This window comes from Castor canadensis, chromosome 3, assembly GCF_047511655.1.
Source record: "Castor canadensis chromosome 3, mCasCan1.hap1v2, whole genome shotgun sequence".
In the NCBI taxonomy this organism is placed as follows: Eukaryota; Metazoa; Chordata; class Mammalia; order Rodentia; family Castoridae; genus Castor; species Castor canadensis.
In genome coordinates, this window is record NC_133388.1 from 140,235,135 (window position 1) to 140,307,223 (window position 72,089).

A 72,089-nucleotide genomic window follows, 5' to 3' on the forward strand; every position below is an offset into this window, starting at 1 on the left:
ATTTAGACACTTTTCCCAGCAACATATGTTGAAGAGGTTGTCTTTTCTCCATCATATATTTTTGGAGCCTCTGAAAAATAAGGGGGACATAGCTCTGTGGATTCATCTTTATTCTGTTCCACTGGTCTTCATATCTGCTTTTGTGCCAGTACTGTACTGTTTTTACTGCTATGATAGTATAGTTTGCAGTTGGGTATTGTGATACCTCCTGCATTGCTTTTTTTGCTCCATATTGCTTTGGCTATTCACATTCTTTTGTGCTTCCAAGTGAACTTTAGGGTAGATTTTTCAATCTTTGTGATGAATGTCATTGGGATTTTGATGGGAATTGCACTGAACTTGTAGGTTGCTTTTGGTAGGATAGCCATTTATACTATGTTGATTCTACACGTCCATGAATGTCTGTTCCCTCCTCATTTTAGTAAGATTTGCCAGGGGCTTGTCAATCTTGTTTATTTTTTCAAAGAACCAGCTTTTTGTTTCATTGATTCTCTTTTTTTTGTCTCTATTTCATTATTTTTGGCTCTTATTTTTATTATTTCTCTTGCTTGTTTTGGGTTTTGCTTGTTCTTATTTTTCTAGGAGTTTGAGGTGTAGCATTTGGTCATTTATTTGAAATCTTTCTGTCCTTTTAATATATGCACTCATGGCTATAAACTTTCCTCTTGATACTGCTTTTATTGTGTCTGTAGGTTCTGGTAGGTGGTGTTTTCATTTTCATTAACTGCTAGGACTGTTTTGATTTCCTCTCTTTTTCTTCTATGACCCACTGATCATTGAACAATGTGTTATTCAGAATTCAATTGTTTGCGGATTTCCTGCTGCTGTTTTTGTTGTTGAGTTCTAGTTTTAATGTGTTGTGATTGAATAGAATGTAGGGGGTTATTTCTATTTTCTTATATTTGCTGAGGCTTGCTTTGTGCCCTAAGATATGATCTATTTTGGAGAAAGTTCCATGGGATGCTGAGAAAAATATATCTTATGCTATTGTCAGATAAAATATTCCATAGACATCAATTAGGTCCATTTGATCTATGGTATATTTAGTTCTAGAACTTCTTTGTTGATTTTTTGTTTGGATGACCTATTTATTGTCCTTTAATATATGTTTGATGAACTTGGGTGCACTGATATTGGGTGCATACAGGTTAATAATTGCTATTTCCTTTTGATGTGTTGCCCCATTTCTCAATATGAAGTGTCCTTCTTTGTCTCATTTGACCAATGTAAGTTTGAAGTCTACTTTGTCTGAGATAACTATTGCTACCCCTGCCTGTTTTTGGGGACCACTGGCTTGGTAAATCTTCTTCCAGCTTTTCACCCTGAGCCAGTGTTTATTTTTGTCAATAGAATGTATCTTCTGTAAACAACTGATTGTTGGATCTTCTTTTTTAATCCAGTTTGCCAAATGGTGTCTTTTGATGGGGAAGTTGAGTCCATTTTTTCTTTTCCTTTGTTTTAATACTTCCTGATCTCTCCTCATTTTGTTTGCTTTCATCTTTTGGGTCCAGAATTCCTTGTATAATCTTCTGTAGTGGTGGCTTTGTGGTTATATATGGTTCTACTTGGAAGATTTTTTTTGCTCTGTCAATTTTGAATGATAGTTTTGCTGGGTAGAATAGCCTAGGAATGAAACTATTTTCATTCAGTGCCCAAAATACCTCACTCCATGCCCTTCTTGCTTTTATAGTTTCTGTTGATTATGCTGCTGCTATTTTGATGGGTTTACCTTTATAGGTTATGTGTTTTTTCTCTCTTAAACCCTTCAATATTCTTTCTCTGTTCTCTGTTTTTGTTTTAATGATAACATGCCACGAGGAGGGTCTATTTTAGTCGAGACTGTTTGGTGTTCTGGAGGCAAAACTTTCTTGAGATTTGGGAAATTTTCTGTTATTATTTTATTGAATATATTATGTATCCCTTTGGCTTGCACCTCTTCCCCTTCTTCAATGCCCATGATTCAAGTTTAGTCTTTGATGGTGTCCCTGAGTTCTTGCACATTCCTTTCACAGCTCTGGAGTTGTTTGACTAAGATTTCTTCTGTTTGTTCTTTAATTTCTATTTATCTTTGAGCTCTGAGATTCTGTCTTCTACTTGTTCTAGTCTGTTGGTGTGGTTATCCATTTTGGTTTTATTTTTACTAAAGGGACTTTTTATTTCCAGGATTTCTGTTTGAATCTTTTTTTTCTGAGGTTTTCTATATCTTTGTTCAATTCCTCTTTTATATTTCATGTTCTTATCTTTAATTCATATATCTCTTTTTTTGTAGTGTTCTTTGTTTCACTTTGTTGTTTTCTGAAATCCTCTCTGAGTTCATGTGTTTGTGTTTCTTTTTATGTTTTTTATTTTGTTGTCTTTAAATTTCTTGAGTGTATCTTGCACATTATGGTTAACTATGTCTAGTATCTTCTTCATGAATTTCTCAGTGATTTTTTTCCAAGAGCTTCTCTTTGAGGGTTTTTATGTGTGTGTCACTGGGCTCCTTAGTAACATTTATCATTCTTTTGTTGGGGTCAGGAAATGAGTATCCATTTTCTTCATTTTCTACTGAATCCTGTATTGACTTAGTTTTTTGAAGACAGTGGTTTCCATCCTTTCTTCTTCTTTCCATATTTCCATTTTGTTCTGTGAAACTATGGTCTTGATAGGCTAGTTGGTGGTTTTATTTACCTGTGTTCTTTCCCTTGATTTAATTTTTTGTGTTATGACTGACTTGGTAGTTAGCTAGGTTGACATGCTCTTTCTGTCCTTGGCCTGGAAGTGTAATTTAGCAATAATAAATTCTAGGTTCAATTCCAGACCAATTTTTTACATGTTATATAGAAAACCCCTTGGTGATAATATGTACAAACAGTGGGAATTAGGAGGATAATGGTTATTTGGCCAAATATAGAGATTTGGGTAATTGGTAAAGGTGGCGCTAAAAAGTGTGGGTGGGGAAAGAGATGGGTGTGGGAAGAGGTATGGACCCTGCTGGGTTTTGTGGCCCTTGAGCGTGTTTGGGTTTATTTCTATTGTAGTGGAGTGTGCTTGTGTCAGGGATTGCATCGGGGTAAGTATGTAGGAGGAAGGGGTAGTGTGGTGACAGGTTGGGGAGGATAGGAGAAGGAGGTGAAGATGGGGAGAGAGTGGATGAGAAGGGGCAGAAAGTGTAGTTGGGAAGGGTGAACAATGGATTGTACCACAGGAAAAGGAGGGAAAGTGAAGTGTGGTAAGAATAAGGATAAGAAAATAGTGATGGTGAAGTTAATAATACAGGAAAAAAAAAACCTCACCAGGTACAGGAACAACAAAAAGTTCAGTCTTTTGGTAAAAGTTTTGGAGTTAAAGCAGGAACTCTGATTTGGTCTCAACACGTGACTGGCTTGTAAGTAGGACATGCTTCCTTCTGTCCATGGGTTAGTTGCAAATGGGAGGTGAAGTAATTCTGCCATTTTATTCATGTTGGTCAGAGCTGTTGTTGTTTTCATCAGGTGGCAACTGTGTTGCACTTTAGCTCCAACTCTGTTTGGTTAACTCCTTTACCAACAAGGTGAGCAATTCAGTTTTAAATACTGCTGTCCTCACAAGATCAGTTCCAGAATCCACCACCTGCTCTACTTTGGGAGGTTGGTTTGTTGCCCCAACTTGCTTTCAGCCTTTGTGACTATCCCAACCTCTACTTGGTACTAGTGGAAGCTTTGGGAGGTTGGCTTGTTGCCCCACCCCTGCTCTCAGCCTTTCTTCCTTTACCTGCTTTTGTTCATTGAGAGTTTTGCAGTGAGAGTTCAGCTCCTTGCCTCATCCATGTTCTCTGGGGCAGGTTCAGCATTCCACCTCCACCTCCACTGTGAGTGTTAGATTACAGCTTGCTGTTGATGGTTTTCAATTTTGCTGAGGGGGGGCATTTCAGTCTTCCCAGGGGCTGTGCTGGATTACATTCCCAGGGGATGGGTAGGGGAGTCATGCATGTGGTGTCTGATGCTCACCTGTTCATTCTGCAGATTCACCCAAGCAGCTTTGAAACCAGCTGGCAGGGAGTAATGGCACAATGTAGGGAGGCTTTCCATGGGTTAGGGGTCCAAGATGTAGCAGAGCTCAATCCTGATTGATGCTCTCTCTTCTGCTTGTTGGGAGAAAAAAAGAATTAAAAAAGAAAAGAGAGAAAAATGTCCAGGTGGCTTTTTTCCCAGGGCCAGAGATCCCTTACTGGCTGTGCCACTTGGGATGTTCACAGCTGTTAGGTGCAATTAAGCCCTGATTTAAGGGTCAGTCTTTGAATTTTATGTGCACCTAATGTGATGGTGGTTATTATTTTAGCAAGAAGCAATCAGAATTACCCATTAGTTCCAAGGTCTCAAGGTGATTTCTGGAGTCATGGAACTTAAGAATTTCTGATTCCCTGCCCAGCTGCTATTTTGGATTATCCTCTTGATTCTTTGTGTAACGCTCAAGATATGCTGTTATTACAACTATTTAATGTTGTAATTTTATTTTTGATAGAATGTGATTTGTGCTGTATACATACTGCTTAAAATAAATAAATATCCAGCTTCAAATGTTGTGTTTATATCTAAAATCATTTTTACATCTAAATGGTATTTTGCTAACTTATTATGGAGATTCTGCATCCAACACCTCCATAGGATACACAAAGTATAAATAAATATTTACTCATTTATAGACAATATAAGATCTGTTATGTCTCTGACAGATAGAGATTTTCTTTGATTTTTATACTTATTGGATAACTTTGAAATGAAATTGGAAGCACAGACAGAGAAACCCTAGAAGTAACTTCCAAATACTCTAATAAAATTTTAATCCTGATTGTCATTCATTTATTATTTTGGAAGACCTTTTCTAATTTGTTGCCTAGAAATTAAGATGATCTATGATTAATTCAAGTCACTTAATTTCCTTTCTGAGGACACCATAGGTAAAATTTTTGATCGGAAAAAATTTGTAAAACATATGAGATCATTAATTTTCATTTCACATGTGCCTCTTAAGTCAACCTTGTGCCTTAATTCAGCATCTAAATTCTGACTCATAATTAGATTGTATTGATAAAACTCACTACTTTGCTTCCCCACTACTATTATTTTGATTGTAGGTAAAAAGTACTGATAACAGGGAAGATTTATAAGCATTATCAAGTGAATGAAAAGAAGGATAATTTTGGAATATGAAAATATTTCAAAATTCTATCATGATTCAGAACTTACTTGTATTCACATAAAAATAATCCACATATACATTTTATGTGTACCAGAGGTTAAATCTCATAAGCCCTCTTCTACTTTAGGTTTGCAGTCTAAAATGAACCTCAACAAGTATACGTTATTCTAAAAATTATTACATGTGTATAAGCTAATTACATGTGTATGTTGAAAGAAGTATAGATCTGGAAAAGATGTTGAATCAACAAGCACTTGATCTAATTGTTAAATGATATTATTTATATGGACATCTCTACTGTTTAAAGTGAATTTCATTCATCTCTCATCTTTAACAAAGTTATTGCCACTATTAATATGCTCTGATTCTTGTTGATTTTTCTATGATACACTTCTCAGAGGGATATTTTTCACTCTAGCTTTAGAACACCTATCTTCATGTGATTCTCATCACTTATATCACTCTCATCAACCTTAGCTTACCTTTGCACTTGTTTTAGTTGGTGTTCTCCAGAGAACCAGTCAAGTAGACCCATTCAAATTATTCATCATCCTACTCAAATTTATTACTTATTACACTGATCTGTGACTATTCTCTGATTGCTATTTTTTTATGATCATTGCAACATTGTGCCTTTGCTCTTTGTCGACTGTCACTAATCCAGTCCTTCACATAGATAGGTTTGATCATTCTATCTTGAATTGTTTCTTCACTGATGCATGTACATTAGAAAAGATTGTAAATTTCTTGTAAATGGAAAGTTTAGGATGCTCTGGAGTACCTTTCTATATTTTAGATATCATTTGAAACATTGAATTTTGAGGCCTAACTACATAAACTGCAAGTTTGTGACATTCACAGAATTACTATATCACAGAACATAGGATGCAAAGAAAATTTAGAGATTTTGCAGAACTGTCCTTTCCTAAAAAAACTGAAAAAATTACTAAACCAGAGGGAACACAGGTAAATCAAAAAACTAAATACTATATTCTACAATAGTTTCTCCCCGATTTTCTTCTATTTTCCAGCCAGGTAAGTTAAAGTATATAATTCAGAAAGTAAAAGTTTTCTTTTTTCTTAGTTGTTTAAATGTAGAGGGTGGAGATTTGAATAAACCCTAAACATCAAAAGCCTTCCTTTGTTTAAGGACTCATTGTTAGCCTGCTCAGCTTTCCAGAGTGAAGAAATTCAAAATTAGACTAACCTCAAGTGAGAGGCCTCCCTACTTTCAACAGGAAAGGCAGTATGGAACTGCCAATGCTGTTAAGCAAAGGAGTGAGTGATGAAACTGAACATATGATTGATGTTTAAGGAAAATTATCACAAAGAATTAAAGGTTGATTTTGCAGGTTAGATTGTTCCAAGCAAGAAGAGGTTGTTGCTTAAACTAGAAAATGAAGCGAGGGGTTGATCTAAGAGACTATTAAATGAGAAGCAAGAGAACTTTGTAACAAATTTCATTTGGAAGGAAGCAATAGGAAATAGAAAATAAATTATATGAATGCATGATTCTAATTCCCTGAGGTCTTAAATCTAATTTTGAAAATGATTATGCTATGTCATTGAAATAAATAGCAGCAGGTTAATCTTAAGTCCAGAGCAAAGAATATTGTTTATTTTTTATTTTAAATGTACTGAAAGTATCTACTATAGTGCACATACTTTATTTTTTCTTCAAAGTAATACCAATGCATGCCAACTAATTGGGCAAATCTAGTATGTATTAATTACAGAAAGCTATGTTAGAATGTTCACATTTTCTCATAAATCAAATTATATTCAGAAAGAATTACTGTGATGAAATATGTTAAAAGACCGTCTAACCTATGTTTTATGTGGTAGAGCAAATTTCATTTTTCATAAGCAGAATCTGAGGGGTTCCCATTAAGGAGGAAATACTTTCTCACTAAATGTTTCCCAGTGTTAAACACACACACACACACACACACACACACACACACACACAGAGAAAGAGAGAGAGAGAGGGAGGGAGGGAGAGAGAGAGAGAGAGAGAGGGAGGGAGGGAGAGAGAGAGAGAGAGAGAGAGAGAGAGAGAGAGAGAGAGAGAGAGAGAGAGAGACTTTTATGGTACTTAGACTAAATTTAAGATTTTTAAACCAGATTTTTCCCTTATTCCCATTAAAATAAGGAAGATACAACATTATACACATGTTTAGTAATTAATAATATTCTAACTTTATGTTTTTGTTTTGTATAGGAATTTCCAGGCTGAAATTATTGTAAATGATTAAGATTGCAAGACATTCTAAAATATGTATTATAAAATGGAAGCTTGACAAATATTTAGCTCCAGTCCTAACTATAGGTTAAACAAGACAAATTGATGGGCAAAAAAGAACAAGAAATATTTTACTAATAGTTTTTCCTTCTTGGAAGTAAAACAAAACTTCTATTTCTTTTCTGGAAATATGTGGAATAATATAGTAAGTGCCTCATCTGTTCTTAAAGAAAATCATTTTATAATCTGTACTTCAAAATATGTAATCAAGAAGCATTGTAAGAACTTCTTTTAATGACATATGAACCCCACCCAGCATGACAAAAAGGGAATATAGTGGGCAATGACTAATTTTTAATATTTGAGAAATTTTCAAACATTATGAGAGACAAAATTAAAAATAAAGGATATGAATGGTTATATATTTTTATCTTCACTTTCAAATGACATATAGTATTTCTCTAAATATATTATTTTGATTTGCCATATAGTCACATTAGAAGTAAAGGTGACTTATAATGAAACCTCTGGATACATTCTGTGATAGATCCCCATTCATTATTGGTAATTTAGCTTCACATAATACAACGGAAATTTTACTTTCAGATTTCCCTGTTGGATCCATTTTGAACAACTTAATGACTTTTTGTAACAGTTGGGCAATAAACTTTTTATATGAAATGAAATTATCAGTACTAGTGAAATTTCACATAATACTCACTATATTATTGTTATTATAACAGCTAAATTGTTTTCCTCATAAAAATCTCCAAGTAGTTTTTAGGTATTATTGCCAACAATTACAGATTTTATGTATATTTTAAAAAATTTTCTTGAAAGGAGTTCCTAAAATTAGAGAAAGTTGGATCTATTTGCAGTTTAAGGATTTTAAAACTTTACCATATATTTAAAACCTACCATATATTTAAAATCTATTTGCAGTTGAAGGATTTTAAAACCCTACCATATATTTAAAACCAATGCTCATAACATAATAAGGGTTGATATTTTAATCTAGAGGGAAATGCAAACATGATTATTACACTTTTGGTCATGCTCAGTGTGTAAATATTTACCAAAAACATTACAATGTAACTTGGCTACCACATAAGCAAACTAATGGAATATTAAAGTAATTATGCTTGGAATAATTTTTAAACTTTCTGTTTCCTTGGTGGAGTTTTACTTTCATCTTAAAAGTGCAGTTGAAAATTCCACTCCTCATTCATTTACTGTAGGTCTTACAGTCTTTTAAATTCAGTGTTTATTTCCTTATTCTCACTAATACAGTTTACATTTTTACATATGGATTCTTTCCTGAACATATATCATTTGATATGTACATGTAATTTTATTCACAAGCTTACTGCAACTAGTGAACTCTTCTTATTCTTGCTACAAGGTAAGGATCTACGACTGCTTCTAGTCAATGAAATGCACTGTTTGTCACTCATAGGTTGAGAAATGAAAGAATTTGTTAAGTTAATTCCATGTCCTATTGTGAATAGTGTTGCAATAAACATGGGAGTGTAAGTGCCATTTTGACATAATTATTTCATTCCCTTCGGGAATATAGGTAGTAGTGGGATAACATGATCATGCACTACTTCTATTTTTAGTTTTTAAAGGAACTGCCAAACTATTTTACCATTATGGCTATAAAAATCCATCAATGTAGGCATGGCTATAATATAGTCACAATACAGTAATATTCAAACACAAAAAGGGTGAAATCCTGTTATTTATAACATCAATGGGCCTGGAGGACGTTATGTTAAGTGACGTAACATAGGAAAACTCTTGACAAACACCGCATGATCTCATTCATGTGAAATTCAAAAAAGTTGATCTTATAGAAGTTAAGAGCAGAATAATATTTAACCAGAGTCTGGGAAGAGTTAGACAGAGGGGGACAGGAAAGGGTTGGTCAATAAGTATAATGTTATAGTTAGTTAGAAGAAATAAGTTCTGGTGTAAGACACAATAGGATGAATAATAGCTGTAAAGCTCAAATAGTTATAAGAGATTTTAAAAATTCATTTATTTATATATGCAGAAGATATGGTAACATTTTGGGGTGAAGGATATATTCATTATATACAATGTCTGTATAAATTAAAGCTTCACATTTTGCACCATAAATATGTACAATTATTATATGTCAATCAAAAAATCTAAAAGTAAAAAAGAAACATAAAAAAAAAACTGTATTACCTGTTCCTTGGGCCTAAGAACCGTGAAAGCCCTAGGCTGAGATTATTACAACCCAGAATGACAGAAGCTTGGATTCCTGGGTCACTGGATATATGGGAGAACCCCCATTCACATGCATCGGACTTACATGAGTGAGAAATATACTGATGTGTTAAGCTATTAAGATTTTGGATTTTTACCTCTTTATGAAAAATGGCATCCCTAGTTCACCACTCAAAGTAACCATTTAAAAGATGACTATAATAATGAATTATCTTTTTGAAAACTTTTGTTTGAAATTTCTATTGGAATGCAATGTCATTCTTGACTATATTGTTTTATAAATTTGAATATATAGTTCATTTACACATTTATTTATTCTTCAGTCAGTGCTTATTCAGTGTCCACTAATCTACTCTAAACTGGCTTGGGTTCTGGTAACATAAAGTGATTTAAAATGACCAAAACATCTCTTCCCATGAATCTTAAATTTAGCTCTGTGAAATAGACAATAAACAATATAACTATATCAGATGTATATACTGTGGAGGAAAAATAAAGCACATAAAGATGATGAGAGCTGGGTGCTGGTGGCTCATGTCTGTAATCCTAACTACTCAGGAGGCAGAGATCAGGAGGATCATGGTTCAAAGTCAACCCAGGCAAATGGTTCATAAGACCCTATCTTGAAAAAACCCTTCACAGCAAAGGGCTAATAGAGTGCCTCAAGGTATAGGCCCTGAGTTTAAACCCCAGTACTGCATTTTAAAAAAGGATCATGAGAATTATTGGCTCAAATTTTAGAATCAGTGGCCAAGGAAGACCTCATTGAGAAAATGACTTTTGGATAAAGAGCTAAAGGAAGTGAGGGTACTATCCATGTGGACTGAGGTAAAGCTCCAGGGTACAAGAAGTTCTGGGCAAAGCTTGGAGCATTTCTGGATTACAGAAAAATGGTGGGGGTGAGGGGCAAGGGGAAGAAATGACCCAAACAATATATGCACATGTGAATAAATGAATAAAACAATAAAAAAGGAAATCAGTATGATTAGAGCCCTGGAAATGAAGGAGCTCATAGAAGTTTGACACATTCAGAGAAGAAATTAAGAGTATGGATCATTTAGGATTTTAGCTTTTATTCTGACATGGAAGACCTTTGGAAGATTTAGCAGGGAAGTCACAAGATATAAATTAAGTTTTAATAAGATCACTTTGGTGCTACTTTGTGTAGGGTAGACAGAAGAATGGTAGTACTGAAACAGGAAGACCTGTATAAGTTACCTGACAAAATCTAGAAGAAAATTTTGGTGGTTTGAAACACATAGGTAATAGTGATGGAGTGACAAAATTATAAAATTCTGAATGCATTTTAACATTATAGATCTTAAGAATTGTTTTCAGGCTAGATATGGAATAATAAAGAGTAAAACGCTCAACATTGCTGGCCATAAAAGAAATACAAATCAAAACCACATTACAATTCCACCTCATTCTTGTTAAATTGTCCATCACCAAAACACAAACAACAAATGTTGGAGAGGATGAGAGCAAAAAGGAACCATCATACCCTGCTGAAGGGAATGTAAATTAGTACAACTACTTTGGAAAGCAGTATGAAGGCTGCTCAAAAAATTAAAAATAGAACTACCATTTGATTCAGCAATAGCACTTCTAGGCATATATCTGAAAGACTTGAAGTCAGAATACAATAGAGACACCTGCACACTCATGTTTATTGCAGCATTACTCACAAAAACCAAGCTGTGGAAATAGTCCAGATGCCCTACAACTAATAAAGGGTATACAATGGAATGTTATTCAGTCACAAAGAACAATGAAATTTTTTTCACTCACAGGTAAATAGCTAGAACGGGCTAACATTATGTTAAGTGATGTAAGCCAGGTTCAGAAACACAAGGTCACATATTTTCACTTATATGTGGAAAATAGAGCAAATAGATACACAAGCATTATCATATATGCATATAAATATATACAGAACATATTTCAAGAGTGGGACTGTTAGGGGAAGAAAGAAAAGAAGGAAAAAATGATAGAAAGTGAATAATAAAAACACATCATATCTGTGTAGAAACAAGACATAATAAAATGTACTGGAAAGTGTTGAACATAATAGGGTAGGGGAAAAAGGGTATGAAGAATAATAGGGGAATTAAAATGATTAAGGTATAATCTATTTATGGGTAAAATACCATAGCAAAACTTATCTAAACTATAAGCAGACACTAAAATAATGAAGAATAGGATTATAAAACAGGTAATGCTAAGGGGAGGGTAAATGAAGAGGCTAAAGGAGGATGAATATGAGTATGTCTATACATGTATGAATGTGGAACAATGAACCTCGTTAAAGTCATTTTAAGAAGGGGAGTTGGAACAGAGGGAGAATAATGGAGGGGGTGAACCAAACAAGGGTACTTTATGTGTATATTTGGAAATGTTGCAATGAAACTCTTGTATATCTATCATATACTAATAAAAATGTTTAAAAATGACAAGAATTAGCTTGAATAACTGGAAGAGTGAAGTTGCCTTAACTGAAGCTGGGAAGAATTATAGAAGGAATAGTTTTAGGGGAATATAATAGATCAGTTCTGATGCATCAAAATTTGAGTGGCCTATTAAACAAGTAAGTGGAGATGTCAGGCTCTTAAAAATATGGGTCTCAGGAACCAGAGAAAAGGTTAGTTCAAGAAGAATTAACTTAGAAGGTAACACATATGTACAGGAAAGCAATGCGAGTCAATTCCCTGTATAGCTATCCTTATCTCAACTAGCAAAAACACTTGGTCCTTCTTATTATTGCTTATACTCTCTCTTCAACAAAATTAGAGATAAGGGCAAAATAGTTTCTGCCTGGTAGTGAGGGGTAAGGGGGGGTAAGGGAGGAGGTGGGGATAAGGGGAGTAAGGAAGGAGGTGGGGGGAACGGGGGAGAAATGACCCAAACATTGTATGCACATATGAATAAAATAAAAATTAACAAAAATGGGTCTATAATTCATGGGAGAGTCTGGATAGAAGATATAAATTTGGGAGCTCTCCATATAAATATATGATAATTGAAGCCATAAATTGGGTAATTCCTTCAATTTAGTGGCTGACTAGAAAATGGGTTCAAGGGCTGAGCCCAAGATCATTCCAAAATTTAGAGGTCAGAGATGAAAGGAAACAAAAAAAAAATACTTTGAGAAGTAGCCATAAAGGTACAAGAAAATCACAGAAGTGTCATGTTTTGGAAATTACATTAGAAAAAAAGAAAGAATTATCAGAAAACAGTGATTCACTGTGTCAAATACTTCTGACTGATAAAAGACAATGAAGTATGAAGAATGATTATCTGATTTATCATTTGGGTTAGCTTTCCTCATCACTGTGACATAAGACCTGACATAAATGAGTTAAAAGAGGAAAAGATTTATTTTGGATCACAGTTTTAGAAAGTTCCATCCATGATCCCTTGGCCCTGTAGTTAGGAAGAACATTATGATGGTTGGAGCATGTAGAGGGAAGTCTTCTTTATCTCATGGAAGATATGAAGCAGAAAGAAGTGACTGGGGATGAAGGTATACCTTCAGAGGCATGCCCCATAGGACCTTTTTCCTTAGGTAGGCCCTACCTCTTCACATTTCCACAGTCTCCCAAAATAGTACCACCAGTTGGGGACCAAGTATTCAGCACATGAGTTTATAAGAGACATTTCACATTCAAACTATAACATTCTATCCCGGGCACAAAAAGGCTTGTAGCCATCTCAAAATGCAAAATGCATAGTTTTACTCCATGAGTCCCCAAAGTTTTAACAGTTCCAACATTGTTCAAAATCTCTCTGGACTCAAGGCAGACTCTTAGCTGTGAACCCCTGAAAATCAAAAGAAAATGACATATTTACAATATACAGTGACAGAGTAAATATTCTCATTCCAAAAGGGAGGAACAGTAGAATATCAAAGAAGGATCAGACCAAGGCATGAACTGAAACAAAATGGAGCAAACACTTAATCCCATATCTCCACATCCAGCATCAGAGCATACAAGAGGCAGGACATAGGTTCCCAAGGGCTGGGCAGACCCAACCCTGTGGCCTGCCTGGTTGTAAACCACACAGCCTTTCTCTTGGGCTGGCTCCACTCATTGTCTGCAGCCTTTCTTGACAGATGTTACACATTTCTGGTATCTCCAACATCCTTGGATCTCCATTGCAGTGTAAGCTTCAACATCACAACTTAATTCATTACCTTTTTAGGAGCTTTTTTACAGGGAATCTGACCCATGTGACCCTGTCACATTTTGTTTGGCTTCCCAGACTTTCCTTTGAAATTTGGGTGGAAACCTCCATAATCTTGTAACTATTGCATTCTGCATGACTGTAAAAATAGCATCATGTGCACAATACTCTTTGCCACCAGGTTAAGCAGTAGCTGGACAAACATTATAACTTCAAAATCTTTTCCTAAGAAGTTCTGGTCATGAAGGGCACCTTGGAGCTTTCTTCTCAAATAAAAGTGTTTCATTAGAGTTAAAACCTTTATACCCTTAATCTTGTGAAGATCAAGAGTTTGTCTAATTCCTAAAATGCCCTATTTTCCTGGTACAAAGTACTTGACTTTGATTTCATGGCATTAATTTCTTTAACAACCATACCCTCCTTGCCCACAAATGTAACCTTGCTACTTTCTGGCCAAGCTGAACATTACTCAAATCTTTTTTCTCTGCTTTTTGATCTTTGTTCTCACTGTAAACCTGACTAAAAGCAGCCAGCAATAATCATGCCACATCCTCAATGTTATGCTATCTTGAAATTTACTCCAGCAAATTATTCTATAACTTTAAAGTTCATTCTCCCTGGAATCTCAGCATATAGATAAAATGTAAACAAATTATTTCCCAGAATGTAACATGAATGACTTCAAGTCCAGTCCTGATAGAGTCCTCATTTCTACCTGAAACCTTATGAACACAGTCTTTACCTTAGCATTTCTATCAGAATTCTGGCATTCTGAGCTCCCACTGCAATCACCCATTATACTCTTCTAACAGCATCTTAGGGCTTCTGGATCTAACTTCTCCATACTCTTCAAAATTCCTCCTGAAAACAAGTTCTAAAGACTTTAGAACAATGTGGTCGGGTTTACCCACAATCACAACCCTGCTCTAAATATGCATTTTCTTTGTTAGTTAGCTTTTCTCATCTGTGACATGACAAAAATGATATGAAAAAGGAAATATTTATTTTGGCTAATGGTTTCAGAGGATTTAGTTCTGGTCATTTGACTCTGTGTTTCTGGGCCCATGGTGAGGCAGAGCATCATGGTGGCAGGAACATGTGGAAGAGGAACTTCTTCATCTTATGGTGGACAGAAAGCAGAGAGAAATGACCACTGGCAAGGAATATCCTTGACCTACTTGGTTATATTATCTCAAGTTTCTGCAATCTCTCAAAATAGTGTACCAGCTGGGGACCAGGCATTCAAAACATGAATTTATGAAGGAACATATTCAAATCATAACAAAACTGGAAGCAAGAAATGGGAGAACTGGAGGGGGAATTTGAGTTTAAGAAGTTTTGGTTAAGTAATAGTGTGTTTCTTTAAATAATTACTTTATATTTTGAAGTAAGAGATTGTTGCATACTGATGGGATGATTCATGGAAAAGGGAAATGTAAGGATGTGACAGAAAGAATAGCAAATCACGTGAATTAGTTGTTGGTTTGTAAGTGATGGGGTTGTTTTACATTTGCATATTCAGAGTTCATCCATAGGTATAGTGAAGACAGTCCTTGGAAGTTCACGTTTATTGTTTCTATATTCTCACTAATATAGGAAGAAAAGTAAACAGCTGGGTAAGAAGAATTGGAAATTTTGGAGGTTTGAGGAGTACAGTTATGTAAGAGAGTAGGCAAGCACTCTACCACTTGGGCATGCCATTTGTCCTCTTTGCTTTAGTTTATTTTTTAGATAGTGTCTGTGCTTTCACCCAGGCAGACATTGGAAGAATATCCTCCTACCCCTGCCTCCCATGTTTCTGGGAATAAAGGCTTCCATGCCCATCTTGTTTTGTTGAGATGGGATCTGTCTTACTTTTTTGCCTAGGCTGGTCTCAAATTGCAATCCCCCCATCTCTGCCTCTCATGTTGGTGGTATTGCAGGCATGAGTCTGTAACGAGCCTCCATTTAAGGTTTTGATTGCAATAAGCAAGTCAGCATTACTTTGTATTTTTTCCATCCAAGTTTACCTTCAGAGATACTGAGTCAGAATTAATAGAAAGTTGACTATATCCATGGTTTTCTGTTAAACAAGTGGTAGCAATTAAGAGAAGTTTTGCTATGATAGTTTACCATAAGTTCAAACTAGGCAAATTGTGAAGAATGAGAGGAGTTAAAAGCAGTGATAAATTGGTAAGATAAATGGATTCAAACTTCTGGAGAGTATTAGAAACAGTGCCAGAAGTAGTGAACTGGAAAACAAAAGATTGTAGTAAAAAGTGGCATATGTTAAATTGAGATGGAAGGCTGTTATTTAAAATGTCAAGGTCAACAGTATGACCTGGTTTTAAATAACTGCTGTAGAATGAAAGATAAGATTACTGATGAATGAAGTCAAGAATGGAAGAGATCAGGATATTGGCTTCAATGTGGAAATTAACATCACCAAGAAGTAGGACAGGTGTGGAATTGTACAGAATATCATTGATCCAGGGGTTAAATATTTTTAATAAAGCAGAAGTTCATAGGAGAATGTTAGATGACTCCAAAAGTGGAGTGATGGTGTTCTGGTAGCAGCACAGAGGAGCATAAAAATTAGCTACCTCATCTCTAGGTCTCGAGGCAGAAGGGAGGTGCAAAAAAGAAGAACATTACATGAGGAATTTCCTGGGAGCAGTGTTATGAGAGAACAAGTGTTAAGACAGTAGGAGATTGGAACTTTCATGAAAGTGGTTGTATATTAATTTTAAGAGTTTTTTGTTGATGGTTGACACTGAGGTCCCAAGGGCTCAAATATAGGAGACAGAAAAGGTTGGGAGCTGAGGTCAGAAGAAACAGGACAGAGCTGAATGGGAATTAGTGATAAGTTAATAATAGACAAAAAAGATTGGATACCATTTGTCTGAATGTTCCAGAGGCAGTGATAGACTATCACTGCTGAGGAGAGAGAAGAGGGTGAGTAGGAAGCAGAACATCATAAGAGTTTGGCCCTCTCACTTGATTCCTGCTGATTCATTTTTGTTGTTCTGCAGAGGAAAAGCAGTGCTGGTTTGCTAACTGCTGCTGTTGATGCTATACAGAACAATGTACTCTAAGATTGCAAACTACCTCTTGATTTGCTGATAATGAACTTAGGGGCCAAAATGTGGTAAATATTATTCCTTTTTCCTGAACTATGTGATACATCAAATTTGTCTGAGCTGCCTGTCATAGCTTATATTCCTTGTCTATCTTTTTCTATATGCAATAGTGAGAACTCTGAAAACTAGATAATATAAGCAAGACCAATTGAAATCAACCACTCTCTGGAAAAAGACTTTCTGCTGGGGGATAGGAGTATAAAGGCCCAAGTAATTTTCTAATGCTAGACACTCACAGTGGTGGGTGGTGTCATCCTTCTCATAAGTCTCTCACTATTGATTTAATATTGTTATTTCCTCCTTGTTTCTAGTCTGCAATGATCTTATTTTCTTTGCTCTAGTCTGATTTCTAATTTAGTGCTCCATTAATTTCATTTATTTTCCTCAGTAATCATTCTGACATTCTTCTAGTTCTTAAGATATATTTCCATTTAAAATAATTCATCACTGAACACTGACTATTGTACTTTACATAGTTTATTTATTTTATTTTGTTTCTATTTTATCTGTAGTACAGCTATACTGATCTCTTAAGTATAATTTGGTGTACAATTATGTGAGTTTTGACCATGGCATAAAAACATATAAACAACTCACAATCAATGCACAGAACAGTTTCATCATTCTTAAAAATTCCCTCTGCTGCCCTTTGTAGTAAACCTCTCCCCAACACCCCTAACCTCTGGAAACCACTGATTTGTTCTTCTTCCCTATAGCTTTGACTTTTCCAGAATGGAAATCTAATCAGAATGTCATTGGTCTTTATTCATGACAGGAATTACATTTGCCCAATTATTCAAGACAGACGTTTGAGAATCATCCTAAACAATTCCTTCTTTAGACTGCATATCTAATCAATTATGTCTTCCTTAATATTTCTAAAGGATCTTCCTCCTTTTCGATGAGCTTGGAAAGGGAAAAAAGAAAGTCATAGGAGTTTCACATTTAATCAGCCAGGCTGAGATATTAATGGTTGTTATTTTTCAGCTTTGTTTGGAACTTTTCTTTATAAGGCAGATCTTATTGATATGTTTTGTAGATTTATGTTGGTATTAGGAGAAAGAATTGAGAAGGTTTAACACAGAAAACTTTAATCAGAAGCTAGAGCTTTCGTTTGGCAAGGAATGTACAAAAGAAATAATTTGACAAGGTGAAATATTTTCCTTGGATAAATAGAAAGCTTAAGAATTGAGAAGTGGTAAAGTTGGGAATTGAGATAGAGCCTGGTAAAATCTAGTCCATTACTTTTTATGGATTTTTTTGTTGTTGTTAGTACTTGAGTTTGTTTACAGGGCCTTGTGCTTGCTAAACAAGTGCTCTGTTCCCAACCCTTTTTGTTTTTAGATTAATTTAGAGATAGGGTCTCTCTTTTTGCCCTGTCTGGCTTCAGACTGTAATACCCCTACCTATGGCCTCCTGCATAGCTGGGATGACAGGAACATAACACCATGTTCAGCTTATTGGTTGAGATGAAGGTTCTCTAACAGTTTTACTCAGGCTGACCTAAAACGGAGACTTTTTCCAATCTCTACCTCTTGAGTAGCTAGGATAGCAGGTTAAGTCATTATGCCCAAGTAGTCCATTAAGTTTTAAATTCCAAATAACTTCTTCCTTCTTCCTCACCATTCATTCAATGCTGGCCTATTACCAGAGCATTTACCACTTCCATTACAAACATGCTATTTCATACCTTTCTGCTTAATTTCTTTTTTGAGCATAAAAATCAGAAGTAGTATAGTCAGCTACCTTTAACAATATCTGAAGTATGTTTTAATCTTCAAATTTTATACATGTGAAAAACAGACATTTAGAATAATTGAGTCTCCATGCTGTAATGAGAAAAGCTTGCTTAAGATTTGCTCCAAACGTTATATACAGGATACTATCCTGGATACGGTCCTCATCAATGAATTGATAAGAGCCCTTAGTGATGTAGCTGGGTTGTGTGTACCTCATCCCACACTGCTTCAGCCTTGATGTGTTATAGAATATTATTAATTCTTAGTGTGACTCTTACAATGAGTAACTGAGTTTCTTCTGTTTTGAGTTTTGTTGGACCTTTTTAAAATGTAATGAATGTGTGGTTATCTTGAACCTGAAGAGAATGAGAATTTCTCTTGAAAAAGTAATGAAATAGCAAAAATAAATAGGCAAAAACAGAAAATAACACATATAAATAAAAAAAATAAATAAAAATAGGTAAGGTTTTTAAAATAATTAAATTCTCAAATTTATCATCACATTTTATTAATATTGAGATTGTATTAGCAAATAAATAAATTGCAAACCTTAGGGTTAAAATCTTCTTATCAGATGGAGAATCCAAAAGGAATGAGGATGACTGGGGTGATACTGGAAAACACAAAGGATATCTTTTAGGCAGATCAGTGAAATGACAAGTTAAGGACAATTATGCAGGTCTATGAAAGCAAAAGTTCCCCAGAACATCCACAAGGCCTGTAATGTTTGCCTATCCATTTTCATTCATGGCTCTATTTTTGTTGAAAAAATGTAAAGTCTGTCACTTTGCTTTAAATATTCCCCCACTTAATATTCCATCTTATGACAGACTGGACCACAATGAACTCTGAACCTTAAGCTGTGGCCTACCCAATGCTTATTCCTGATGTGTCTGACTCTATTATTTATTTTTGCTAATATTAGTTTGATATCTTTTGAAAAATTGTCTGCTCCTGCCATGTGCCTCCACTGTGTCACACAGAGGTTCCCAGGTTCTCATATGCGTTTCATTCTCTAGTAGGAAATTAATGATGTATTTGACTGAGTAATCATATTATTATCTTAATGTCCTTCTTCCAGAGTTTATAGAATTAAGTTTTGAAGTAAGAATGATTATGAGTATTGCAAAACTTTTAATAGAGCAATTTTTTACTGTGTTGCCAAATAAACATTTCCTACCAACCATTCTCCACTCTCAAATACAGTAACCCAGTGAAAAATTATTCCTCACAGGTAATAGACCTTAATAGTAATGTTGATGGTTTAAATCCTGGTTATGCTACCACTTTAATTTTGATATGTTACTATTTATTTACTACATCTAGTTTATTTATTTTTTATTTATTTTTGGCAGCACTGGGATTTAAGATCAGTTTTGGTTTGCTAGGCATTCTCTCTACCACTTGATCCAGGCCTCCAACCCTTTATAATTATAATGTAGTTATTCTTTTAGATAAGGTCTTGTGATTTTGCCCAGGTTGACTTTGGACTGCTATTCTCCTACTTGTGCCTCTTGTGTAGCTGGGATACCAATATGTACGTTATACACAATTTATTTGTTGAGATGGGTTCTTAATTACTTTTTGCCCAGACTGTCCTCAAACCCCAATCCTCTTGCTCTCTGCCTTCTGAGTTGCTGGGGAATACAGGTAGGAGCCTCTGCACCTGGCCCTTCATTCATTTTTAGATAGCAGAATTGGCTTAGGTTGGTTGGTGGTGGCAACACATAGATAACAGGTTTCTTTCTCCAAATTGAAGACCAGAGTCAGATGTTTGAAGTAAGCCAGATCTTCTGTAATTAAAGTGTAATGAAGAAGGTGAGAAACTCAAAACCTCTAGTAGGAGTCTTGAAAAGAGTTTACTTTGGAAACTCATAGTTCCTTTGAACATTTCTGCACGATATGAAAGGTTACTTGCACTTTTTACTTCCTAGGAGTATACTCTCAACTGCACTGAGAACATGTGAGTTTTTAATTTAGATAATGTGTCTTAAATATGGGTGTTACAAGGAGATAGGAATGAAAGAAAAGCCAGATCATTGAAGAACTTTTATTTATGTTTATTTTGGAGCTGGGTGTTAGATTTGTTTGAATCTTGGAATAGATAGCTTTGGAGAGATGGAAGAAGATAACTGAGGAGAAAAGTCAGGGCTCAAAGAGCGGGATACACTTGAGAGTACTGTCCACATGTCCACATCCTCTCTGCAGACACCATCCCACAAATCAATGAACTACAATTTTTCCTTCAATTTAACTGTTTACTTCCTATCAAATATTAAACCTTCTTATTTCAGTTCTGCTCATGGAACACTTCATTGAATGCCTTCTCAGTGGCAGTCACACTGCTTGGGCAATAAAGATACCAAGATAAATTCCAGACACACTTAAATCCTTTGAACAGGTGATTTCAAATGCAGTTCAGAGAAATTGCAATTGATGAAAAAGAGAGAGATTAAATATTAGTACATGGCTGTTTTTTTCCCTTAAAATGTTAGTTGAGGAAAATAAGCAGCAAAATATCAGCGAGAAAGATATGTAAATATGTTTATGCTCAAGTGGTGCAATTTTGTTATACTGCTTTCTAATCTTTGAGACTTTAATTTTTGTGTTTGCTTTATAAAGTGTTCAGTTTCCTTCTACATATCTATTATATTAGGAAAGAAATAAGAGATGAATGGGCCAGACAGGAAGTAAAGAGGAGATAGCAAGTGTGTATATTAAAGGTTAATGGGAAAGAAGATAGGAGATTAAGTTGGAATTGAGAGCAACTGTTAGTGGAGTACTGAGAAGGAAATTGAAAGGGGTTAGCATATGTTCAGAAAAAAAGAGAAAAGAGACACAGGAACAACCAGCAGAAAAAGAAAAACAAGTACGTATTTATGGAATATCTGAAGGAGAAATCTTCAACAATTTTTTGTTTATAGCTAATTTTAAATGCTCCTAAAATTTTAGGTTTAAATTTCTCAGTTCAGTTACAATGTCACTGTGACTAAGAAGAAAGTGCACTTTTGGGAAGCATTGAGAAACTAGATGGTACCATTTTATTGTAGAATGAAGAATACATATAACTAGTCACAGTATTTAAATTATTTATTTAATTAATAATTATTTGTATTTTATTACAGATAATTATTAATGCAACATTTACATAATATGAATTATACTTAAAACATCACTTAACAAATAGCCTGCCAAGAAAACATTTCAGTCTTTGATGATACTATGTGCTATGTATTGTTGACCTCGGAAAAGAAATTCAATGCTATCAATAATTTAGTAACATAAAAGCTAATTTCTGATTTCAGTTTATGTAACATCTTCGCAATGCAAAGACAAATAGCCCCTGTCTCCTAAAGGTATAAAATTCAAAATGATCTAAATTTTAAAATAAGGCATAAAATAGATCTTCTACTTGGGCACTATGTATAATTGGACCATTTCTTAATTTCAACCAGTAACTCACATGAAGAATATCTACCTGATGTAATTGTATAACACCATACAAGGCAGAAGGCAAGCAGTGGTGCTTCTGATAGATGGGTATAAAAGATGACTGGGAAGTTGGTCTGCACCAATGCATTTGCATCATAGCCCAAGGAAGAAGGTGCTCTGATTGAAAGCAGTCAGTGCTCTGGAACTCACGGCAGTCATGGCTCTGTAGCAGAGTCTGTAGCATTCTGCTATTGCACTGCATAATGTCATCCACTAACACAGTCCCCTTGCCTGGATTTCAAGTTAGATAACCCCCATTTGCCTTAGTGACCATATTTATAAAAGTCGGGTGATAATGGTAACAACTCTATAGAGATATTTTGAAGATCATGTCAATTAATACATGTAAAGTGTTTAGAACAGTATCTGACACATAGTTAGTACACATAAGAGCAAGCTAGAATATATATTTTATAATAATATGCTTTTCCCATGTAGTTTATTGCTTTATATACAAAAGTGCAATTTAATAGGTGGTCAATAAAATTTGTTAAATGAACAAATTTAAAAACTTCATACAGTCTTTTAAAGATGAGAATATGAAACATAAGAAATAATATTCTAGATTACTTAGCATTTATACATGTTATAAATTAAAAAAATAAGACTGTCATATGCTTTAGTCTCTTATAACATTACATTGAATTTGTAACTCAGGATATTGTATCTTTTAGAAAATTGATAAAACAATTTCTGAACCTGTAAAAATGTGAAGGTAGCTTGATGGAAGCAATTAGTATAAAGACTGAGAGAATTAGAAATTTAATTTTATTTTTCTTTATTTTATCATTTTTATATTTACTAACAGGTATAAATTGTTTGGGACACCACTCCCCCCAACCCCTGGATTCCAGGCAGAACCTGTTCTGCCCTCTTGTTCTCCAATTCTGTTGAAGAGAAAACATAAGAGATAATAAGAAAGACAGTGTTTTTGCTAGTTTGAGATAAAGATAAGTATACAAAGAGATTCTTAGCACTGCTTCCATGCACATGCAACCCACATTGCAACTCACATTGGTTCATCTCTACCAGACCTCTTCACTATTTCCTACTCTCCTTCCCATAGTGTGCTCTGCCTGTTTCAGATTACTATATTCACTTCTCTACAGTGAGCACATTAGTCAAGTTTGGGGTTTCCTTCCCTTTCCCTATGCCTCCCGTGTGCATTCTACCCTCAGTGTGTGATCCATGTCCAATAATATTACTGCATTTATTTTAGGTCTATAATCTGCATATGAGGGAGAACATATGATTTTTAGTCTTCTGAGTCTGGCTAAATTCGCTTAAGATGATGATCTCCAGTTCCATCTATTTACCTGTGAATGACAAAATTTCATTATTCTTTGTGGCTGAATAAAATTCCATTGTGTATAAATACCACATTTTCTTAATTCATTCATCAGTAGTGTGGCATCTTGGCTGTTTCCATAGCTTGGCTTTTGTATATGGTGCTGCAATAAATATGGGTGTGCAGGTGACTTTATAATAACATGAGTCTCATTCCTTCAGTTATATCCCTAGGAGTGGTATTGCTGCAGCATATGGCAGATTCATGTTTAGTTTTTTAAGAAGCCTCCATATTGTTTTCCAAAGTGGTTGTAATAGCTTACATTCCCACCAGCAGTGTATGGGGGTTCCTTTTTCCCCACATCCTTGCCAACATTTGTTGTTGGTGGTGTTCTTGATGATAGTTATGCTAACGGGAGTGAAGTAGGATCTTAGTGTGGTTTTGATTCGCATTTCCTTTATGGCCAGGGATGATGAACACTTTTTCATGTGTTTTTTGGCCATTTGGACTTCTTCCTTTGAACAAATTCTATTTATTTCAGTTGCACACTTCTTTATAGGTTCATTGATTTAGGGGGATTTTAGTTTCTTGAGCTTCCTGTATATTCTGGATATTAGTCCTTTGTCTAATGTATAGATAGCAAATATTTTCTCCCACTCTGTGGGTGTCTCTTCAATTTAGAGACCATTTCTTTTGTTGTGCAGAAGATTTTTAATTTCATGTAGTCCCATTTGTCAATCCTTTCTCTTAGTTGCTGGGCTATGGAGTTCTACTGGGGAAGTCCTTGCCTATATGTATTGCTTCCCGTGTATCCACTATTCTTTCCTGTACTAACTACAAGGTTTCAGGTCTGATATTAAGGTACTTAATCCACTTTGAGTTGATACTAGAATAGGGTGATAAGCATGGATCTAGTTTCAGTTTTCTGTAGGGAGATAAATCACTTTTCCCAGGAACATTTGTTAAAGAGGCTGGCTTCTCTCCATTGTATGTTTTTGGGGCCTTTGTCAAAAATAAAGAGGGCATAGCTGTGTGGATTCATATCCAGGTCCTCAGTTCTGTTCCACTGGTCTTCATATCTATTTTTGTGCTAGTTCTATGCTGTTTTTATTGCTATGAAAGTATAGTTTGAAATTGGGTATTGTGATACCTCCAGCATTGATATTTTATCTCAGTATTGCTTTGGCTATTTGTGGTCTCTTGTGTTTCCAAATGAACTTTAGGGTAGATTTTTCAAGCTCTGTGATGAATGTCATTGGGATGTTGATGGGAATTGCATTGAACATGTAGATTGATTTTGGTAGGACAGCCATTTTTACTATGTTGATTCTGCCAATCAATAAGCATGGGAAATCCTTCCAGCTTCTGTAGGCATCTTTGATCTCTTTCTTCAATGGTTTGTGGTTTTTCTTGTACAGGTCATTTACATCCTTTGTTAAGTTTATTCCTAGGTATTTTGTTTTTTTGAGGTTATTATAAATTGAATTGTTTTCTTGTATTCTTTCTCAATTTGTTCACTGTTGGTGTACAGAAATGATACTGATTTTTGTATGCTGAGTTTGTATTCTGCTACATTGCTGAAGATGTCTATGGTATCTATGAGTTTTTGGGTGGAGTTTTTTGGGACTTTGAGGTATAGGATCATGTGATTTGCAAATAGGAATACCTATTTGTATTTCTTTTATTACTTCTTTTTGCCTTATTGCTTTGACTAGGAATTCCAGGATATATGTTGAATAGGAGTGCAGAGACTGGGCATCCTTGTTTTGTTACTCTTTTTAGGGGAAATGGTTTTGGTTTTTCCCCATTAAGAATAAAGTTTGCTATAGGTTTGTCATATATAACCTTTATTATGTTGAAGTACATACCTTTCATTCCTAGTGTTCTTAGTGCTTTTATCATGTAATGGTGTTGAATCTTATCAAAGGCTTTTTCTGCATCTATTGAGATGATGAAGTGTTTTTTTTTCTTTGCTTCTATTAATATGCTGTATTACATTTATTTATTTGCATATGTTGAACCATCCCTGCATCCCTGGGATGAAGTAAACTTGGTTGTGGTGAATGATCTTTCTGATGTTTGTTAGATTTGGTTTGCCATTATTTTATTGAGGACTTTTGCATCAGTGTTCACTAAGGAGATTAGCCTGTAGTTCTTTTTGGATGTGGCCTTGTCTGGTTTTAGTATGAATGTAATACTGGCTTCATAGAATGAGTTAGTCAGTGTTTCTTCCTTATCTATTTCTTGAAAAATTTTAAGGAGTGTTGGTATTAGTTCTTCTTTAAAGGTCTGGAAGAATTCAACAGAGAATCTGTCAGGTCCTGGACTTTTCTTTTGTTTTTTGGGAGACTCTTTTTGGTGCTTCAGTTTCATTATGTGTTATAGATCTGTTTAGGTGGTTAATATCCTCTTGGTTCAGTTTTGGATGGCCATAAGTATCTAGAAATTTGTCCCTTTCTTCAAAATTTTCCAACTTATTGGACTATAGGTTCTCAAAATAATCTCTGATGATTCCCTGGATTTCCTTGCTGTTTGTTGTTATCACCCCTTTTTTGTTTATGATTTTACTAATTTGGGTCTTTTCCCTATTCACTTTAGTACGATTTGCCAGGGGCTTGTCAGTCTTGTTTATTTTTTTAAAGAAACAGCTCTTTGTGTCATTGATTCATTGTATGGTTTTTTGGTCTGTATTTCATTATTTTCAGGCTTTATTTTTATTCTTTCTTTCCTCCTGCTTGTTTTGGGTTTTGCTTGTTTTTGTTTTTCTAGGAGTTTGAGATGTAGCATTCAGCTGTTTATTTGAGATCTTTCTGTCCTTTAATATATGCACTCATGGCTATAAATTTTCCTCTTAGGACTGCCTTTGCTGTGTCTATAGGTTCTGGTAGGCGGTGTTTTCATTTTCTTTAACTTCCATGAACATTTTGATTTCTTCTTTTATTTCTTCTGTGACCCACTGATCATTGAGCAATGTACTATTCAGACTCCAATTATTTGCATATTTTCTGCTGTTTTTTTGTTGTTGAGTTCTAGTTTTATTGCATTGTGATCAGGTAGAATGAATGGTGGTATTTCTATTTTTTTATGTTTCTTGAGGCATGAAATATGATCTGATTTGGAGAAAGATCTATGGGTTCCTGAGAAGAATGTATACTGTGCTATTATTGGATGAAATATTCCACAGCACCAGTTAGGTCCATTTGATCTATGATGTCATTTGGTTCTATGATTTCTTTGTTGATTTTTTGTTTGGATGACCTATCTATTGGTGATAGAGGGGTATTATACTCTCCCACTACCGCTGTGTTGGAGTGGTAGTGCTTTTAAGTCCTTTAGTGTATGTTTGATGAAATTTAATGAATATAGGTTGATAATTGTCATTTCCTTTTGATGTATTGCCCCTTTTATTAGTACAAAGTGTCCTTCTTTGTCTCGTTTGACCAATGTAAGTTCAATGTAAGACAAAGTAGACTTCAGTCTACTTTGTCTGATATAAGTATTTCTACTCCTGCTTGTTTTGGGGGGCCATTGGCTTTGTAAATCTTCTTCCAGTCTTTCACCCTAAACCAGTGTTTATTTCTGCCAATAATATGGGTCTCTTGCAAACAACAGAATGTCAGATCTTCCTTTTGAATCCAGTTTGCCAAATGGTGTCTCTTGATGGGGGAGTTGAGTCCATTGACATTCATTATTAATATTGATAGGTACATGGTGAATCCTGTCATTTAGTTGTTTTTGTTGTTGACGGATTTGATTGTGTGCAGTTGAATCAATGATACTCTCTGATTACTTATCTTTTCTTCTCCTGTGGTTTGATACTTCCCATACTCTCATGGTTTTGTTTGTTTTCATGTTTTCTATGCAGAATTCTTTGTATAATCTTCACTAGTAGTGGTTTGCTGGTCATATATTGTTTTAGCTTCTGTTTTTTGTGGAAGATTTTTATTGCTCTGTCAATTTTGAATGATAGTTTTGCTGGGTAGAGTATTCTAGAGCAGGAAGTGTCTTCATTCAGTGGGAAATACCTAACTCTGTGCCCTTCTTGCTTTTAAGGTTTTTTTTTTTTTTTTGAGAAATATGCATTATTTTGATGGGTTTACTTTTATATGTTATTTGTTTTTTCTCTCTTACAGCCTTCAATATACTTTCTGTGTTCCCTGTGCTTGTTATTTTAATGATAATATGCCATGGGGAGGTTCTATTTTGATTAAGTCTGTTTAGTGTCCTGGAGTCTTCCTGTACCTAAATGGGCAAAACTTTCTCTAGATTTGGAAAATTTTCTGTTATTATTTTATTGAATATATTATGTATCCCTTTAGCTTGCACCTCTTCTCCTTCTTCAATGCCCGTGATTTTCAGGTTTGTCTTTTAAGGGTGTCCCTGAGTTCTTGCATATTCCTTTCACTGCTCTTGAGTTGTTCCACTAAGATTTCTTCTGTTCTTTTCTTTAAATTCTGTTTTATATTTGAGCTCTGTGAGTCTGTCTTCCACTTGTTCTAGTCTGTTGGTGTGGCCTTTCATTGTGCTTTTTGTTTGATAAAAGGACTTTTTATTTACAAGATTTCTGTTCAACTATTTTTTCTCAGGTTTGTTCAACTCTTTTATAGTTTGTGTTATCAACTTTAATTCATATATGTCTTTTTATATAGTGTCCTTTGTTTCACTTCGGTGTTTGTTGAAGTCCTTTCTGAGTTCATTTATTTCTTTCTAAGTCTTATTATGTTTTTTATTTTTGGTGTCTTGAAATTTCTTGAGGGCATCCTGTACATTCTGGTTAACCATGTCTAGTATCTTCTCCATGAATTTCTCAGTGATTTCTTCCATGATTTCCTTCTTGAGGATTTTTTTGTGGGTATCATGGTGCTCCTTAGTGACATTTATCACTGTCTTACTGGGGTCAGGAACTGGGTACCCATTTTCTTCATTTCCCACTGAATCCTATATTGAATTGCTTTTCTGAGGAGAGTGGTTTCCATCCCTTCTTCCTATTATTCCACTTGGGGCTGTGTAACTATGTTCTTGATAGGCTAGTTGGTGGCTTTATTTTCCTGTTTTCTTCCCTTTGATTTAATTTTTGTGTTGTGACTGACTTAGTTGTTAGCTTGATTGATGTGCTCTTCCTGTCTCTCATCTGGAGGTATAATTTAGCAATGACAAATTCACAGGTTCATTGCCAGACCAGTTGTTTACATATTATATAGAAAACCTCTTGGTGATAATATCTACAAATAGTGGGAGTTTGGGGGGGTAATTGTTATTAGGCTAGATATAGAAATTGGGGTAATTGGTAAAGGTGACACTAAAAATGGGGTATGTGAAAGGGGTGGGTGGTGGGTGGATAGGTGGAGGAAGTTGTATGGGGGCTGCTGAGTTTGTGGCCTTTTTGGGTGTTTGGGTTTATTTCTGGTGTTGTTGTAGACTGTGCTTGTTGTAGGGATTGTACAGTTGGTGCAGTAGGCCAGTCAGGGGATAGTGAGTGTGTAGGAGAGAGGGGTAGTGTGGTGACAGTTTGAGGGGGTATAGCAGGGTGAAGATGGAGAAAGAGTAGATGAGAAATGGCAGAAAGAGTAGTTGGTAGGGAGAAGCGTGGATTGTAGCACAGGAAAAGGAGAGAAAATGAACAGGGTAAAAATAGGGATATGAAAATAGTGATGATGAAGTTAATAATAAAGACAAAAAAACACCAGGTACAGGAACAGCAAAAAGTTTGGTCTTTTGGTACAAGTTCTGGAGTTATTCCTTAGTTGTCCAATCTTGGTGTTGGTGTACAAGCAGGAGCTCTGAGGTGGTCTCATTAGGTTCTGGCTTGTGAATATTTGGTTCCTTCTGTTTACTGCGTTGGTTGAAATTGGTAGATGAGGTAAATCTGCCAGTTTGTGCAGGGTGTTCAGAGCCGTTGAGAGAATTTAAAATTTCAGATCTACCATTTACCATCTGAGCAATATTTGCCATGCGTGAATCTCTTCAATATTTTCTCTTCTGTAATATTAGAATAGTAATCATACTTATTGTCTGAGAGGGATAGCTTTGAAAATAAATGAAATAATTTACACAAAGTCCTTTGTAGAGTGTGTACTATATATATATTCACTAAAATTAGTTGTAAACATAATATTAATTCATTTATAAATGCAACCAACAAATTTCATTAAAGTACTTGCCATATCCAATACACACAAACAAGACATGGTTTCCATTTCACACAACTTCTACTGTTTTAGTATAGGGAGACAAATAAAAAGGCAATGGTCAAAGAGATCAATGCATAGATAACAAGAAATTTCAGAATAATACAGAAATGGAACTTGAATATTGGTGAGTGGAGTTGAGAAGGCCAAGAAAGCCTTCCTAAAACAAGACCTGTCTGATCTGAGTCTTGAATAAGTGTGAAATAGATGTAAATGGAGGGAGTCATAGCAGTACAAAGATGAAGGAGAAAGTATAGACAGTCTTTCAGCAATTTGTAAAGTACTCAAAAGCTGTAGAAACAAAATTATGGAATACTGCTTATATATTCCATTGCCAGTGATAGTATATAGACCTGCAATAATGCATGCTTATAATCCCAGCTACTCAGGAGGCAGAGATAGGAGAATAGAGGTTTAAGGACAGCCTGGGCAAAGTTAGCATGATAACCTAGCTAAAAAAGCTAACTAAAAGAGAATGAACTGGGAACTGGGAGGCAGGAGAGGGATGGGAGGGCAGGAGAACTCAAGTGGAAGCCCTAAGTTCAGATCTTGTTACCATAAAATAGTAGTATGCTGACATAATTTTTATATACATTTATATATACATTTCTTGAATTCTACCCCAAAGAATAAATATAAGTATTATTTTCTATAATATGTCAATGAGGACACTGAATTTAATTTTAGAGGCTGGCTTGTGATGATATTCTTTTTTTTTTTTTGAAGTAAAATTTTTGCCTTGACTCCTCTTCTGTTTAACTTCTGGTGTGCTCTGAGCTAGGGAAGAAATGGAAAACTAAGAGAAGTGAGTGTCAACTTATACTGAGGTTTAGGGCAATGATACTTGTGAAATATCATTTTGGCAATGACTTTATGTTTATATGCACAATGGTTCTACTAATGGGTACCATTTAAAAAAATTCTACCTGACATTGGGTTAAAAAATTTATGTCTTCTGTTTGGTGTTCCATATAAGTTTGTTGAGTGAATGAAGGATTGAACAGCTCCATAGCTGTCTGATTCCTGGTTAGCAGGGTTATCTGACATACTTTTCTTGCTCATGCAACAAAAATGTTTTTAATTTGTATTTATACACAAATGGCTAGCAATGTATTTTGAGATTTCAGTATTTTATTTACATTTCATATTATCATGAGACTAATGTTTATTAAGAAATAAACTAATTAATTAATTTGGACAAAAAACATTTAGAATAGGCCTATTATATTAGACAATGTGCCTGGTATGACAGGTGTCATCTGATCCAGTCCTTACAATGAATCAGTGAGAACTTTCTCCTCTTTTTATAGATAAGGTAGTTTCTTTATTAAGGAAAAATAAAAATTTTCCTGAAGTCACCACAGCTAGCAAATGATAGTATGGAGACTTCAATCCAAGATGTCTACCTTCAGTGCACAGCTCAATTCACTTTTCGTGTACTTATTCATTATATTTGAATCTCTTGATTTTGTCTGAAAAATCTATTGATTTTTCATGTGAATCATATTGTTTCTTTAAACTTAAATATTCCTTTACCTAGAATCTGGGATGAAGGATGAGTATTTATTTTTTGTTTTAGCATAGGATTCTCTGTTCACTTCATTGATAGTTTATAAATTGTCATGCGCTTTATTAAATGCCAACACAAAACATACTTTTGTAGCATCATTCAATAGAATTCTCTTCAAAAACTTAAGATTTCTGTTTTTTGTTGCTTCATTTTATGTCTTAAACATTTACGAAGAATTTGTACTTCTTTAGAGATTAAATTACTGAATAAAACTTGCTGTTCTTGAATGAAGTCAGAATTTCCCCTATTAAATAAAAATTTTAATTCCAGTAATGAATTATTCTAGACTTACATTGCCATTGGAAAGGGTCATTTCAGTTTTAGTCTGGATAAAAACGACTGAAACAATATATGATCACTGAGGCTTGACATTTGAAGGTATTATCAATTAAGCCTTGATGTAGGCTGCAGATATCATGTGAAGTTTTTTTAGTTAGACTAAAGCATCAGCTTCCTTTAGAATAAGCTAGAGCCTTGAAACAGGAACAAAACCCAAGCATCTCTTTCTGTCTCATAGCATTAACTTCAGTTTCTGTTTTCTCTCTAAAGTTTCACATTTTTATATTCATCAAGGAAAAGGAAAGAATCTGAAACGATAAATTTTGTTCTTTTCTTGCCATGCATGAGGTTATAAGAGTTTTCTCAGTTTCTTTCTGGAATATGATCTTCAGATAAATACATGATGTTTTTAAGAGTACCTATATAGTCATTCATAAGACTTCTGTACCTACTTTTGCTATATACACATTCCTATATATTTTTGGATGATGGGTAAAATGCTGAACATTTTCTTTCCAGGGAAAGGCTAAACAATTATAAGGCTTTGGCTAACACCATCAATGCTTTAATGGCCCATTTTATATCTTGAACACTGGGAGACAATATGTTCCTTTCTATAAAGACTTTGGTTCTTATGACTTGCTTAGTACAGAGAATAAAAAGCCTGGAAGATCTCTTGTCTAACAAAAAGAAATGGTGGCTGTATAATACCAGTTGCATATATTACTGAACTGTTACAGAGGAGAGGAAATTACCCAGTCAGAATAGATATGTCTCTGTAGCCTTATAGCCACATTCTAATAGCCACAGAGTTTATCTTAGTCTGAGTAGAGCCCTAAGTTATTAATTGTTTTAATGATTTCATTGATTTCTGTTAATCTAGGTAATGTGCTTTACTAAACTCAGTAGTTTATTTTGCTTTTCAATTAACCTTTTACTTTCCTTATATCATTTTTTATTAAAAACAAAGGTTTTCCTGCATTTTAATGATAGGTCCACTTTAGAGTAGTATATTATGAATTATATTTGGCTATCTGTACGGCAATTTTCCTGAATGCTTCAGGATAATGGCAAACTATAATGCTCAGTATTTTTATTACAGGATATTATTGATATGAAATATTTTTAAAAAGTCATTTGAATAAATTCTGTAAGCCTTCATATGTATCCAAAAATATTTTTAAAGAGTTTAAAGAATATAGCCATAGTAGAAAGTTAGCACTTTAACTTATGATTCACATCTTTAAGGTTAGGAATGATACAGTTATTTTGATTTAATTACAAGTTGTCTTAATTTTGTCTAATTCATAGCAGCAAAATATGTTTTGAAAATTTTTTGGAAGCTACATATTCTAAAAGTAACGATGTAGTAGGTATACTTACTCTATGAAATATTTCACTATCCTACATGATTATTTAAGATTAAAATACATTCTGCCCAATTAAGCTCTTAATTAGAAAGATATAAAATCATGTGTGTTCACTGTTCACCATACATTAGTAAAGTGATTCCATGTGACTCTAAAGTAGATTCTTTACTCTTCATTTCTAGTGAGACATGCTCTCATATAACTTTTATACCAATTAAAAGCTGCTAATGACAAAACATTGTAATTGATTATTCTTTGTATGTTTACAGCTCACTTTAATTGTTGAAAAATACCATTTGTCAGCTTCATGTTCTATTGACAATGCTATTGATCTATCTGAATTTGGCTTTGTCTTGTCTCTCATACATAAAACTCACATATACAGTTCAAATGGGAAATGACTGTATTGATTTCCTTAACTTGAGTCCAAATGCTAAAGATTTTTGGATAAGCTTTCTCATTACTTAAGCCAAAATCAATAAGAAAGAGCATCTTTTAATGAAAGAGCAGTTTGAGCAACGTACTTCAGAAATAGGGTCCTGTTCATTCTTTGCTTTACGAATCGATCTCCTAGGTTCCTTAAGTGAGGTCCAATTGGTTGACATTGTGGTTTGTCTTTGTGTGTAAACTTGCAGCTTCAGAAAAGAGAAGAGGAGCTACAGAGACAGTGGAAAGAAATGTCCTCCCTGAGAAAGAAGAGTTGTCCACTAGCAGAAATAAAATCTAGAGTTGAAATGCAATACAACTTATAAATATATCAACAAATTATTACATTTTAAGATCATCATGCTGATATTTTTATGATTGCAGAACATAATTATTTTCATAGGCTTATCTTAATAACTCTCTATATATGCTATGTGCACTAATACCAAACTTATTTCAATATTAGCTTTTTATTTTAAAAACCTTTCTGCTTGTTGCTTCACTTTATGTAATGCAAAATAATTCACTGAAACATCAGGCCATTTTAAAAATAACTTTTTCTGCAGTGATCTTTTATCTTCATGTTTTTAATGTCAAATGTCCCAACTTCTTCAGGAATGCAAGCGCAAGAATTGAACTACAGAAGGAAAGCACCTGTTTCAAGGAACAGCAGAACGAATGAACATATAAAATAAGTTGTATGACAGGGTAGACATCAGTACTGTACTATGATATCACTAACTTGCATGAACTACATAAATTTAGCTGATTATGCCTTCACTTAATTAACTGAGAATGACCTATTGATGCACATGCCAAGTGAGCTAGAGACCACTGCACTATACTTAATTTATTGGTTTTCAATTAGTTCTTCTTTTGCCTGTGATTGTTGAGGGAAAAAAAATGTTCTTTTACATCTATGTCTTGTGGTGTGTTTTTAGAACACTAGGTTTATATTTAACACTTTACTCTAAATAATAATAACTATTATTTACCAACAGTGCTTAGGTTGATGTGAGTAGTTTTTCCCCATTGTTATATGATATAGCTCTGTATGAAATAAATATGCATTTTAATTCTCTCTTTAGAAGAATATGATACATAGTACTATTACATGATCTTTATAATGACCTTCAAAAATGATTTCATATTCATTTCAAGAATGTTTTGCTTTAACTAAATTTTTGAAATTATTTTTTTACCGAAACTATTGGCAAAAGTTTGTAAGTAAATACTTACAAATTTTTAAAATTTTGATTTAGAAGCATCTTAAAGTAGAAAGATTATTGTATGACTTGCCACTCTCAATTTCTTATACTACGTAAGGCTAATATATGTGAAAATACCTTCAGATGAAATTTATACTTAATTTAATTATTTATGTATAGATAATATAGTAGGTTGCCCTCTTCTCAGTAGCTTTTATTGTCCACTAATCAAAAGTATTTTTATTGAGCCATCCTTATGTTCTCAGTATCTCCTCATTAGAATACTTCCTCAGATGTGGGCAGTTTGATTTTATGTATATAATTACATAAAATTATTTACCATTGATAGTTAATATACTAAGATTAGTCAAATTAAACAAAATGTAAAGACAGTATTTTACCTTGCTTTGGTAAATCACTCATCTTTCTCAAGCCTGGATTTTCATCTGAGAATGGAGTTAATAGTACAACTTGGATTCAGGATTCTATTAAGATATCTGTCAATTTACAAATATGTATTTTTTATGTATATCTATCAGTTCATATATATAAATATATAAATAAGCACATACACACACACACACACACACACACACACACACATATATATATATATATATATGGTATAAATATTACCTGTTTTGAAAGTGGAAGAAAGTATTTCTGTGAATCTTACACATTATTTGCTCTTAGAAGACATACATGAATAGCATTATAGTTGATAATCCATATAAAATTTTATTGAGAATTTAATTAATACCATAGGAACTTCTGCATATGAGATTTTAATATTCTCATTATTTGTGAATAACTGTGAAAACTCATAAGTAGTTGTAGTAATGTGTGTACCCACAAATTAGAGTCATGTATCTAGCGTTAGGAGAGTAATTCTGCCATATTCAAAGAAGCATTATTGTTTCACACATTTTTATTTTTACAACCATTCTCATTGTGAATGCAACTCCTCCACTTAAACTCTTAGCCATATTTACCTTAATTTTATATGCTATCACAGAATTTGTGAATTAAAGTATGTACAAAGCACTTGGAATTTTTTTGGAAATATTGAATGACTACTGTATTTTAAAAAGCTGATGTATGGTTATGTTGGGAATTAGTAAAAGATAAAATATATGTGTAAGCATATTAACAGCTCAGTACAGTTTTGATATGTAAGTGACTTCCATTGGACATCAAAGTCAAAATGTTGTAAAGGAGAGAGAGAAGGGGGTGGGGAGAGAATGAGAATGTGTACATGGACTGAAATTTTGAAATGTTTGGGGGGAAGTTTTGAATTGATAATATGAATTCAGAAGTTGTCACCATATATATTAAGGCCAAAGGAGGCATAAGAAGAATAAATGCTGAAGAAATTAAAGGGAAAATCCATGTTAGCACTTCAGCATTCAAAGGAAGAAGTCCAAAAGGCCAAAAAAAGTGAAAAATGCTCACCATCCCTGGCCATAAAGGAAATGCAAATCAAAACCACACTAAGAGTCCACTTCACTCCTGTTAGAAAAGTTAGCATCAGGAACACCAACAACAACAAATGTTGGCAAGGATGCAGGGAAAAAGGAACCCTCATACACTGCTGGTGGGAATGTAAACTATTACAACCACTCTGGAAAACAATATGGAGGCTTCTTAAAAAACTGAAAATAGATTTACCATATGATCCAGCAATACCACTCCTAGGGGTATATCTAAATGAATGCAACTCAGGTAATTATAAACTTACCTGTACCCCCATGTTAATAAACATGAGCAGCACTATTCACAATAGACAAGCTATGGAAACAGCCAAGATGCTCCACTACTGATGAATGGACTAAGAAAATGTGATATTTATATACATTGCAATTTTATTCAGCCACAAAGAAGAATGAAATTTTGTCATTTGCAAGGAAACAGATGGAACTGGACAATATCATCTTAAGCAAGTTAGTCAAGCTCAGAAGGCCAAAAAATCACATGATCTTCCTCATATGTGGATTATAGACCTAACAAATGCAGTAATATTACCAGACATAGGTCACACAGTAAGGGGAAACAAGGCACAGGAGGAATAAGGAAAGGGGAGGAAACTTAAAACTTAAAAATGTGATTGATGTACTTACTGTATAGGAACAGATACAGTAATCTTAAATTGGCAGAGGCCACTATGGGAACGGGACGAGGAAGTAGAGAAGAGGTCTAGTAGAGATGAATCAATATGGGTTGCAATACACATATGCATGGTAACAACACTAGGAATCTCTCTGTATAGCTATCTTTATCTCAAACTAGCAAAAACACTATGATTTTCTTATTATCTCTTATGTTTTCTCTTCAACAAATCAGAGAACAAGAGGGCAAAAGTGGGGTGGGTGTGGGGGAGGTGGCCCAAATAATGTGAACACATGTAAGTCAATGTAAAAACAATGGAATAAAATTAAAATAAAGAGTTCAAGCAGACGAGGAGCCAGAAAAGCAATTGAACAGACATCATGGTCAGAAGAAATCCAGGAGAGCAGGAAGTGTTAGAAGCCATGTAAAGAAAATGTTTCTAGGAGAGAGAGCAGTAACCAATTATGTTTCCTGCTGCTGACAGTAAGATAAAAACTGAAAATTAACCATTAAACTCAGTTACATAGAGGACATTGGAAACCTCTCGAAAGCAGTTTTAGTGTATTACTGGGTTCTTATTTATCCTGATTGTAATGATCAGCATAGGAGAAAAATAGATTAGATAAAAAATTTCATGAATTTAGGATCTTTGGTTTTTTAAATATGTATTTATAATATCTGACAGTGTACTAATTTCACTTAGACTTGCTTGAGACTATAGTGTATAAAATATATTATTTTCTCAGTTTTTCACACACTTGCTTACTTTAAAAGTTAATGTTTAGTGCTGGGGGCGTAGCTCAGTGGTAGAGTGATTGCCTAAAATGCATGAGCTCCTGAGTTCAATTTTCAGCATCGAAAAAAAGTTAACATTTTATTACCTTTCTTCTTATAATGATTATTTAGAATTTAGTATTGAGATGACGCTATGGTAGTTGATATACTCAGGTGGGAATGCATTATATCTACATAATGAATTTCTGCAAAACATCAACTACAATTTAATAATGAGAAAACTTTGACTTTATAATCTCCCGTGTATAATTTCATCCTGATAAATTTTCATATTCTATCTAATCAGAAAAAATTTACTACAACCATTTGTAAATTTTCTGTTTTCTCCATTTTTTAAAATGAGATTTTAACCACAGTTATACTTTCATTGAGTTTTAACATATTATACAGATATTTAAGAGAGAATTCTTCTATGTATGTGAAAAATTGCCATAACATCTACTGAACAATTTAGACATTTTTACATAATTTAATGATATAATTTCAGCCATTCAGTATTCAATATCCTACAGTTCTATACAGAAAATGATCTTAAAAGCCATTTAATTAAATATTCATTTTCCAAACCAGCAAAATGAGGTCAGATGTAAAAATACTCTCTTGCAGTTATAGTATACCTTTTTTATTGTTTTTACATTTACTCACATGTATATACGTTGTTAGGGCCACCTCTCTCCCCCTGCACCCTGGTCCCTTTCCCCTCTCCTTCCTCATCCCGCCTGGCTTCCAGGCAGGACCTGTTTTGCCCTCTTGTTCTCCAATTCTGTTGAAGAGAAAACATAAGAGATAATAAGAACAGCATAGCATTTTTGGTAGTTTGAGATAAAGATAGCTCTACAGAGAGCTTTCTAGCATTGCTTCCATGCACATGTATATTGAAACCCACATTGGTTCATTTCTATCAAACCACTTCGCTACTTCCTGTCTATCTTCCCATAGTGGCCTCTGACAGTTTAAGATTACTGTATTTGTGTTAATAAACAACACTATATGAAAGTACATGCTGTTGAGGCTACATTTTTTTCAAGAACATTAAATGTATAAAGTATGAAAATCTAATATATAATGCAAAGTTCATAGTCTTTTAGGAAGGTGCTAAGTAATGTGTACTTGTGCAAATATATTGTATAATCATTGAAATTTGGGCAACCTTGTACCTTTACTCCTTTTAGTCACAGAAAATTCATTCTAAAACTCTCAAATACAACTCTTCTGAGATTTTTCTTTTTAAAAGGATTAGTGCATATTAATTGTTTAAAGTAAGGGATTTCATTATGACATTTCCATACATACCTATAATGTACATTGATTATATTCACTCCCATTATTACTCTTTCTTACCCTCCTTTTCCCCATCTCCTTTTCTTTTTTATGCTCAATGTATATTATTTTGGATATTCTCATTGCTTGTGTTCATTTACTTTATTACATCATATTCCATGTAAAGGAACATCTAACCTTAATATTTCTACAATTACCAAAGCAGCCAAATATTTATACTTTCTATTCCATTTAATATTTTTAAGTAGAAACCTTTTCCAAGGGTTCTAAGGTTCTTGATATTTTTCTGTACCTCAAAGGTTACATTACACGTATTGCTTTAGGTTAGCATCCTTATTCTATGGAGTGTGGGCATCCTCCCATAGGAACAAGCAACCAGCTTAGCAAACAGAATAATTGGTGCCATTCTCTTCACACACACAAAAGTAAGTTAAAACAGGATAGAGCTTTCATCATCAATTGACTCTTAGAAGTCTTTTCTTGATATTTCAGCCCCTAGGCTTATATCAAAGTTGTTTCCTTCAATGTGGAAACTTCAAGCTTCCAATTCACCAGTCTGCAAACCCCGAGCATAAAAGCAGACCTGCCCTGTGATCCACAGCTAAGCACTTACTTTCTTGAAATGATGCTTAGTGTTCTGATTCAGCATCAAGATCTAAGGGTGCTGTTATGACAAGATAAATTAGGGAACCAGACAATTACACCCTTTGGCCTGAGATCTTCCTGAGCAGAAGCACTTGTCTCCAATTCCTCTTTGACCTTTCATTGTTTCCATATGGCGGTCACTGCTCAGGATTCTCACTTGACTAACATACCAAACCATTCCTGAGAGACTGACATATGAAGAGCCTGATAACTTCATAAGGTCGTCCTTGGGAGCTCACATAAACCAAAGGGATTCTACAAGTTCATCTTATCTTCTCTTTAGCTACCATTTTATTTAAGGCCCAAACTGATGCTTTTCTGTATTTTTCTTATTTAAAAAGTTCTACAATAGTTTCTCATTTTGATCTATCAGGCTGATTGTTTTATATTATCTTATCCCAATTTATAAAGAATTTATAATTTAAAAGTCATCATCACCACCACCATCATCATCATTATTATCCAAATGAGATTTCAACAAGAGGAAAACCAAATGGTATATAATCCATTTATATAGTGTCACCTGCTTATCATGTTTCCATCTCTTTATCTATATTTTCTGTTGATGGAGTTTAGTATATGTGACTCCAAAATATGTTTATTTTTTGTGGTGCTGAGTATCAAACCCATGATTTCAAATATGCTAGGCAAATGCTGCATGTCAGTCACAAACACTGCCACAAAATATAGCACCTTGCATTTGAGAAACAACAGAAGCTGGAAGGCTACTCTCACCTTCTCTTTCTCTTTCTTATCTTCCTCCCCTACAGCACGTGTTAAAAGGTTTGCTTTTGAAAAGTACCCCCCAGAGGGAGGAATATCCTGACTCATGAGGAATCAGGAGGAAGAAGATTCTAAACAGATAGGCCTTGCCTTTCCCGTCTCTCTAGTTTATTACCCTTAGATTATAGCCTTTTTGTCCAATTATACTTCTTTCTGACTTTCCACTTCATCAAAACCAGCATAAAAATATATAGGTTTACCAATTTCTTGGGTCTCATTTCTTTACAAAGCATCCCATGTCATATAAAAGTTATTTTAAATGCATTTATATGCTTTTCTGTAGTTAACATGTCTTTTATTGTGGGAGCCTCAGCCATTAACATGGTGATGGTTGAGGAAAAGAAATCATCCCTACTTTACTACCACCAGGTGACACATAGTAGATGCACAGCTAGCCACTTAATTGTTCTGCCACATTTAAAACAGACATATGAGAATGTTACTCAACATTATTAATACCAGCAGTTTTCCCTGTGAATCTTGTAGTCATGTTAGGTACCCTGTTAGATGTTTCAAATCATCCCAGAGTTAGTTGTGTCCCCTACACAGCCTCCTACAGGTGGTAATGCAGGTGCACACCTGGGCTGTGATTCTCAGAAGAGGCTTGTGGGGGATTGAATGCCTTAAGACGGTATGTTTCTGGCCCTCTATATCCTTCTGCAAGTCACTTCAAATCTCTGAAACTTTCCTTTTGCAATGCATTTTGAGTCTTCTTTTCCTCATCTGTATTTTATGTTGAACAAATGATTTAGTGTAAATATCTTTGACAGCCAAGATGGAAACACACAGTGAAAGGCCTTCATTTAGTTCAGATCTTCAACACTCTCTCTGCCCATTGCTGTCATTCTATTTATCCTCCTATGCTAAACTCATTTTATTATTTTTCTCCACTTGGACATTTTATTTTATTTTTTTATTATTTTATTCAATGTTTGGGTCATTTCTCCCCCCCCTTCTCTAAACTCATTTTAAAGCACATACATTTATAAACACAGAAATTTGGTTGTTTACTCCTCTAATAACAATCCTTCTATATTCTCCACCAAATGTAAAAATTGAATTTGTCTCCAAGCATCAGCATCAGGAGGAGGTAAAAGAGAAGTTGAACCAAATGCTGCTTTGAGCTTCTCTTTCCCAATCAACTCTAACATTTCTGTTATGTGTATTTTACATATGAGACTTAGCTAAAATTATATTTGAAGAAAAACTGTAAGTCAATACTGTAATAATGTAATGTACTGAACAACTTCCAAATATCAGATTTTTACACCATCAAACATTAGCTTTTCCCATTAATAAATCTTTTGATTGGTAAAGCTGTCTTTGTAATATGTGCTGTAAGCTTTTATCACATCTTTCTGGGATGAACAGCCTTTTGAGGTTTACTCTCCACAGGAGGCATGTAGATGCTCCAAACAGAGGTTAAATAATGCAAGCACATTTCAAAGATTGCTCATGTCCTATTTTCTCAGAAGACATTGGTCTATGATGCCATAGAATCCAAAGCCATAGCAAATCCAGAGTGAAGCCATGATGAGGTCATGAAGGGTATGAAAAACTGTGACAAATTAATATTATCGAAGAACAATGCTTCTGCTGTTTTAAACAACTGATCAACTAGATAAACGGAAAAACCTCCACAAACTTTTTGACCCATATCTTTCAGTTTATTTCCTTGAACTCTTTGCTGCATCTTAGAAGTATTTGTGGCAAAGGAAGCATAATAGCTTCTTAAGCACACATAGTTTTCTTGTCCTGAATGCTCCATCTCTGTCAGGAATCTAGTCCTACTGGATTACCTAGCTTATTGTTGCTTCCTGCTGTACCAAATAAAGCCCTTTCCTGAAAGCGCTGAAATTAACAAATACTCTAATTCTTGAAATCTAAAGACTCACTAGGTATAGGTGCATTTATTTCATTCAAGGAACAATAAGTCCTATAATAGTAAAGTCTGTAAGGAAATGCTGCTAGACTGGCTTTACCCAGAATGTTGATTAAAGTCTTCAGGTTGGATTTACTTATCCCAGGTTTTAATTTATAATTATTTCCTAGAAGAAGGGCATATCATGAAAAGAATGTTAGAGACTTTACAACCACAATTTATACAAAACAGATAAAAACAGTGGTGCTCAGAAATGCTTTCATTAAGGAATAATTAAAACATTAAGTTCTTCCATGGTTTACATTGAATTATATGACATCCATGTTCTTCTAACACTCTAATATGTGTCCTAGATTGCTCTTGAACTATACTGTACTATAATGAATGTTACTCTCTAATAACAGAAGTCATATTTTTTCAGCTTTTTAAAACTGTACATTTTATTATAATCATTAATCCATACTTATTAGTTCACTGTGATATTTCCATGCACGCATATATAGTGCTTTGATCATAACCACCATTCATTGTTCACCTTTCTTCCCCAACTCCCCCTTTCCATTTTTCCCAACCATCTTCCCAGTCTGTAACAGTCTCTCTAATTTTAGGTCTCTGAAATATGAGAGATAATTTTAGGTTGTTTTGAAATATGAGAGAAAACATGAGATACTTATCTTTCTCTGTCTTACTTATTCCACTTCCATCCATTTTCCTAAAAATGATAGAATTTCAACTTCCTTTATGCTGAGTGTAGATACATGCACACCATATTTCTTTTAATCATTTGTTAATGTTAATCATTAGGTGTTGACGGGCACCTAGACTGTTGTTTTTAAACTTTGGCTATTGTGAATAATGCCACAATAAACATTAGGTATGCAGGTATCTTTTTTGTTATTTCTTTGGACATATACACAGAAGTTGCATAGCTGGACCATGAAGTAGTCCTACTTTTATTCAAAATACAGATTTTAAATAATATATTTAGTCACTTTGCTAAGGAGGTGTTCCTTCATTTCAGTTATTGCTGAGAAACAACCTCTTCTCTACTTATTGTGCTCCTGAGGCATGCTTCCCAAATAAGGCAGGTCTACTCTGTATGATGTGTACTTTGATCCATGTCATTTGACTATTCACATCATATTTATGCAGTCAGAAAAAGGTATTTGTTTACTGTCCTTGGGAAGAGCAATAAATTGGGATCAAACTTAGTATGGTTCTTCCTGGAGAAATGTGAGTGGGTAAAATAATAACTAACATTGCTCTGACCATTTAGACTTTTACAGAATAACCATATCACATTCATTGTCCTATAGGTTACATACCTACCAAAGATAGGAACATCAATCTGTCTTTTCAAAAACTTTCTTCTCATGGTGGATGGAAGAAGAGCAAGTCAGAGGTGCGCCAGTTCCCAAAGGATCATAAAACCAAACCATAAGCATTTCACTAGCATTTATTCCCATTTCTTTGTTCAATGGTATGTTGATAGCTCAAAATTGACCATGTGTTTATACACTGAAAGCTGGCAAACACTTTAAATCAGAAATTGTTTTCCAGAGAGTTGTTTTATAGTGTACCACAACCAACACTTATAATTCATATGAATTTTATTGCCATATGAATAGCAAGTTATAAATTCTATGTAAATATGATTTCATCTAAATAATGGCAATTTATATTTTATTAACACATATTATTTTTCTACTCAAGAGAATTGTGTGACCCAGGACTATATATATATATATTTTGTCCATTCTTCTGTTTTTCTTTACAATTCTACTTGTATATTTATAAAGATTTTGATATAATGTATATATTCCAAATTAAAATGAATACCTAGATTACTAATATAAGTGCTAGGCTAAAATATTATTTATTAACATTCAAAACCTGTTCATTAATACCAAATATTAGCTTAAAAGGAATTGAATATATATAATTGAAACACAAAGACAAAAACTGACTAGTTAAAGAAAATTTCCTTACTCTAAGTCTAAAATCTAAATCTAAATCTCTCTCTAGATCTACATATTAAAAAATCAGAAAAACTTTTTTTCTACAAAAAATATTAAAACAGACTTTTCAAAAATATTCAAAAATGTAAAGTTATATATTATTATAGAATAGCTCTGAAGCATACTGAAATATTAAGACTGAAACTTATATAATCTTAGAAGTTTTCCTGATTTTCTTGTTGAGGATATGGTACTATGCTCAAAAACATGTAAGCTGGGCCTGGGGATTTAAACTGTTTACCACAGTGCCCAGCAGAACATTTGGTGGCCCAAGATCATATTAATAATGATAAATCATTATAAATATATACATAAATATTATTACTAGAGAATCTCAGTTTTAGCACATTAATGGCAAAAGTTATTTATTTTGGTATTTAGAAACTTTAGAGATGAACAAAATGATCCTTATTTTATTTCTTATCAGAAATGTCTTCCATGGTATTTCCTGTGTCAGGGTGGGGTTTGAGTATGTTTACTTTCTTACAATTGCCTTTTAAAAATTCCTCCCTGGATTCGGTATCTTGCTCCTCTTCCCTTTATTCAGATTATTTCAGAGCAGGAATCATGCAAGTTGTGTACTTTATAACAAGTGTTACTGTAAGCAATTAAACTTAAGAATGGTTTGCTCCATCTGTTCATTTGGGAAAATGATATGACTTATTGAGTAACGCTGTTGTGAAATTAAATGTGAGCATTCATCCTAGGACACAACCGATATTTACTAAGAAGTGATTAGCATTCTCTTTCACAGCCACCTTTGCAGTTTCATCTCTTAATAATCACTTGTATCTTTTAATATTAGAATATTTATTTTATTCCTTTGAAGTAGTGTTAATTTTCTCCTTATTTGCTTGGTGTAGATTGAAAGATTCTTGAAGACAATAATAAATTTTATTCCTCATAGAATTCAAAATCTATAACCCATTATCATTTTTAAAATAGATTTAAACATGTGTTGATGTGGTCAGCTTACTGATCCCAGGGAAGGATGGGGGCCAGTTACATTTACTTTTCATAGTAAATGTAGTTTAAAAAGACTGCAGACTTACAACCATCCTCTATTTTTCACAAAATACATAAATATACAATAATAGTATTTTGTATGCATGTCATATATATTTTATTTTCAGAGTTCTTGAGATTGAATACATGGCATTCAAATAAGTTAAAATAATTTTCCTCAAAATGAATAGTGATACACTGAAAATATTATAAAAGAAAATATGAACTGGAAAAATATACTCTAATAGGTTTTTACATGATATTTTATCATGCTTATGTTTATGGAAAAGTTTGTGGAAATCTTCATTTTTTTCTTAACCATTTATTTTGTTATTCTAAAGTTGATAGATTACTTTCATGTCATATGTGGATGTTTTTACCTATTCTAATGTTCATCTTTCATCCCAGCCCTTTTTGAGATGTTTGAATTGCACCTGGATAAGTATATAATACAAAAGAAAAATATATAAATCAGTAACAATTTTAAAAAATAAAGATGAGTGTTGTTATGTGATGCTCAAATGAATAGAAGCCATTTATGTCAATGACAGTGTTGGTTTTGAACTAGCTCATCTCTAATTCCTTTGTTCACCTCTTGCTTTTGAAATTATTTCTGAAACAAGTAACATAGCAAGCTAATTTTCTACACTCATTTACATAATTGCCATCATAACTTCTTTTATCTTCCATCCATTTACAATGAAAAGCTCAGAATGTTTCCATATAATTATTAGTTTTACACTAAATTTTGAAAGAACTATTGAAAAGGTTGAAGATTCCTGTGCTCATCTTTATAAACATTAACTTAGAGTAAAGCAAACAGGTGTCTCTTCATAATATGAATTTCAACACTTAGCATAAAACGGGGAATTTATTTTAGTAATGCATAATGACATTTTAACTAGACATTGGAATATAAATAAAATTAAAGAGCATGCATTCTAAATGAAAGTAAACTCCTTTGGCAATATTTTTATGCGTAATTTAAGATGCATTGAAATTAAAATAAAAAGTGAATGAAAAAGTCAAAACACTCATTGTCAGTCTTATCAAATGCTGCTACATTGACTTCAACATACCTAAAACAAACAAACAAACATATTTTGGTTATAGTTTGATGGTCAGTTAAATAGGAAGGTGGTTGGTAACATGTTTTCTTTAACTGACTACTAGGGCTCCTGTATAAATTATTTTATTTTAGTATAAGATAGCTTAGAGAGCTAATGGTATTGTTTCCGACTAAAGTGTAATGGAAAATTAACATAATATGAGGTCTATGAATTTCCCTCATATCTTTCTCTCTAACATAAATATTAGCAAGAAAGCAAGCAAACTCATTTAGTATAATAATGTGCATCTAATCTATGGTGTATATTTAATAAATGATTCCTCTTTCATAATATATATTGAAATAATTGCTTTTGGAGTCTTCCCATAGTCAACAAAGATATTTAAAGACAAAAGAGAATACCTTGTTTTATTATTTGTTATTCAAGACAGCAAAATGCAACTTGAAGATCCATTTTAAATAAAATTATTTGACTTATGGCCCTTTCCATTACTTTATAGTATTTTATCATGCTTATGTTTATGGAAAAATTTGCATCATACTATTTAAAAGGTAATTGGAATAACAATCTTTTTAAATGACTATTATTACCTGAAAGATTTATATATTTCTTTTACCTAATTCTCATGAAACACTCTAAGTATATTATTATACCTATTTAATGGTGAGAAGGATTAGAGCAGAGACATTAGCTCACTCTGAGTCTTAGTACATGAGAAAACCAAGATGCAACTCAGTTTTTTATCTTTATGAACTGTGCAGACTCCATTCTACTACACTAGATTTCATTTCTTGACTGCAGAATTACTTAGGAAATACTCATATTTCAGTGGTTTAGATTATCAGGATAAAATTTTAAAAATTAAAATGAAAAATAATAGCACAGTTAGAAACAAAAATCTGCACAAAATGTGTGCTTTTTCAAATTCTACCACACTTAATCAAAGCAAGAATAATACCTATTAACTAACTCACTCTCCCATTGTTTGTATTAGGAGCTCAAACCTCCCAAATTTATACATTGCAGAGCTGGGATCACTTTCTTTAATTTGTAATATTTAGTATTTTATTTTATTTTATTCTCCACAACCCTATATCAATGGGTTTAGAAATCAGGGAAAATGGAAGCAGGTTTTAAAATACTATCCAAAGTGATCCATTAACAAAATTTTGCTTCCTATTCCTACAAGTTTGGCCTCTGTTGGTCTAGAAGTGTTAGTTTCCAGTGACAAAATTGTTCCACCATGAGACACACCATGGATTACATTAAACTGGAGGTTAAGACTCTCACACTTTTGGGCTGGTGGAGTAGCTTAAGTGGTAGGGCACCTATCTAACAAGTGTGAGGCCCTGAGTTCAAACTCCAGTTCCCATTGCACCAAAGAAGAAAAAAAGAAAAGAAAAATAGACCATCTGGACTAGAGGTATGGTTTGAGCTGTACAATGCCTGCTTTGCAAGCATGAAGCCCTGAGTTCAAACACCAGTCTTACCAAAAAAAAAAAAAAAAAAAAAGAAAGAAAGAAAGACTACCACAGATGGCTACTTTTTGTTTCAGGTAAAGTAGTAAGTTTTCACTGATTAGTGTGACTGTGAATTTCATGAAAGAAATGCTATTATGCCACTAGACAAGTGAATGAAAAGAAGATTACGTCTGGAATTCAGAAGTATTAAGAAGTTAGTTATATATCACCAACAATCATGTTACCAGATATAAAAATGAAAATTATAGCAACCATGTATATTTTCTAATGTTATAAGTGTACTGATGTTTTTTAACAAAGATTTTTATTTCTATTTCTTATTTTTCTAGTAACATCAGAGTTGTTAATACTAGTTAGTTCAATTTATCAGGAGGTGGATAAGGTGAATAAGATTGAGTAAAGTAAGCATTAATTTAAAATAGATAAAAATAAAGCATGTCCAACATGAAAAGAAAGTTATCATGCTTTTATTGTGTGCAGGATAGGAACAAAATAGTAGGTTGAATCTGGGCAATGGTGTCTCACACCTGCAATTCTATATTCTTGGGAGAAGGGCTCTGGAGGATAATGGTTGGAGGCCAGCCTGGGCAAATAGTTTGAGCCTCCATCCCAACCAATAGCTGGATACGGTGGTGTATGTCTGTGTTCCCAAGCTATGAGGAAGGCTGAGATCACTACAAACCCAGTTCTAGGCCAACTCAGGCAAAAAAGTTTGTGAGACCCTCATCTATACGGAAAAAAGATGTGACTTGGTGGTATGTATCTGTTATCCCAGCAAAGGTGAAGATCTTAAATAGGAGGATCCCAGTCCAGGCTGGTATAAGCAAAAAGCAAGACCCTCTCTCAAAAGTAACTAGAAAAAAAAGAGCTAGACATATGGCTCAAGCAGTTGAGTGCCTGCCTAGCAAGAGAAAAGCTCTGCATTCAAACCCCAGTACCACCAAAATCCAACAACAACAACAAAAAAAGTTGCTACATGACTTTATGATTGCCTTTATTTGGAAGTAAAAAACAAAAACAAAAACCAGATGTATTTGGGTGCCACATGATAGGTGTGAACCACAATGGCTCTGGAATGTGTTAACTTGACTAAGCTAAGCTACATTTGTTACAATATTTTTCCTCTTAAACTTAACCCCGATTTGGCCAGCTAAATAAAAATGATGGGAGACCGTTTTTGGACTGAGCTCCAGCACTGGGCTCTAACAGACCAGACCTAACCAAAATGCAGTCACTCATGCTAAAATACTACGTAATCAAACTAAAACAAAGGAAACAGGTATTTCCCCATAGCAGGCCAGTTTTTGTTTTTCAGAAAACAGGATGTTCCGTCCTTTCTACCTGAATCAACATAGTGAAATGCCCTCTGCTTTAACCTTTAGAGAAAAGAAAAGAAATAATCTGAAGTAACACAATGTTAACCAACCAGATTATTTTGGTCTGCTTTTCTATTTCCCTGCCTATTCCCCTCTAACAAACCTCATTGTTCTTTCATTGCCCAGTATTGTATTTTGTAGGATAGAAGTTGCCCCGATTCATGAATCACAAATTCAAACCAATTAGACATGTAACTGAATTTGCCATAATATCTTACTTTCAAGCACAACAAAAAGTATCTATGTGAGATTTGAAAATTGAAAATAAAGCAGTAGCAGTATTAACAACTAGGAAGGTTGGTGGGGACTGGCAGATTTTCAGCTCATGTCAAGTTTTCACAGATCAATTCACTCCCATTACTGGTATGGACAGCACCCTACCCCAGGGCTCTTCTGTCAGAACCTCAGCGCTGAACTAGATTCAAGTTTGCTTCTTTGGCTAGAGTGACAGCTTCTTCTACAAGACATCCATGGCAGTGAAGCTAGCAGCTTGAAGATGGATGAGGCCAATATGAGTTCCCATGTGATATAGATACAAGTTTAATCTGCCAGTGCCATTACTCTTCTCTTCTTGCCCCCTTTTCAAATCTTGCTATCTGTCTGGTATCTTCAGGCATAGTGGCAGATGAAAGTGAAACAGCAGACTGACTATTTTACCAACCACTACAACTGCATAAAGTCAAACCCTAGGGTAAATCATTTATTCTTTATCACTCCTAATGGTTCCATTTCTCTAATTTAATTATGACACTATCACTTTTATAGCACACTGCTCATTTCACAACAGATAGTAAATAAATGTTAATATCTCAAAAGTATATTGTCAAGATAAAAATTTAAAATCATAAAATAAAACATATACATAGTCTTTTTAAGGAGTGGATTTCAAACTGCACTTTTTAAAAAGTAAGTTAAGAAAATATCTTTAATTACCTCTTCCACAGTTTGTTTAAATTCAAGTCTCTCAGGAGAGATTTTTTAATTTTTCTAACCACATCATTATCAGGAATTGCAGTACTACATGTTAAGAAGCCTGATGTCAACTTGTGATTACACCTAAACAGTTATGGTAGGTATTTAAATATCAAAACAAATGTTTACAAGGCAAATTAGTTACATGCAGTTATACAAATAGATGTGAAATATGTCTGAGAAGTGAAAAAGTTTCTGTTTTATCTAACTCACAGAAATCAAAATAGAGGGTAAAGGAAAATGATGAAATACAGAAATATGTCCTAAATAGAAGAACAAGGTAAATGTATAAAAAACAAACTTAATGAAATAAAGAAATGTAAGTAACCTGACAGGAAATTCAAAATAATGTACATAAAATTACTAAATGAGGTCAGGAGAGCAAAGAGATAAAAGATAAAAAAAGGTAAAAGACATAAACAAATAAAAATTTTATTTTTCATAAAGAGATAAAAATAATTTTAAAGTGGTAAACAGAAATCATAGAATGAAAATATAACTGATCAAGCAAATTGGTAAGAGGTACAGCAGACTAGATCAAGCAGAAGAAAAGGTTAGTTAATTTAAAGACAAGTCATTGGAAATCTTCAAGTCATGGAAGCAAAAAGAAAATAAAGATAGCTTAAGGGACTTATAAGTTACCTTTTTTTTAAACGAAATATATATTTTTTTATTATTGTACTGGGGATACATTGTGATAATTTCACAAGTTCTTACAGTATATCACAGCTGATTTTACCCCCTCCATCATTCCCCTTTATTCCTTCTCCCCCTACTCCTGGAATAATTTCAACAGGTCTCATTTTTCCATTTACATACATGTGTTCACAATGTCTGCCCTTTATTCAGCCTCCTACACCTTCTCTCCACATCCTCCCCAATCCCACTGATACCAATCCCACAGAAAAGACCTGTTCTTCACTTCTCCTTAAAAAAAAAAAAGACATCTTTGTTTGTCTAGGTAGCTACTCAGGGAGTTTCCTTGTGACACTTCCATGTATATATGTATTATAAACCAAACTGGTTTGTCCCCTACATTTTTCTCCATTGTACTTTATTCCCTTTCTTGTGGTGCTTTCAACAGGTTTAGAAAGTCTACATTCATTCTACAGGGTGCCTTTGAATGGACTAATATGTACGTAGGATTCCCAGAAGCAAGAGAGAAAGGAGCAGAGAACCTATTTAACAAAACAATAGCTGAAAAATTCTCACAAGACTGGAGATAGTAATGTATACCCAGATCAAGAAGGTTCAAAGAACACCAAATAAGAATGATTCCAGTGAGACTCACATCAAGGCACATCATTAAATTGGCAAAAGTTAAAGGCTCAGAGAGGATTTTGTAACCATCAAGAGAAAACTGACTTGTTAACTACAAGAATACTCCCATAAGACAACGAGCAGACTTTTCAGCAGAAACTGTGCAAGCTAGGAGGGAGTGACATGACATTTTAAAAGCAGTAATGCATAAACTGAGAACTAAAAATAATTCGCCAAGTAAATGTATTTAAGAATGAGGCAGAGATCAAGACTTTCTCATACAAACAAAAGCTGAAAAATTTCAGCAACACTGAACCTGCCTTATGAGAAATACTAAAGGGTGTTCAGTAAGTTGAAATGAAAAGAAGGTAAACAGCAACATGAGAAAATAAGATTGCATGAGTTCATAAAGTAAATCTATTGACAAATATACTTACCTTAAATATAAATAGATTAAACTTTCCAATCAAAAGATATACAGTGGATAAATGGATTCAAAATCAAAAGCTAACTTTATGCTGTCTACAAAAGAGCTCACATCTGACTTTAGGACATATACACCTGAAAGTAAAAATGGAAAAATATATTCTATCCACATAGTAACCAGAAGAAAGCAGGAGTGGTTGTACTTATAGCAGGCAAAATAAACATTAAGTCAAACACTGTAGATCCAAAACAAAAAGGTCATTATGTAATGATAAAAGGGTTAATTCAAATGGAAGATATAATAATTATAATATATGCAAATTATATGTGCACATATTCTGAATGATATGTATTCATAATCACTCTATAAAAGTAAAGCAAATATTACCAAAAAAGAGAACTTGAAAGTAATGTAGTAATAGGATAAGATTTTAATATCCCACATTTAATAATAGACAACATACCTAGACTGAAAATCAATAAACAAGCATTGGACTTGAAGAGTACTGTAGACCAAATAGAGAAATAATATGGGCTCAAAAGGAAAATTTTAAATATTTTGAGAAGACTTGGGGGGGGGCTATAGCTATTAAAGTACTTTCCTGGCATGCTGTAATTGAATCCCCAACACTCCCAACAAATATATTGAGAGAAGCAAAAATTAAAGTACAATATACAAAAACTTATATGATGCAGCAAAAGTCGTACTAAGAAATAAATTTATAATAATAAATACCTATATTAAAACAGAAGATAAAGTATCAAATAATTAACCTAAAATAATCACACTTCAAAGAACCAGGAATAAAGAACAGACTAAGTCCAAATCTAGCAGATAGACAGAAATAATATAAAGCCAGAGTAGAAATAAATCAAATAGAGAAGACAGAAACAATAGAATAAAAAACTGAAAAAAACCCTTTAATTGATGCTTCTCCGAAAGGTAAAACAAAATTGAATGTAGAAGTCCTATGTAGAGCAAAAATATAAGAAAAAGGAATTACAAAAACACTCACATTGGAAAGGAAGCAATAAAACTTTTTGGAGATGACATAACTTTATATGTAGAAAAATCTACATGCAATTTAAGAAGCTTTAGAATTAAGCAAATTCAATAAATTTGCATGATACAAAAATCAATATCATTTCTTTATACCAACAACAAAATATGTAAAAATGAAATTAAGAAAGCAATCTCATTTGTCATAACATTAAAAGAATGAAATACATAAGAATAAATTACCCAAGCAAGTACAAGTTCTGTTCAACCCATATTTGTAGACTAGAAAAATTATTGTTAAAATGTCCATACTACAAAAAGTGATATATAGATTCAAGAGAATCCCTCTCAAATTACTATGGTACTTATAACAGAAAGAGACAAAACAAGCCTAAGATTCCTTTGAAACTGCAAAAATACCAAATATCAAAAGAAACCATGGGAAATAAAATTGGGACATTTCATTTCTTGATTTCAAATTATACTATAAAACTTTACTAATTAAAACAGTATGTTATTGGCATGAAAAAAATGTAGATCAATGTAAAATATAGAGTCCAGAAAACTATATTTTGACAAGGACACTAAGAATGAGCAAAGGTATTTAGTAAATTAATATTACTAAGAAAACTAGACATCCACATGAATAAGAATGAAATATGACTCTTATCTGACATCATTTAAAATAATCTTGACATGGGTTAAAGATTAAGGACCCAAGTCCTTAAACCATAAAATTTGTAGGCAAAAGTTCCTTGACATTGTACTTGATGATCACTTTTTCAAATATAACACAAAGGGAGGCAACAAAAGTAAAATAAATAAAAGCAAAATTATAAGAAAATAAATGCTTTTGCATGGCAATGGAAACAATAAAAAGTGAAAACTAAAGGTACAGAAAAGAATGTATTCTAAACTGTGTCTGATAAGTGGTTACTATCCAAAATAAAAAAAAATTAACTCACACAACTCAATAGCAAAAACCCCAAGCAGCTCAATTAAAAAGAATTTTATTAGATGTTTTTCCAAAGAAGACACACAAATGGTCAATAGGTATGTGGAAAGCTGCTCAACATTACTAAGAATCACAGAAATACAAATCAAAACCACAATGACTACAGAAAGTAAGAACATGGCTGTCAAACCAAGAGGCAAATCCATGTTTGAGCACCAAGGAACTGAGAAGGAAATTGAGTAGGAAGTTGCAGGTGAAGTGTCTTAGTTTAGGGACTCACAGCATGATTTAGAGTGAGTAATGAAACCTGAATGAGTTATTTGAATAGGTTTTTTTTTTTTTCCATAATGGTTGTGTATCCATTGCAAATAAAGATTTTGGTGGCTATTGCTGCTCTTGCCATGGATTACACAGTGATGTGTCCGACAAGTCCTTCTCAACCTTGAAATTCCCACATATGAGTTCACCAGTGATACAGTGTTATTAGTTAGAGACTTGGACTCCAGTCTTAGGCTTCTTTCAGTCTTTGTGTCACTACAGAGTAGTTGAGAGCAAGCCTTACATAGTTCTTTTTGGCTGATTTGAAATATTTAAAGATTGTCAATAATGCGTTTTTGTGAAGTAAGTTGGGTTTAGTGTTGAATGCTTCCAAACATTTCTTGAAAAGTTCAATGTCTTAGATAGCTAATTCTAATTAAAACTTGCAGACTGGTGGATATGAAAGACATAATGAGATATCATCTTATATCTGTTAGCATGGCTCTTATAAAAAAAGACAAGTTTGTGAGAATTTTTGAAAATGTGGAGAAAAGGGAACACTTGTACTCTGCTAGTAGAAATGTAAATTGGTACTGTTATTAAAGAAATTAAGTTGCTGTTTTAAAGAACTTCTGAATGCCTATGTTCATTGCAACAGTATTCACAACATTCAAGATATATAATCAAACTAGATGTTCATCAACAGATGAAGAGATAAAGAAAAAGACAAAGAATACACAAAGAGAATATTGTTCTCAACTTTAAAAAGATGGAATTGTAACATTGTGACAAGTGAAACTGAAGGACATTATGCTAAGTGAAAAAAGCCAGTCGGAAACAAAATACTTCATGATCTCACTTTTACTTGGAATCTAAAAGAAAAATCAGTCTGGGAATGGCGGTGCACATCTGTCATTCCAGGTACTCAGGAGGTGGTAACAGTGGGATCTCAAGTTTGAGAACAGCCTAGGAAAAGTTAGCTCAAAAACAAAAGGGTTGGGTGCATGGCTCAAGTGGTAGAGCCTGGGTTTAATTCCCAGTACCTAAATAAATACATTAATTAATTGATTAAACACAAAAAGTTCAAATTCATAGAGGCAGAGAGTAAAGTGGTAGTTACTAGAGGTAGATTATAGGAGTAGAAATTAGGAGATGTTAGCCAAAGAGCACAATGATGAAGTTTTCTAGAATGAAATAACATCTATCTAAGACACAGGATATTTGTCTAGTTAATATTATTACTATATCATGTACTTTTAGTTTTCTAAGGGCGATCTTGTGTTCTCCCCACACATGCACACACAAGATAAGTATGTAAAGAGATGGATATGTTAATTCATTTGACTGTAATCATAATTCACTATTATATGAATATGAAAACATTATTGTATATACCTTACATACACACAATTTCATTAAAACTTTAAAAAGTAATTTAAAAATTTATTATTCATTTTTTAACCTTTTATATTATAGTTTTGTGTTTTATTGTTAGTTCTAGATCCTTTTTGACTTATTTTTGTGAAGGGTGTAAGGTCTTTCTGTAGTTTTTTTTTTGCTATCTGTGCATGTGGATATCAGTTGTTACAGCATCATTTGAGGCAAAGATTATCCTTTCTCTATTGTATTGTCTTCTTCTTTGTCAAAGATCAGTTGATTATGTGTTTCCACTTTTGGAATCTCTATTGTGTTCTGTTTATCTACTTGTCTTTTCTTTTGCCATTATCACATGGTCTTAATTACTATAGATTTATAAAAAGTCCATAAATTGGGTAGTGTCAGAGTTATAGCTGTGTTCTTCCTCTTCAAAACTGTGTTGGTTTTCAGAATTTTTATCCATGTAACTTTATAATGCCAACTTTGTTGATATTTACAAAAATTCTTACTGAGATTTTGATTGAGACTGTCTTGAATCAATAAAGTTGAGAAGAATTGAAGACATGACAACATTGAGTCTTCCTACCTATGAATATGGGATATGTCTATCTTCACCTGCTTTTATTTCTCTATCAGGAGTTTTCCTCATGTAGATATTGTATTTTGAAAGAATACTTATTCTTTGGTGTATCATGTAAATTGGACTACATAATATGGTTTTCAAATTTCACATGTTCATTGGTGGTACATAGGAAAGTAAGTAAATTTTGTATATTAACCTTGTGTCATGAAATCTTGGTATAATTACTTCTTTGTTCCAGGAGATTTGTTGTTCAATTCTTTCAGAATTTTTACATGGTAATATCATCTATGACCAAAGATTTTTATTTGCTATTTCTCAAGCTGTGTATTTTAAAATTGTATCTTCTTGCCTTATTACATTAGTTAGGACTTCTAGCAAGATGTTAAAGAGAAATAGTGAGATGGGGACATCTTTTCCTGGTACCTAATCTTTGTGGGAAAACTTTTGCTTTTCCACTCATTACTGCTTACCTCTAGTTAGTTTTTTGTTGTTGTTTTATAGATATTCTTTTATGAAGGTGAGGATGTCCTCTATTCCAAGTGGTTGTATGTGTGTGTGTGTTTGTGTGTGTGTAATAAATATTGGATTTTGTTAATTTTTTTCTGTATCTAATAATATTATCTTGTGATTTTCTTCTTTAGCCTTTGATATGATGGATTACATTGATCGATTTTCTGATGTTGAAACATTATCAACAGGGATAAATCCCTTGTGTTGTTTTTTATTTAATCCCTTTTATATGTTACAAGATTCAACTTGCTAATAGTTTGTTAAGCACTTTTGCATTTATGCTCATGAGAGATATTGGTCTTTCCTTATAATTAATTCCTTTTTTCTGGTTTTAGAATTAGAATAATGCTGGACTTCTAGAATGAACTGGTAATTATTTCCTTTGCTATATCTCCTAAAAGTAATACAAGAGAATTAGAAAATAATCTTCCTTAAATATTTGATACAATGTGCTAGTGAATCTATTCCAGCCTACTAATTTCTTTTATGGAAATCTATTAACTATTGATTCATTTAAATAGTAGATATTTGACTATTTGTTATTTTGTGAGTTTTTGTAGATTCTGCTAACAAACTAGGCCACATCATCTAGGTTATCTAAGTTGTATTCATAGATTTTCATAGTATCATTTTAATATGCCTTAAATATCCATCAGTCCTGCAATAATGTCCTTCCTTTCATTTCTGATGTTTCAAATTTACAACATTTTTGTTTTCAGTTAGCCTGCATGGATGCTTATTAATTTTATTGATCTTTTCAAAGAATCAGCTTTTGGATTTGATTTCTTCTGTAGATTTTGTATTTTCAATTTTGTGTCTTCTGACATAATTTCTTATTTCTTTTCTTCTGCTCACTATTTTTTATTCATTTATTCACATGTGTATACATTGTTTGGGTCATTTCACCCCTGCCCCCCCTACTCCCCCCTCACTTCCAAGCAGACTTGTTCTGACCTTATCTCAAACTTTGTTGTAGAGAAGACATAAGCATAATAAGAAAGACAACACATTTTTGCTAGTTGAGTAAAGGATAGCTATACAGAGAGATTCCTATCATTGCTTCCTTGTACAAATGTGTTACAACCCAAGTTGATTCATCTCTAATTTATCTTTGCACTTGTTCCTGATCCCCTTCTCATGTTGAGCTCTGTTGCTTCAAGGTTTCTGTCTTAGTTCCTCTGGAGTGGGTACATCAAACACTTTCATGTTTTGAGTTTACCACCTATCCCCATACCTCCCATATGTGCTTTCTCCTTATCATGTGACCCAAGTCCAAAAACATTGCTGTATTTGCCCTTGATCTAAAGTCCACATATGAGAGAGAACATACTATTTTTGGTTTTCTGAGCCTGGCTAACCTTGATCAAAGTGATGTTCTCCAGTTCCATCCATTTACTTGCAAATGATAAGATTTCATTCTTCTTCATGGCTGAATAAAATTCCATTGTGTATAAATACCACATTTTCTTGATCCATTCATCAATAGTGGGACATCTTGGTTGTTTCCACAACTTGGCTATTGTGAATAGTGCTGCAATAAACATGGGTGTGCAGGTGTCTGTGGAATAACCTGTGTTGCATTCTTTGGGTATATCCCCAGGAGTGGGATTGCTGGATCATATGGCAGATCTATGTTTAGGTTTTTAAAAAGTATCCAAATTTTTTTCCAGAGTGGTTACACTAACTTGCATTTCCACCAGCAGTATACGAGGGTTCCTTTTTCCCCACATCTTCACCAACACCTGTTGTTGATGTTTTTGATGATGGCTATTCTAACAGGGGTGAGGTGGAATCTTAGTGTGGTTTTGATTTGAAATTCCTTTATGGCTGGAGATGGTGAGCATTTTATCATGTAGTATTTGGCCATTTGAATTTCTTCTTTCGAGAAAATTCTGTTTAGTTCAGTTGCCCATTTGTTTATTGGTTCATTGATTTTGGTAGAGTTTAGTTTCTTAAGTTCCCTGAATATTCTGTTTATCAGTCCCTTGTCTGATGTATAGCTGGGGAATATTTTCTCCCACTCTTTGTGTGGTCTCTTCAGTTTGGAGGCCATTTCTTTCGTTGTGCAGAAGGTTTTCAATTTTATGTAGTCCCATTTGTCCATCTTTTCTCTTAGTTGCTGGGCTCCTAGGGTTCTATTGAGGAAGTCCTTGCCTATATCTATTACTTCCAGAATGTTTCCTGCTCCTTCCTGTGCTAACTTCAGAGTTTCGGGTCTGATATTAAGGTCCTTGATACATTTTGAGTTGATGCTAATACAGAATGATAAACATGGATCTAGTTTCAGTTTCTTGCAGACGGGTAACCACTTTTCTCAGAAACATTTGTTGAAGAGGCTGTCTTTTCTCCATCATATATTTTTGGCAACTCTTTTGAAAATAAGATGAGTATAGTTGTGTGGATTCATATCTGGGTCCTCTATTCTGTTCCACTGGTCTTCATGTCTGTTTTTGTGCCAGTACCATGCTGTTTTTATTGCTATGGCTTTGTAATATAGCTTGAAGTCGGGTATTGTGATACCTCCAGCATTGCTCTTTTTGCTGAATATTGCCTTGGCTATTCGCAGTCTCTTGTGTTTCCAAATGAATTTTAGAGTAGATTTTTCAATCTCTGTATTGAAAGTCATTGGGATTTTGATGGAATTGCGTTAACATGTAGATTGCTTTTGGTAGTACAGCCATTTTTACTATGTTGATTCTACTGATCCATGAGTACAGGAGACCTGTCCATCTTCTGTAGTCTTCCTGGATCTCTTTCTTTAGGGGCTTGTAGTTCTCCTTGTAGAGGTCATTCACATTCTTCATTAAGTTTACTCCTAGGTATTTGATTTATTTTAGGCTATTGTGAATGGAATTGTTTCCATGTATTCCTTCTCAGTTTGTTTGTTGTTGGTGTACAGAAAAGCTAATAATTTCTGTAAGTTGATTTTGTATTCTGCTACCTTGCTATAGCTGTTTATTGTGTCTAGGAGTTTTGGGGTAGAGTTTTTTGGGTCTTTGATTTATAGGATCATATCATCTGCAAATAGGTATATTTTGACAGTTTCTTTACCTATTTGTATTCCTTTTATTTCTTCTTCCTGCCTAATTGCCCTAGCTAGAAATTCCAGTGCTGTGTTGAATAAAAATGGGGATAGTGGGCACCCTTGTCTCATTCTTGATTTTATGGGGAATGGTTTCTGTTTTTCACCATTAAGTATGATGCTGGCTATAGATCTGTCATATGTAGCCCTGAGGTACAGTCCTTCTATTTCTAGTTTTCTTAGAGCTTTCTTTGATCATGAAGTGATGTTGGATCTTGTTGAAGGCTTTTTCTGCATCTATTGAGATGATCAAGTGGTTTTTGTCTTTGCTTCTATTAACATGCTGTATTACATTTATAGATTTGCGTATGTTGAGCCACCCCTGCATCCCTGGGATGAAGCCAACTTGGTCATGGTGAATGATCTTTCCGATGTGTTGTTGGATTCGGTTTGCCATTATTTTATTTAGGATTTTTGCATCAATGTTCATTAAGGAAATTGGCCTCTAGTTCTCCTTTTTTTGGAGGTGTTTTTGTCTGTTTTGGGGATGAGAGTAATATTGGCTTCATAAAATGAGTTAGGTAGTGCTCCTTCCCTTTCTATTTCATTAACAGTTTAAAGATGGTTGGTATTAGTTCGTCTTTAAACATCTGATAGAATTCAGCAGTGAATCCATCAGGTCCTGGACTTTTCTTTTTTGGGAGACTCTTGATTGCTGCTTCAACTTCATTTTGTGTTATAGATCTATCCAGATGATTAATATCCTCTTGGTTCAGTTTTGGATAATTCTAAGTATCTAGAAATCTGTCCGTTTATTCAAGATTTTCTAATTTATTAGAGTATAGGCTATCAAAGTAGTCTCTGATGATTTCCATAGCATTCATTGTTATCTCCTCTTTTGCATTTCTGATTTTACTGATTTGGATTTTTTTCTCTCCTCATTTTAACCAGGTTTTTCAGGGGTCTGTCCATCTTATTTATTTTTTCAAAGAATCAGCTTTTTGTTTCATTGATTCTTTGTATTTTTTTGTTGTTGTTGTTGTTTCTATTTCATTGATTTCAGCCCTTATTTTTATTATTTCTCTCTTTCTGCTTGTTTTGGGATTTGCTTATTCTTGTTTTTTCTAGGAGTTTGAGCTGTAGTGTTAGGTCATTGATTTGAGATCTTTCTGATCTTTAATATATGCATTCATGGCTATAAACTTTCCTCTTATGACTGCCTTTGCTGTGTCCCATAGATTCCAGTAGGTCATGTTTTCATTTTCATTTCTTCCAGGAGCCTTTTAATTTCCTCTTTTATTTCATCAATTACCCATTGATCATTGAGCAATGTGTTGTTCAGCTTCCAAATGTTTGCATGTTTTTTACTGTAGTTTTTGTTGTTGATTTCTAGTTTTCATGCATTATGATCAGACACAATGCATGGAATTATTTCTATTTTCTTATATTTGCTGAAGCTTGCTTTGTGCCCTAAGATATGATCAATTTTGGAGCAGGTTCCATGAGCTGCAGAGAAGAATGTATATTATGTAGAAGTTGGATGAAATATTCTGTAGATATCAGCTAGGTTCATTTGTTCTATGGTATGTTTTAGATATAGGATTTCTTTATTGATTTTTTGTTTGGATGACCTATCTATTTGTGGTAGGGGAGTATTAAAGTCTCCCAGTACCACTGTGTTGGAGTCTATATATGTTTTTATGTCTTTTGGAGTATGTTTGATGAAATTGGGTGCATTGACATTGGGTGCATAGAGGTTGATAATTGATATTTCCTTTTTGTATATTTCCTCTTTTATTAGTATGGAGTGTCCTTATTTATGTCATTTGATCAATGAAGTCTATTTTGTCAGAGATAAGTATTGCTATCCCTGCATGTTTTCAGGGGCCACTGGTTTGGTAAACCTTCTTCCATCCTTTCACCCTCAGCTCGTGCTGTATTTTGTCAATGAGATGGTCTCCTGTAGACAGCAGATTGTTGGATCTTCCTTTTTAATCCAGTAGTGTCTTTTGATGGGGAAATTAAGTCTGTTAACACTGAGTGATAGTATTGATAGGTATGTGGTGATTCCTGTCATTTAGTTGTGTTTGTTGTTTAAAGGTTTGATTGTGTGCAGCTGAATCAATGTTACTCTACTTTCTTGCCTTTTCTTCTCCTGTGGTTTGGTACTGCCTGCCCTTTCTTGGTTTTGTTTGTTTTCACTTTCTGGGTGTAGAATTCCTTGAAGAATCTTTTGTAGTGCTGGCTTGATGGTCATATATTGTTTTAGTTTCTGCTTATCATGGAAGACTTTTATTGCTCCATATATTTTGAATGACAGTTTTGCTGGATAGAGTATCCTAGGGTTGAAGTTATTTTCATTCAGTGCCTGGAATACCTCATTCCATGCTCTGCTTGCTTTTAAGGTTTCCATTGAGAAATCTTGTGTGATTTTGATGGGTTTACTTTTGTATGTTATTTGTTTTTTCTCTCTTAACAGCCTTCAATATTCTTTCTCTAGTCTCTGTACTTGTTGTTTTAATGATAACATGTTGTTGGGTATTTCTATTTTTGTCAGGTCTGTTTGGTGTTCTGGAAGCTTCCTGTACCTGAATGGGCATAGTTTTCTCTAGATTTGGGAAATTTTCTGTTATTATATTTAAAATATATTATGCATTCCTTTTGCTTGACATCTTCTCCTTCTTCAATGCCATGATTTTCAGGTTTGGTCTTTTAATGGAGTCACTGAGTTCTTGCACATTCCTTTCACAAGACTTAAGTTGTCTGACTAGTAGTTCTTTAGCTTTTCCTTTAATTACCATTTCATCTTCAAGTTCTGAGATTATGTCTTCTGCTTACTCTAGTCTGCTGGACTGGTCTTCTATTTTGTTTTATTTTTTTTGTTTCATTCTTTTTTCTGAAGTTTTCCAGAACATGGGTCACTTCCTGTTAAATATTGTCAATTTTCACCCTTAATTCATTTCTTTCTCTATTTATGGTGTTTTCTGTTTCACGTTGGTGTTTATTTAGGGCTCCTATGATTTTATTTATTTGTTTTTCTGTTTTCTCATGTTCTTTATTTTTGATGTCTTAGAATTTCTTGAGTGACTCCTGAATGCTTTGATTGACCATGTCTAGTAACATCTCTATGACACTCTCATTGACAACTTGCAGAATTTCTTTTTTCAGGGTGTTCTTGTGGGCTTCCTTGGTACAGTTTATCTTTGTATTGTTTAGTCTGGATCTGGGTATCCATTTTCTTCACTTCCCTCTGAATCTTGTAATACTTTATTTTGGGGAGGAGAATAGTTTCCATCCCTTTTTCATCTTCCCATCATTCCACTTGATACTGTTTCTGTCCCTGGTCTATGTGTAATATAGTATTAGCTAACTTATAATAGTAGAACAAAACCAAGAAAGAAGGAGAAAAAAAGAAGAAAAAGGAAGAGAAAAAAAAAAAAGGGGAACCAAGGAAATCAACAGGGAGAGATAATACTTAAAGAAAAGAAAAAAGAAAAAAAATTCCCCAGCTCAGGAACAGTAGAATTTCAGTCTTAGTAGTTCTGTTGTTACTCCTTTAGCATGTAGTCTTGTTTGTCTGTGTCTCCTAGGCAGGTTTGGAGCTGGCCTCTGGTGGTGCTGGAGCCTCCTGCAGTGGGTGAGTCAGTTGGCATGGTCTGGTGGGCCTGCGGGGTGGTGGTCTTACAGGGCAGTGGGCGGTGGCCTGACAGGCCTGCAGGGCCAAGGCCCACCTGTTCTTTCAGTGTATTGTGAAGTGGAGAAGACTTTCATGAGCTAGGGGTTCAGGGTGCTGAAGTTTCAGCTCTCCCTTGTGCTTTACCTCAGCCAAGTGTGTCTTCTGCATCTCAGCAAGGTTCCTGATTCCTGGAGCTCATGCAGTCTGTGTCTGTGTCCCAGTCTCCATTTTGGATCCTCTTCTGCTGACTTTGAATATAATTTAATTTTCTTTTCCTTATATTTCAGAAAAGAATCTTAGATAATTGTTCTTAGATTTATCTTATGATATTTGCATTTAATTCATATTTTTCACTCCCAAACACTGTTTTCTTTGCATTTTAAAAGTTTCTATAAGTTGCATTTCCATTTTAACTTGAATATTTAAAAATTTATCTTGAGAGTTCTTCCTTATGTGTTATTTTAAAGTGTGTCTTTTATTGGCATGGATTTTGGTCTTTTCCAGCTTTTGTTCTGCTATTCAACTCTAGTTTCATTTCATTATCTGAGAGCAGATTTTGCATTAATTAAAGTATCCTTTTTTGGGTATGAGTGAGTTCTTTCTTGGTGACTGTTCCATGATAGTTTCAGAGGAATTTTCATTGTTCTCCTGTTAGATGACGTAGTATATAGATGTTAATTATATGTAATTGACTGTTGATTTTGTTGAGGACAAACCATGTCCTTACAGATTTTCTGTCTTCTGGACCTAATTCTTAGAGAGGACTGCTGAATTCTCCAATGATAATAGTGGATGCATTTATTTTTTCTTTAAGTTTTATCAGCTCTTCCTCATACACTTTATGCTTTATTGTTAGGCACATACACTCTGGAATGATCTCTATTTAGAGAATTGACCACTTCATCATTATGTAATGCCTCTCTTTATTACTAAAAACTTCCTAGATATAAAGTCTGGTCTCTGAAATCATTATTATTATTTCTGCTTCCTTTGTATTAGCACTAGCAAGGTCTGCTTTTCTCTATTCATTTAATTTTATTCATACAACTGTACATTAAAAGTGGGTTTCTTATAGATAACACAGTTGATTCTGATTTTTGTATACTCTGTTAATTTTTTTCTTTTTTGGTGGTTCTAGGGTTTGAATTCAGAGTCTCGAGTTTGCCAGGCAGATACTTTACCACTTCATTCACATCCCCAGTCTTTAAAAAATTTTTGCTATGATTATTTTTCAAATAGGTCTTCATTTATCTGGCACTCCATCCTCCTTCTTGTGCTTCACACATATCTGAGATGAAAGGTGTGTACCATCACACCCAGATATTTTTGCTGAAATGGGCTTTCTGTAACTTTTTGGCTTTGCTCACCTTGAACTGAGAACCTCTGGATCTCTGCCTCAAGAGTAACTGAGATTACAAGCATGGGCCAACACACCTGGCCTGATAATCTCTGTCTTTTAATTCATTCATTTTACACCTTTGGCTTTCAAAGGGATTATTGATCTGTTGTCATTGATACTATCCCTTCTGCTACCCCTGTAAAATCGTGTGAGAATTTTTCTCCAAAAAAATCATTTTCGGAGCATGGTCAAGCTCCTGGATGTGAAATTCATAAAAGCATCATGCTCTTCTACAACTGGATCTGCTGAAATTTTTAACTTGCATACTTACCTACATCTAATTTCTAGAAATTTTCAAGTTACCGTGTGTTTCCCTATCTCAGCACTAATTCCCACAGAGTTTTCTGTTCCAATATTTTCATTTTATCCTCTTGATATCTTGCTAACTTTGGGGACACTAGATCATCCTGTGACCACATTTCTCTTACTGACCTAAGAAGAGTTGTTGATTTTTTACTTTGTTTAAATTTTTACTTGTCAAAATGAATCACAAATCTAAAGTGCTTACATGTGGGTCTGGAAACTGGAAATCTATTATATATATATTTTTATTTTCTTGATGACTGCTCTGGAGATTATCATTATTATTTTAATTTATAACAATATATTTTGTATTAATATTAGCTTAGTAGCATACAAATTTCTTATACCTACATAGTTCAAAACACCCACCATTATATACTGGATGATACAATTATTAATTTTTATTTTATGAAGTTGTCTTTTAAATCAGGTACAATAAAGAAGCTTTAGAGAAAATTAAAATTATATACTCCATAATTTCCTATGTTATTACTTAAGTTGGTGATCTTTATTTCTATATGTGAAATCAAGCAGTTTTGTCCCTTCTAGTTCAACTGGAAGAATTCCTTTTAGTATTTCTTGTAGGATTGGTTTGCTAGCAATGAATTATATTAGTTTTTGTTTTCTGAGAATGTCTTAATTTCACCTTTGTTTTTAAAGTATACTTTTGCTGAGTTTATAATTAATAACTGACAATCTTTTCCTTTTGGTATATAGAATATTTAACCCCAGTGCATTTTACCATCATGGTTTCTAATGAGAAATATGCTGTTAATCTAACCACTGCTGCTTTAAATATTATTCTCTTTTTCTTTTATATCCAAATGTTTGATTATGGCACATTTCCATGTGTGTTTCTTTGAATTTACTTTACTTGAAGTTAATTGAGTTTCTTGGATGAGTGGAATAATGTTTTTCATCAGATTTAATTTTTTTATGTCATTTTTTTCTTAATGTTTTATTTTTATTGGTTTTACTTTTTATTATCATATGTTTGTTGTACTGGGGGTACATTGTGACATTTAAAAAATCTTACAGTATATCATAGTTAAATTAACCCCCTCTATCATTCTTTATCTCACTTTCCTTTTATTCCCTCCATTCCTGGAATGGTTTCAACAGATCTCATTTTTCCATTTTCATATATGAATACATAATATTTCCACTATTCACCCTACTACAACTTTTCTTAGTATCCCCCCCACTGATACCATTGTCAGTATTTCTTTAAGTATCCTTTTTATTCCTTTCTCTATCCGCTCTTCCTCTGTGACTTCCATAATGCATATGTTAATATGCTTGATCTAAGGATCTGTTCAGTTTCTTCATTCTCCTCTTGTTCTTCATACTGGACAATCTCAATTAAACTATCTTCAACTTTAGATGTTCTTTCTTTTACATGTACAAATGTGCTATCAATGCTATCAATGTTCCTGATGATTTTTAAATTTCTATCACTGTACTTTTCAATTTATTAACTTAATATTTTCTTTGACAAAAATAATTTTCATACTTTTCTTTAGTTAGTTAGAAATGGTTTCTGTCTCAGAACATATTTAAAGTAAAGAATTTAATCATTTGTTTAGAAAGTCCAGTGCAGTAGTTTTCCTTAGAAATAATTTGTATTGAATGTGCTTTTGCACCCTTGTTAATTGGTCATACTTTTTTATTTCTTTATATATCTTTTAATGTTCTGTTGAAAAGTAGAAATTTTCAACAATCTGAAATATAAGATTTCTTTCATGAGGTTTGTTATTGTTGTTATTTTGTTGTTCTTATGTGTTTTGTGACTTTTGTGAGATTATTCTGAATAGTCTGTATTCTTTCTTATGTATGACCACTGTAATCTGCTTGAGTTTTTTAGTTGTGAGCTAGTGGTTGGATAGAGATTTCCTTAGATGTCTGGAACCAATAAGTTTCCCTGTCTTTCTGAGAAGTTTTCTGTTCAGGTTGGGACATACCTTTAACACTCAGCAATCTAATTTATAACTCCACTTCACTCTTTGCTTCCCACTTGTGTAATTTATTGTGGGTAGCCATAGGTTAAGATTTAGGACATTCATAGACCTTTTCAATCTAGATTCTAAGAAATATGTGCAAGGTTTTCAAAGCTCCTGGATATCTTCTATTCCAGTTTATAAATATTTCTTTCCCCAATTGTTTTCCAATATCTGGATAAGCAACAAAGTTAAGCAATTATCTAATTATTTTAAACAAATATCTGCTAAGAAAAGGCATTGGGAGCTGTGTGAGCTTTGAATCAGGTCAAATAAAGACAGCAATGGAAGTGGTACCTTCTAAGGAAACACTTGGCAGGCCTAACAATGACAATTCTCAGAGAATCAAGCTTTAAAAAAGCTTTCATCCCATCCTTCCTTATTGGTGACTGCCAGCCTGCTGGTTTTCATTGTAATTGTAGAGTACTGGTTTTCAAGACTGCCATTGTGTTGGAAACGGGATAATAAGTGCAGGGCAATATAAAACACTAAAATCTCACCCTTTAATGTAGTACTGAGACTTGGTTCCAGAGTGTTGCACTTGTTAGGTAAGGGATCTACCACTGAGATACTTCTCCAACATCCAAAGGCCACTTTTATCACCAATATTTAGCCATTTTTCTCTGAATAATGTTCTTCATATTGCTGTACACCTTTGGTTAATCTCCAGAGTTTTAAGAAGTACAGTAATGCTAATTTTTACATTATTTCATTAGTTTCATGAAGTACAAAAATTTCAAGGTTGTTAATCTGCCAGAATTTGCTAATATCACTTTATTTAGGAGCAAAAGACAAAAAACCTTCACATATGATGTTGACTTCATAAAACAGAAGACAAGGCCATAGTTGGAAGGATAATTTTCTTAAATAAATAAGTCTTGAAAAATGAAAATAATAATCTCTTTTTCTTTCTCATCTTTCTGTAAACTCTATGAACTTACTTGATTACTAGAATTAAGTAGTTGGTATAAACCTTTGTCAGTAAATTTCTGAGGCTCAAATATGCTTTCAGGTTAAACTGGAAACTATTTTTTCTTCAAAGTTCTTTGGGAATTGACAATTTTAAGTTACTCAGAGCAGACCTGGCATAATAAAGGCACTCAATAAATATTTGTAGAATTGATGAGTGAATAAATATCCTTCAGCCTGCCAGAAATCCTATTTTTAGGTATTATTTATAGAAACTGTAAGTGAATGAACAAATGACTGAGTAAATACATGTCAACACTGTTTATCACATATGGCATTTTAAATAAAACTGTGAGATATAGTCCTTTCTTGTGGATAGAAAGCAGACATACATTGCACAATATATGATAATCAATGTTATTTACTCTTTTTCTTGGAGGATGTGTACAAACGTGAAGCAATACTTTTCTTATAATAAGAATATAAAGAGAGGGAAGATGGTAGATTAGAGATGTATAACACTTTCCTGTGTCTCCTGTGAGCCAAAAATATCAGGTGTGTGGCTGCAAGGAAAGGTGGTGATATGGAAAGCACAGGAGAGCAATAGTACATAGTAAACAGAAACCAGGTGAAATCTAGAAATACTGAACTATAATCTAGTAGGGTACTAGGTAAAATTGTAGGGAAAGGTATAAATACAACCCTCTACCCAGTAAGACTATAAAAACATGAGAAAACTAAAGACTCAGTCAGCTGTACAGGTATACATTCTGTTACTCTGAATAAATATAGCTCATAAGAGGAGATCTGCAATCTGTGCAGCAAGCAGACTCTAAGAAGGGACTCTGAACTTTCTAACTTGCCCACTGCTGCCACAGTGGGTAGTCATCTTAAAAGAAGCCTGTGAGTGAAACCTTTTAGATCAGGAGAGCAGAAACCCTTGCATTTTTTATCTCTAAGCTCCAAGGATTTCACCTTCTCCACTAGCTAAGCAAACAGCCAGCTAAAAGCAGTAAGAGCTCAGCAAAGTGGTTGTGACTTAGACAACAATTCAGGGGCACAGGTATACTTGAGTGAAAAGTACTGGCTACCCTGCAGAGGGAAGCTGTGGGTTATTAGATTTGGGAACTCCAGCCCAACTTCTGGTAAATGGAGAGAGACCAGCTGTGTGTGCATAGGAGTGTGTGGGATAGATTGTAATGGAGACCAGCATAGCCAGGGCACAAAGGATTACTCAGAGGCCCAGGACTCACACCATCAACAGAGACTGCTTTTATATGACTTCTTTCTACACTCTCAAGGCAGCACAGACTTTTGGTGGAAGCACATCTTCCTTGGGCATTTCCCATTCTCACATTTATGCCTACAGTAGAAGAAAGCCTTGGTGTGTCACTTTTCTTGGGCTACGTGGCAGAAGTAGTTTGAGGGTGGCTACTGTACTCTGCATGTTCAGGACCTGAATAAAGGAAACAGTAGAAGTAATTCAGCCTAGTAGCAGTGATATTAATAAATGCTCCACAGGAAAGACAGTATGGCACTTAGACTCTAAATAGTGCTTTCTGATCTAGCCTGTTTGAACTTCAGAGAAAACCCACTCAATGCCCCTCCTGCCACCCTACCAATTAAACTGAAAAATCACAAGATTGAGGAAGAAACAAAGCATCTCCTTCCTCTATTTCTTCAGAAAGGAAGAAATATTGACTGGTCTTTTTTTATTGTTTTGTCTTTCTCTGCATTTGTTTCATTGTGTCACACTTCACAACTGTTAACTGTTACTTATAGCTTCATTGCATGTGCTTTTCCTGTTTTTTATCTGGTTTCTTGCCTATTTTTTTCCTTTCTACAACCTCCTTATTTTATTACTTAATTATTAATGCTTTAAATTTTAATACTTTTTTTTTTTAGCAGTACTGGTTTGAACTCATGGCTTCCTGAGTTTCTCCTATTTTATGCTTCTTGCCATAAGTAGGATGATGGGAATGGATCACCACATCCAGCTCTTTACCATTGAGATGGGGTCTCACAAACTTTATTCTTGTCTGGACTATAGCTTGGAATCACAATAATCCACATCTCAGCCTCCCAGACTGCTAGGATGACAGGCACATGCCACTACCATGCCCAGCTCTTGGTTAAGATAAGGGTCTCATAAACTTTTTGACCAGGTTGTTATTAAACTGCAATGCTCCCAGTTTCAGCCTCCAAAAAAGTAGCTTTAGGATTATAGGAATGAGCTTCTGATATCGAGCTTAGTCTCTCATAATTTATAAATTTCTAGTTTATATAGTAAGTATCATAGCCCTTTTTCTTTTATTCTTATTTTGGCAGTACTGAGATTTGAACTCAGGGCTTTGTGTTCATTACTAGGTGCTCCAGGGCTTAAGTTGTACATCCATCACTGTTTTCTCTGGTCATTCTTAAGATAGGTCTTGCTTTTTGCTCTGGGAAGTTTGGACTGTGATTCTTCTATTTAGGCTTCCCTCAGTATCTGGTATGACAGGTATACCACACTGTGCCCAGTTTTTCTGTTGAGATGGAGATTTGAAGACTTCTCTGCTCAACCTGGCCTGGAGGAAGAGTGATCCTCCTGATTTCTGCCTCAAAAGTATCTAGGATTACAGGTGTGACCCACTACCTCCCAGCTTCTTCTTCTTCTTCTTCTTCTTTTTTTGTCCTTATTGGATGTATAGTTTAAAAAATTTTTTTATTACATTTAAAACTGTGGTTTGTTTCAGAAATTTTTAAAACTGTTATTTGTTTTCTGTCTTCTGAGTGGTAATAGGGATTGACGCCTCAAGAGAAGATAGCGTGATATAAATACCTCCATATAAATTTGGAAGAGCAATCTATTCCAGTGTATATACAAACACAATGTAGAAACACAAGAAATATGGAAAAGCAAGACAATATTATTTCTCCAAAAGTTCATAACTTCTCAATAACTGAATCTAAAGACATTGAAATGGTTGAAATGCTGGACAAAGAATTAAAAAATCTACAATTAAAAAATGATTAGTGACCTCAAAGTGGATATAAACAAATAGATGAATGAATGTATGAAGTTAATTCAAGAGTTGGTTGAGAAATTCTGAAGAGATTCAGATTCTATAAAAAAAAAAGAACAAACAGAAATCTTGGAAATGAAAAGTAAAACAAATCAAAGAGTCTAGATGAAGTAGAAAAGACAAGGTTAAGAAATTATTATATTAAGACAACAATAATGAAAAACAAAAAACCATCATGACTAAAACTTTTAAGAACTCTGGGACAGGATCAAGAGACCATATCTAATTATGCATGAAGTAGAAGGGGATGAGATACAAACTAAAGTTGTAGAGGGCCTATTCAATGAAATTATAGCAGAAAGTTTCCAAATCCAAGGAAAGGTACAGACACCCAAGTCCATGAGGCATTTAGAGAATTTTTGGCATTCCAGAGTTTAAACTCAGAGCCTCATGCTTGCTGGGCAGGTGCTGTACCACTTGAGTCACTCCATGAGTCCTTTAGGACGTATTTACAACACCAAATATGCATGACCAGAAAAGAACTTCTCTATGTCATTTTACAGTTAAAACACAAAGAGTAAAAAAGAAGAAAGAATATTGAAAGCTGCAGGAGTGACATGCCAAGTAATTATTCATCAGAATAACTTCAGTCCTTTCAACAGAAACCAACCCCCAAAGCAAGGAAATCATGCAATGATATATTTCAACAGCCCATGGAAGTGTCTCCAAAACAGATCACATTTTAGACAATAAACCAACTCTTAACAAATAGAAACATAGAAACAATTTCTAAAGAGGTCATAATGAAATCAATAGCAAGAGAAATTATAGAATATGCACAAGCACATGGATATTAAACCATAAAGATTTTAGCAATGCATAGATCATCAAAGAAATCAAAGGAGAAGTTAAAAGCTAATTAGAGTCAAATGAAAATGATAACACATCATAGTAGAAGCTTAGAATACAACAAAGGCAGTTCTTAGAATGATATTTACAGCTACAATGAAAGAGATTTGAAATAGAAAAATCTAATGATGCTTGTCTAGATCTTAGGAAAGCAAGAACAAGCTAAGTTCAAAATGAGTAGAAGAAAAGAATAAAGATTGAGCAGAAATTAAAGAATATAAAGAATTAATGAAACAAAGAATTGGTTCTTTGGAAAGATAAGCAAGATTGATAAACCCTTAGCTAAGCTAACCAAAAAGAGAGACAGTGGACCTAAATTAATAAAGTTTGATATGAAGAAATTCTAAAACAGATAACACTGAAATCTACCAATGATTGGGAAATATTTGAAAAATTATACTCCCAAAATGGGAAAATCTATAAGAAATCAAGACACATGACCAACTAAAGTTGAACCAAGACAATATAAAAAGTTTAAACAGATCTATAACTAGCAATAATATTGGAGCTGTAATTAAGACTCTCTCAACAACAACAAAAAGCCTAGAATCAGAATGATTTACT